At 40.8% G+C, this 52,493-nt stretch overlaps 2 protein-coding genes across 6 annotated transcripts; one reads left to right on the top strand and one right to left on the bottom strand.

Annotated features, from left to right (window-relative positions):
- The first annotated feature begins 3,194 nt into the window (after positions 1-3,194).
- On the top strand, positions 3,195-51,516 carry tmem117 (transmembrane protein 117). Of its 5 annotated transcripts, none has more exons than XM_026175370.1 (8): positions 3,195-3,907; positions 5,338-5,645; positions 23,437-23,569; positions 34,124-34,223; positions 39,470-39,567; positions 41,189-41,348; positions 46,369-46,498; positions 50,861-51,516. In XM_026175370.1, exons 2-8 carry the CDS (start codon positions 5,366-5,368, stop codon positions 51,046-51,048), a joined length of 1,089 nt encoding a protein of 362 aa, XP_026031155.1. In that variant the 5' UTR covers positions 3,195-3,907; positions 5,338-5,365; the 3' UTR covers positions 51,049-51,516. The 5 variants fall into 5 exon arrangements, with proteins under 5 accessions (XP_026031155.1, XP_026031153.1, XP_026031156.1 ...); XM_026175368.1 differs by lacking the exon at positions 50,861-51,516 and adding an exon at positions 47,536-50,316 and having other exon boundaries at positions 3,198-3,907; XM_026175371.1 differs by lacking the exon at positions 50,861-51,516 and adding an exon at positions 47,892-48,073 and having other exon boundaries at positions 3,198-3,907.
- Positions 15,790-19,640, bottom strand: LOC113026505 (P2Y purinoceptor 1-like). The gene is made up of 2 exons (XM_026175373.1): positions 19,175-19,640; positions 15,790-17,325 (listed from the first exon to the last, which is right to left on the bottom strand). Exons 1-2 carry the CDS (start codon positions 19,218-19,220, stop codon positions 16,337-16,339), a joined length of 1,035 nt encoding a protein of 344 aa, XP_026031158.1. The 5' UTR covers positions 19,221-19,640; the 3' UTR covers positions 15,790-16,336.
- Positions 51,517-52,493: the final 977 nt, after the last annotated feature.

The following is a 52,493-nucleotide window of genomic DNA, read 5'->3' as shown; positions in this document are numbered from 1 at the left end:
CAACCAGCTGGCTGGCACCCTTCTGTGTGGAAAATTCACGGTCTCCCTGTGCTGCTTGTGTTTTCTCGAGGTACTCCAGCTTTGTCTCTCATACAAAACACATTCATGTTCGGCTGACTGGCAATTCTAAATTGACTGTAGGTGTGAATATAAGTGTGAATGGTTGTCTGTGTAAATGTCGTAGCCCTGGTGACCTGACTAGAGGAAAACTCACCTCTCACTCTGACTCTACTGGTGGGTTTTCAGCCTATCCCCACCCCCACCCCTGTGGCTTTCTTCATTTCTTGTTTATATGTGTTCTTTGGTGATTACATATAAGTCTGTTTTTTCAGTGTTTGAAAACAGACAAAAACATTCTGTACAAGGTAATAGATCTTAAAAGAACCTCACATTGGGACTCTGGACAAGGAAAACTGAAAACACTGTGGGTTTATTCCCATGGCTTATGTGATGCTAAAAGTCTATCCAGTTTACCACTTTCTGCCCAGCAGCGTGATTAATGTGTGAGACCTGTCCCAACATTCACAACACAGAAGGCAATCATATCCACAGCTTACCATGCTATTTCTTTTACAGTTTAAGGGTTAGTACTTAAGTTTCTTATTGCTTGTGTTTCTTAAAGGTGATATTTGGCTATTGAAGAAGCAGGTGTGCTTTCAGTTTCAATTTCTAGAAGACTGCATGCGATTTGTATTTTCACCAACATGCTGTTTTCTGTGCTAAATATACCTTTGGCTGTAGTGGCAAAGGAGCTTAAATTCTACTGCATTGGAGTCCAAAATAACTTTGGCTTATCCAGATGTGGCTTTGCATACTATTTTTATTTTCATCAACACTGCACACTGGTAGAGTGCATCGCTAATCCTGCGTAACATTTGAAGATTTTCTGTTTCTTTTCACTTATTAAAAACAAAAGGATTCTGTAATACATAGAGTGCCTAAAGTTTTATATGTGAATTCATAGACTATACTATGCTGACAAGGGACACATTTCTACACAAGTTTATGTTAAATGAAAAAGCCAAGAAGAAAGGGTATAAGGATACTCTTTCGCATGTGTATTGGTCTTGGTATGTTGAGATGCCAGAAACCCACGAAGAAGAGCATCATATATATGCATATTCATGCTAACAGTTCTGGTTTATTTATGGGATATTTTAATGATATTCTATTATTGGGTATTTAAATTAAAGGGATAATAAAATAATAATGAATGCTTTACTCCACTATATGTGTATGGTATCTGCTTTTATAATGTAATAAGTTCCAAGAAATAAAGTCAACTTGTTTTCTGGTTTAAATTCAGCTATTTTCTTCAAGAAAAGAAAAAATAAAGCACTGATTGTATTTAATTATGGCTTAAGATGAATATTAATATAAAGATCAATATTCATTCATCTTTCATTTTTTTACATTTTATTCAGTTTTTCCACATCTCTGATCTGTCATACCAAGCCACGGGCTTCCTGCCTCTGGTCTCCTCTTTAAATAAATAAATGAGCCCCATGGCAGCAAATTCCCTTCTCAGCTTTGCGTCAAGTATGACACACAGTAGCACAGGAAGTGATTTGAACCCCCCCCCCCCCTTTTTTTTTTCTTTTTACAAAATAAACAGATTCTAGTGTGGCTGATGAAACCTGTGCTCTGTTACTAGTACATTTATGTGAAACAAAATAATTTACCAATGGTATTAAGCAAATTGTTTACTGAGCTCTGGTCCACTGATTGAGATGGGCTCATCTTCAACCATTCAAATCAAATCAAATCAAATCACTTTTATTGTCACATCACATGTGCAGGCACATTCTTCGATGTGATGTAGATTTCAGAACATATAAATGAGTGTAAGTGTCTGATTTGCCATTATTGTGACCAGAGATGGGCAGTAACGCATTACTGTAATCTGATTACTTTTTTCAAGTAACGAGTAAAGTAAGGGATTACTATTGCAAAAACGGTAATTAGATTACCGTTACTTTCCCGTAGGAACGCTGCGTTACTGCGTTACTAAAACCGTGATTTTTTGGAGAATGTCTCACCACAGTGACTAGACAGTGACGTAAGCGAGTGCGCCGTTAGTGACAACAGCTGTGTGCAGATCAACAATGGATCACATATCAATTGTGGGAGAGAGTATGAGCATGCAGCGTTTAAAGCGTGGAAGTACTGACCTTACTTTGAGTTTGATTCCATAAAAAGTGACAAAAACATTAGCGTCCACCGTGCGTGGGAAGAAAACTTCTTTTTACAGCGAAAAAACCCCTAAACTTCCAAGCAAGCACCAGTGTGCAACGACATAATGGGAAACTCACAGAGAAACTCGCGGATTCTTCAACTGACCGCGGCACACCTGCACCAGGGTAAACCTCCGCCTACCCTGCTCCTGCTTTACAGGTGAAAATAGAGCAACAGGACCGCTGAGTCTTTGACTTTATTTATTTTCTGCTGTGTTTTACTTGCATCTATTTGAAAGACTGAGTGTAAACACAAAAAATATGTTATTTTATGTGCTGGAATGTGCAGAAAATAGGTTTAAATGTTAAACTAATTTATTCAAGTCAGAGAATGTTGCATATAATTAAATGTTTTGCTTGATGCATAAAGTTAAAAGATTAAAACTGATAAAACAAGTTAAAAAAAATAGACTTTTCCATTTGATTACATTTTGTATGATGGATTATGCAGAAAAAGTAGAATTGGGCTGAAAGATCTATCGCTTTATCACCTCTTCAGGTTGTAAATCGTGTTTTTTAAAAGTAACTAAGTAATTAATTACTTTTGAAAATAAGTAATCAGTAAAGTAACGGGATTACTTTTTGAGGAAGTAATCAGTAATTAGTTACTGATTACTTTTTTCAAGTAACTTGACCAACACTGATTGTGACTAAACAAATGAATGATCACTGGCAAATTGCACCTCGTTCCAGTGTCCAGGTAGGATAGACTATTCCCCTGATATGATGAGTTTAGATAATGTGGATAATTTTATCGGATATTCTGGTTGAAGATGAAAGACTGTTGACACTCAACTCTTCAACATAAACCAGGACGATTACAGTCACTGTGGAAGTTTGTTTCTGGCACTGAAAAAAAAAGCTGGGATCTCAAAGTTTTGAATTAATAATTCAAAATTTAGAGGAAATAACTCCAAATTTCGAGTTAGGTATCCCAAAGTTTTGAGTTAATAAGTTAAAGATTTGCGTTATTATCGAGTTATGGGTGACAGTTTTTTTTCCAGAAGCGGAAAAAATCTTCCTCAGAAAAATCCTCATAGAAATCTGGTAGTTTCTAATGATGTTTAATGGGTTAAGTTCAAGTAACTTGAAAAATAAAGGAAAACAACATCTAATCCGTTAATATTAGAGGTTCGTCCTTGGCCTGTTGTGATACATATATTGGTATACTTATAGATTCCTCAAGTCTTACTTGTGTTATGGATGTCGCTATCATTTTATTTTGAAACACGTGAGCGGAAGTCGTGTATTTGTATTGGCTCTGACTTTGGCGCTAGTGAATCAACGTGTTGGCTACATTGCGTTGCACTGATGCTGCGCTTGCTGTGTGGATTCAGCCTCCTCCATCCTTGCTACAGCGGCGGTAGAAGCGTCCTACTTACTACCCAGAAACCGTACCTCACGGCGGGGACTCAGTGACGAAGCACCGCCCGCTTAATAGCCGCCCCGCCCGGCGTATGGACAGTCCGGCACAATGACAGAGGATTTGTGGGTGCCTCTGTCGTATACCAACAACAACAGGTCGCATGGATAATCCCACTTCAGCCCTGTCGTATCATCTCCTGTTTAGGATGATTAGAGCGCCGCTGCCGGCTTGATGTGGCCGGAGAGCAGAGCGGGAGCGGGGCTTCTCGTCCTGGACATCGACTGAGAGATAAAACGGCGTGGAGCAGGTGTGTAAAATCGTGTTGACTTTACCCACTGCACATGCACAAATGAGAAAAAGCGACGTGCATGCAGGTAACTTGCACGGATTTTGGCTGTCCCACATCTCACTCGGTGTACCCTACATTCAGATAAGAAGGAACCAAAATGGTCAAGCTTGTTGTGATATCTCATAATTATATAAGGTCAGTGATGTGACATTTGGCGTCGTTAGAAGGGAGATTGGTGCGATCACGCACTAATGCCCTGAACACGATAGTCCATTCAGAAATTGCCAGAAGTGCCTCAAATAGAGAGGCCATTTGGAGTATTTCCTGCAGCACTTAGACTGCTCTGCTCTGATCAGTGCAAATCTAATCTTTATGCTTTAGAGGGAGTTCAGGTCCCGAAACATCAGTTGAGCTCTTCATTACTCATCGTGGTTATCTAGGGTATAGCCCACCCACCCACCTTCAGATAAACTTATCCCGGCCCAGTTTGTTCTTTTTTGGGTGCTAAGTCCCACTTAACTCATGTTTTGGGACTCTCTGGTCACAAGTTGCTAGCCACAGAATGGGAGCAGGTCCCTGGTCACACTAAAAGTCTGCCTTCTCCTCCTGCTCGTCTTCCTCTAAATGCTTGCAGTTTGATAAAGAAAGCAAACTAAATCTGCATTTTACCTCATCACCCAAGGTGGCAGCATCATGACAAGACAAACATGATGCTGGTGAAATTTAATAGCCAGGTCTATTTTTGAAGCCATTACATAATTCCTTCTTCCCCCTCCATGCCCTGTTTTAGGGAAGGTATGAAAGCAGGCAGAAGTTCAGCCCAGCAAAGTCAGACGGTTCAAAGAGGTAGAGAGCGATGGAGTAAAGAAAGAGTGGAGTTCATGGGTGAATAATGATTAAAAATACAGGAGGGACGGGGTGTCTGCAGGTTACTCATGCACTGCTTGGCTGGTGTTGCCGGGGAAAGCCTCACTGTAATGCTGGAACAGTTTTTTTTAAGAAGAGCGCAGAGCAGACGGGCTGAAAGGAGACGAGCCAGCGATTTATAGCTAATAGATATATAGTACTTCAAGAGTCCACCACTTCCAGGTATGACACGTGATTCACCGGCACAAGAGGACACTTGAGTGGATTGATCGTCCACTTTATGTTATTTTTCTCTCCTTTAAATCGATTACAGGATATAGGCTGTTTGCTAATTTACAGCTGAGTGATAATCTTAGGACTGATTGGAAACTCTGGTTTTGTGTTAAGAAATCTGTGTGCGTTATTGGAGGTGCTGCTCTATCTGAGCCGGGTCTGAATTGAGCATGATCCTAATCCATTATCTTTAGTGATATTCCAACCACTAATCTGTGTCTGAGGGGTGCGTTTGCTCTAATCTGCCTGGCTGGTAATGTAATCTGACTAAAAGAAGCACTTTCTCTCTCTCTCTCTCTGACTCCCAGGTGTAGTGTGGCTGGAGGGCTTAGCAAGATGGAAATAGATGCCCTTTTTCGCTACTATTTCCAGCACCCGTGGTCCCGTCTCATTGTGGCGTACCTCGTCACCTTTTTTAACTTCCTAATTTTCGCCGAGGACCCCATCTCTCACAGTCAGACAGAGGCCCATATGATTGTGGTGGGGAACTGTTTCTCTTTCCTCTTCAACAAGTACCCAGGCCTCGGGTGGAACATCCTGAAAGTAATTGGCTGGATACTGGCCATTATCACTGGCCTGTTAGCCGGGAAGTTTATATTTCACCGCCAGCTCTTTGGTAAGTCATGCACACAATAATGCAGTGGAATGTGCAGAGTAATGGCTTTTCTGTCTGAGGGAACTCCCCCCACCACCCCCATTGATGTTCTTGTTGTTGCTATTCATCGGGGAGAAGCACGTTTATACTCCTGCTCTGCTTTTTTTTTTGTCAATGGGAACGTAATTAAAGAGATTGTTAATTATTTTCTTTGTTGAAATCGCTGCTGATTCATCTTTTCATTGCGGCAACTAGATGTACACTGAAATTCTATATGAGGACTTGCATTCCTTCAACAGATTTGTGACTAGAGGTGTTTAGAAATGTCTCAGTAGAAAAAGTGCAGATGGAAATAATATTAGAAGATTACCTCAGAGACTTAACGTTGGACTCACAAGCACACTCCTGTATTCATGGCAGACACCCAAGCAATAAACAAAATTTCCCTTATTTCTTCCTCTAATTATTCCAAAATATAAAATGAAGAGTGTCTGCTAAAGTTTGTGTATGCAGTGATCTTTTTGTATGTGTTTCTTTATACATTGCTCTGCAATAGTCCTGAGCTTTCTCTCGTTTTAATGTATTTTTGCTGTTGCGGAGCCAGATGTTCCTGTAATGTTTTTTTTAACCTGCTCTTGAGAAATATTTCTCCAGGCTTTCTGAAGGTCTGTGAAAGTTTTTCTTTGGACATTCGTTTGCTTTTTTATTTTAATTTTCAGTCCTCATAGCTGACCACTTTCAAATGCTTTTTGTTGTTGGTTTGTTAAGTGACTTAACAGGATGATTTATAGGTCAGTGTTATGTATTTACACATAACAGACAATTTAGCAACTTCTGCATTTTAAACTGTATTTATTATGTGTTTATACTTTTATATTTATTTATTTTAGCTTGATAGGCATACAATTTATGTACCAATAAGGTGATTCCCAAAGAGATACTAGTCGAAAATCTGGTGTTGCATAAGCAAGCATGTTGTGCAATGTGCCCTTAAACATCTACAGTAGATCAACAGTATCTGAAGGCATTGTCCTTAAGAAATATAATAAAGTACCAGCAAAGACTTGACACAGAACCTGAGTGAAGCATTTCGCTGTTCAGTTGATCCGTCTGCTGTTCACTGAAGCCTCGTCAGAAATGGTCTCAATGGTTGTGAAGACGTCTTTCTTAAGGAAGGGAAACGGGGAGAAAAAGGCTGAGGTGTGCCAGCTACACAAGAACTGAACTGTGAAAAAAGTGGCAATCGGTCTTAAAAAGTGATGAACTTAAAACTTTGAGATTTTAAAGCCTGAAGTATTTGGTTCAAATTGTCATCGATATGCATGGAAAAGATCAAGAGGGAGGTACAACAGTGAGTGTTCAAAGCCATCTGTAAAGCACGGTGGAGGCTCTGTCATGGTCTGGGACTGCATTTAAGCCAGTGGTGTTGGGGACATTGTGAATACAGAAGAGTATGATCTTTTTGGTTCATCTTGCTGATTCATCTGAAAAGCATCTGATTGGTATCAGTTTCGTGTTTCAGGACACCAATGATCTCAAACACACTACCAAAGCAGTAATGTCATACGTGGACAGAAAAAAAAAACACAGTGCGACACCATCAGTCATCGACTGGCTTTCCCACAGCCTGGGCCTCAGCATTATTGACGCAGTATAAGAACAGAACAGAAAGCAGCCAACACCCAAAGAACAGCTTTGACTGATCTTCAAAAATCCTGATGAACTATTCCTAAAGACTACTTAAAGAAATGTCAAGAAAACTTGCTTAAGAGAGCTTACACTGTGTTGAAGAATACAGGTGGTCATATAGTAAAGACTTTCAATCATTTTACAATTTTTCCTTTTCTATATCATAGTTGTATGTATGTTTATATGTTTCAATAAATCACTTCCTCTATTTATCACTTCTCTAGGATAATACTGTACAATGAATTGAGGGGTGGATAGAGACTTTTGCACAGTGCTTTAGCACTTCGCTTTTAACATTCTTGCTAACAAGAGATGGTTGTAGTGAAATAATATTAACTGCAGCATGTCGTATTAACAAAAGTGCAATGAAAGCTTCCCAAAAAATGTTACACCAAACAGAACAATGGTGAGAGTGCGAGAGACTGAAGAAAGAGTAAGAACCTGACAGGAAAGCATCATCATCAGAGCTTTTTAGCTAAGTTTACAGTCAACTAAAATTTATTGTAAACAACCAAAGAGAAGCTGTTGGAGTAATCAGTGTGAAATGCTTCCAAACTGCTGGCGTTCAGCTGTTAGCCTCCTCCATGCTGTATTAGCTTTACCAGTAGCAGCTGGTGCACTGCTGTGTGGTATAATAAACAGAGAGCAACATGGAAGTGAATTCAATAGATTAGCTTTATACATATCAGCAAATTGTCACAATATCCGATCCAGCCTTTTGAGTCAGGATAGGACTGATAACTGACCCAAATCAATTTTCTTTTCCCCCCCACAGATGCAGTAGTTGTTCTCAAAATCTGTATTCAGATTTTGATGTGTGATATCAGTAAAGTTCCCCGTTTAATAGAGCTGTTTTACTAGAACAGGGCTGTAGTTTTTCATGCCAGTCAAACTGTCTCAAGTGAAAGACTAAGGGTTTGTCACTGCAAGAAAGTTCAGGTGGTGTCGGCATACGAATGCATTAACACTAATGAAGGCTTTGTTCAAATATGATAGACTATAATAGCAGAACTCTTTATGTTGTTACTTCGAGCTGTGTTTTTCCTGCTGTGACAGGTTGAGAAGCTCTGCAGCGGAACATGTTAGTCAGCTCTCACACCTCTTTGATACATTTCCTCTTCTTTTTCACCAACCTGGCTTTTTTTTCATCTGTTCGTATGACACTTGTATCACTCTGTTGCTCGCTCGGCTTCCTCCTAGTCACTCTCCTTTATAACGGCTGTGACTCCATTGTCATCCTCCCTTCACTTTTATGAACTGCGCAGTGCTTCCAGTTGAACTCACAGGTTTCATTTCCTGCTCACTTCACAAGTCACTTAGTGCCGGATATTATTGGGCACGCTGGTTTATCTTCTTGGATGAACCGTTACCGACTATAATTAGATGGCACAGCGTGGTGGCGGGTGCTCGAAGTGATCATCTTCTCTGAACATAAATAGAAAACTGAGAGTCCATGATGACATGACAGTTTCAGCAAATGCAGAGTCCTTCCTATAAGACGGGAAGTGGAGCAAGTGGGGAGTTATTAGATCTAGTAATAGCAAAATTGTCTCTTCACTTGCAATCACTGAATAAATTGGAGGGTTTTTATACTTAGAGTCTAATGTTTTTTTTTTCTTTCTTTTGGGTCAGGACTCCATTACTAGACTGAGAAAATAAAAAGGTAATTTGATATGATTTAAATAAATGTTTGTCTGAAATAGAACATGTAATATTTATTCATTGCAAAATATAAAATATCATATATAGTATATAATACATATAATAATTGCATTTTTAAAGCCTTAACAAAAGGCCTTAACATGATGCGTAAATTTACATATTTTGGATTTTCTGGGCTCATCTATCATTGGTGGGTATAAATGCCCATATCTAAATAAATGCAAGTTTTGTTATAGGAAGTTGGGTTGCTGCAACTACTTCTTGATCAGCCACAGTGATGTGTTCACGGTGAAAAGATAAAAGAATGGATTTTCATTTGGTTTAAGATGATAAAACTAGCTAGCTTATTGCTCAGAGGTTCTAAATTATAGCTTAGTGTCACTGTGCGCTTGCGTGTATAGACCATCAACAATGTGGCAAATTAAACCCCTTTCAGACGTGTGTACTCACTAGGCTGTGAAATGAACACTGATCACTACAACCTCATACACACTTTCAGTACAACAAGTCTGAACTGCATGGAGTTGCATTAACGAATAGACACCCATCAAGAGTACTGACTAATTGACTCACATAGGCAATGCTTACATGTGTGAGACATGAGACTGTAGAGCACCTACCCAAGAAGTGGCACTTTAGTCCCTACTCTGATCATCACATTAGGGTTAAGATGAAATATTTCTTTCTTTGTTTTGTTTTTTTCACGGTTTCATTTTCATCTTCTGGGGTATTTCTTGTTGTCTATCTCTCTCTCTATCTATATATATATATCTATTGTACCAGTATCCAGTATCGGTTGACTTGAGGTGTTTTATGTTGTAAGGTAAAGACCCTGCATTATTACATATCACAAACCCTATGAGCAAGCACTTGGTGACAATGGGAAGGAAAAACTCCCTTTTAACAGGAAGAACACTCAGCCAGAACCAGGGGCTGCCATCTGCTGCGATCGGTGACAAAAGACATGCTGTGAGAGAGAGCCAGAGTTTAAAAGTAACTAATGATTAAATGCAACAAAAGGGTCCAGTGTCACCTGATGCAACCCTAACTATAAGCTTTATCAAAAAGGGAAAATTTAAGCCTAATCTTAAAAGTAGAGAGGGCATCTGTCTCTGGAATCCAAACTGGGAGCTGGTCCCACAGTAGAGAGGCCTGATAGCTGAAGAGTCTTCCAGCCATTCACTTCTGTATGCAAAATCTCATTGCTTTTTCTTTCTTGTTTAATTTTTATTAATCTAAATATCAGTACAACAATTTCAATTTCAAAACATTGTAAAAAGGAGGTTTTAAAATTAATTGTAAATGTGTTCTTTAGGTCCATCTGCAGTACTTATATTGTCCACCAGATTAATAAAGGAAAAAATTTAAAGGGTCTATTCATCCTTCTATCTAACCACATGACCAGTTTGGTCGGGATTAGGAATGGAGGATAAAGTAAATTGTCCTGATTTTTGTTCATCTGCTTGGCTGTATTAAGAAAATCCTTGTGAGTTAGGGAAATACCCACTGACTCTCATCACCAGAGAGTGCCTTCACTTTAACAGACTGGCAAAGCCAGCGTGTTACATTTACTGGATGTAACGGAGGTTAAGTGTCAGACTGCTCCCCAAAACAGCAGATTTTAAAATGCGCGCTGCCATTTCATTACAGTCGGGTTAATCAAATTTCATTCATTGTGCATTTGGCATTTCCAACGTTCATACAAGACTTCAGTCAGAAAATGTTTAGCAGTTCTAACTTCTTCATCGGAACGAAGTTGCTTTTTAAAAAGTAAGTTTTGTGATATTTTGTTCCCAAACTATTACATGTTTATGCTACAGTATTTTCTTGGTCTGTGATTTTAGTTTGTTATTGGACGATTGCTAAGCAGCATGATGGCGTCACAATATGTCCTGCACAATCAGGTGGCTACAGGCAGCATGATGATGGAAAAGAACCTACAGGGGACTCGGGTGTATCTGTTTGCATACAAATAAATCCACTATATAACTATTTTCATAATTCACATAGTGCTCAAACTGGGATTTGTACATCATTTTAAAATCACATTGACACAAAATATTTTTCCAGTTCTGGAGTGTTGTGGAAGCTCCAGACTCTTGGTGTGTTACACCACCAGCATTTTGTCAGTTGCATGATTCATAATGGTAATGTACAGTAGGTGTGCATGTAGTTCAGTCAGTTTTATGTCAGGTTTTACACTAGGGCCCGGTGGATCTGTATCGGGGTCAATGCAATTGCATTAGCTCTAAGGTATGTAGGAGAGGAGTGCAGCTCATTCATAGCCAGGTGCAACTAATGCACTTCAACAAGCTTCTGAACAGATGGTTTGGACTTCTGTGTGCGGGCGTGTGTGTCTGTAAGTGTGAGAGAGCGGCGATATTTTGCAAGCACATGCACGGATGTGTGTTTGTGCGTGTGTCTGAGTGAGGCTGAGAGTTGGAGAGGCGAGATATGCCATGCACAACATTTCAGTGGAGCGGTTATGCAATCACAAACACAGGTAGAGCATAAGAGAAGCACTACAGAAGCAGGCCCACAATAAAATCTATCATCCATTATAAGTCTGCCACACAGGCCCACATGGCCCACTTACTGCTCATCGTGATATCCCCCACTAACATTGTGCAGATATCAGTCTACTATCTCTTCTATCCTCTGATACGTAGGGAGCCAGTGGGAATGCTTCTGGGTAGGAACACAATCCATGCAAAGGTCTGAGCATCTTTAAAAAAAAAAGCACTTTGGAGTGGCAGACTGAAAGTTTTTTTTGTTTTTTCCTGTATCCACATTTAGAAGAGGGTGTCTTCTTGTTCCCTTGAACCAGAGCTAAAGTTCTGACACTGTTTGCAGTTTCATGCCTAACTTTATAGAAATGTGTCTCAGGCCTGGAAGCTGACATCGGTTTTGAAAGGTGACACATCCCCTGCATCATTTATAATTTATCATGGCCTAGAAAATGTTTTGCTGTGAATTGCACCCACAGCCTTCCTCTTTTTGTGCGGTATTTGTCACAATATATATATTATGTCCCCTCTCAGAAACTTACAGTTTTTAATCCAGTTGCTGCATAACACTTTATTTGAACTAGTTTTCATTCGTGTTGCTATACGGGTTAGGCATGGGTGCACTGCAGTGTTTCCACAGTGAATAAACGCTCTTTGATGAGTGACTTGTGTGATTTTTAAGTTGACATTTGAGGCTCAAGGAACAACCTATCCTGCTCCATTCAGCCTCTCAAGGCTATGTTTGCTCTCTAATCGAGTGGGTGCTAGCCAATGACTTCTGGTCATTCAAGGCAAGACTGGCTGTCATTACACATTTGTATGAAATCTTGGGTCATACTGGGTTCTCTGGGTTTCATGTCAATGAGTTCCTAATGAAATAATTGTTAGAGCCAGACTCAGTGTTCCAAGTCTCAGTCACGCAAAGCCACGTAACTATATGGGTATAGCTATTATAAATGCCGATACCGATATATGGCTAAATTGCTAATATTAGCCTGTCAGTCGGGCTCTAATAAGTGTGTTACAGGTGAAATAATGTGAAGAAGGAAGATTGTTTTTAAAAAGTACAGCTAAAATTTAACATTTAGTTTAGGTTAGTATAAATGCAGCCGTCTATTTTGTCAATTTTGACTTTGCAGAAAATGACACTGCCCATCTCTTTAATGCTGCCTCAGTGACCATATTAGCATAAAATATTCACCTATTTCTCTCTGAGGCTTTGTGAATTCCAAAAGGCAAAGTGAAGGGTAATGTTAATTCATGTGGAGCACTGTCCTAACTGGATTAGATCCTACTTTGCATGTTATTACAGACACTTACATTCAATCAAGCTATGACTTCTCTTATCCACCTGAATGAGCCATTTAAGGCTCCAGATATTGTGATTAGCTCTTAAAAAATAGTAAGTAATGTGAGAGTTGTCCTCCTATGGTCACAGACGTGTGTGTGTGTGTGTGTGTGTGTGTGTGTGTGTGTGTGTGTGTGTGTGTGTGTGTGTGTGTGTGTGTGTGGGAGAGAGAGAGAAACTGTGAGATGTGTTGTTGGCTGCTCTGTTGCTGGAGTGCCTCTCATCCCCTTTTCTCTAGTCTTGATGATTGTAGCCTGCAGGATGCCATCTGGGTTCTGTCATGAGTTATTACTGTGGCAAGCAAAGGCTGACATGGCTTATGTACAGCATTATGTGGCCGCAGGTCAAAGTGAACTGAGTCTGTGTAGGAGTCAATGTGTGGGTGGCAGGATAGGAGGCTCTGTGTGTTATATTTATATGTATGTAGCTATGCGATATTTTATTGCCCGTGCATTTGTCTCTTAGATGATGTGCTACAGTCGTGAGCAGGAAGTCTTTCCGAAATAATGAATTGTTGAAGTGAATTTTTGTTGCAGTCAGTTTCCCTGACTTCCCTGTCATTGTAAATTTAGGTGTGAACAAAAATAAATGTGCTACCTTAGGCTCCAGGAAAGGTTAAATGCACACAGGTTTTAAAGCTTGATCACCATCAGCACCTCTCTACGGAATGTTTTTTAGAATCATTGCTTTGGTTCAGTCTCACCATTTTCATGAGAAATTCAGTTAGTGTTTTCCTAGCTCTTGGACATAGCTAAGCGTGTGTCAGCTAAAAACGTAACACAAGTTATTTCCCCAGGATTCTGGCTCTTGCACCTCCTACTACATGACAAGCAGCAGGCGTAGTGGAGAAAAGGAAATCGTATTTGGAAGCGTACCTTTCCTTTATGAGATAATAACATAACCTTTTTGTTGGTTGTGAAGGGAAATTTGCCTTTTATCTTGTGTTGATATACAAACCTCAAAAATTATCTGGAATATCACATGAAACTACAGATCAAGAATTAAAAAATCAAAAACTGACAAGTAATTGAACAGCAGAGGGAGACAAAGACACAAAGAGCAAGCAAACAAAGGAAACCAGCCAAGAGGAAATTGCTTATTTACCTGAAATGTATGACTTCAGAGCCAAGCCATAAATAACAAAACTAGACTTCCACACTGCTTACTGGAACAGGTACAGTGGTACACTGGCCTAGTTGCCAGCTCTCTATGTCTCGGCTCTATTTTCTGCAGTCTCCCAGTGGAGGGAGTTCTTTTGTCACTTTCCCACCTCTGATTTATTATCCATATGCTTAGTTACAGAGGTGCTCAGCTCTGGGGACATTAGTAGCCGTAGCTGCTTCAACAAACACCCCCCCCCCCCCCACCCTGCCTCACAGTGTTGCCACAGCTTGGCAAATAAGCAATGTGATGAATGGGTTTGGTCCTGTTCACATGCTCAACTGCAGATAGAGAGGAAACTCAGGGTTTCTGTTCTGTTTTTTTGTTGTTGTTTTTTGTGTTCTGTTTTTTTACTCTTAGATCCCTAAGGGGGCAGGATTGTTCTGAGGTTTGGAATCAAAACAAGATGCAATAGTGCTGCATACTGAAACCTAAAATAGATGAAAGTGCATATGCATTATATGCAAACCCTCACAGTTTACAGTATAATGTGTATGAATAGATGACTTGAATACAGAGCAATGTTTGCAATACAAAGACTGTGCATTGTGTAGTTCAGGTATCAGTATGGATGGTACATTGTTGATGATGATCACATTTTCCATGGTAGCATCCACTTCTCTGCAATACAGTCAAAATATTTGAACAGGTACGGGCACCATAACTAACGAATAACAAGCGTCTAACAGGATTATATTTAATTTACCTGAGCCTTTCTGTTTTGATACAGGCTGAAGTCAGAACCTGAACGTCATATAGGGATTGTTAAAATCTTAAGGGTCGGGTGACATAGAGTGTGTTTGGCAACCACAAGCTGTCAGATCAGCTTTGATGCTCCTCTTTAATAGACTCTGATAGTCAGTGTGGGGTGAACATTTGATAAATAACACAATTCACGTGATTGTCATGCTATGAAAAGCATAGCAGGCTAAACATCCATTCAAAAATGAGTAAAGTTCTGATAAGCAGACATTTAAGGTCTTCGAACTTGACTGGTCTGATGTTTTAAATTAGTAGTGTACTATGCAGTGTGGACTCACAGACACTAATTTGTGCTTTGAGGTGTGAACGTACAGAAAAAAGATTAACGGAGACTGGATTTTTAAGATTGATACCAATATTTGGCCGATGTATATATAATTTTTCTTTTCACGAAACATAAACAGATTTCGGTATTTTTTGTTATGCGCAGTTACAGAGTTCTTACTATCATAATGTAATATGACAATGCAGTTTAAAAATAATCTTGTTTTATTGTCACAGCAAGTCGTGGATTACCTGTTTACACTCTGCCCACCTCTGCTCGGATCAGCTGGTTGTTGTGTTTGTGGCATTCCGTGTTGCCAACAGGGAAGTTGTGGCCAAATTCACCAATGTGGAAAACTTCCACATTGGTGAATTTGTTATGAGTAAAAGACTCACTGCCACCAAAACAAGGAAACTGAAATACTTTGATGTAAAGCAACAAATAAAATCTGCTTAAAGTAAAGGAAAATTGAAAGACTTGGTCGTGGTATAATATCCTTAAGCCAGTGATTTAGACTTGGCACACTAGTAATATTAAGAAATTCTGTGGACACAAAATAGATTGTGCTATTATTTGCCAACGGTCTTGGAGGATGAGGTACTTAAAGAACCTTTTATTCAGGTCTTTGGAAAATAATTTGTCACCTGTATGACTCTCATACATTATATAAGCAAAACTCAAGCTTGTGTTATCAGTGAGTGTGACGTTAGCTGTGCACAGATTTTAATAGGCACAGCTTCAATGCACAAACAAGGATAAGACCACAGAAGATTTATTGATTAATCTGATTTATTTTCATCTTAACCAAATGTTTATGTAATATAGAATAGACAATAATGCAATCTTGCTGTGTTGTTGCATTGATCCCAGATGGTCAGTCACAGCACTATACTTTTTCATTCCTCTTACACAGTAGATTCAGTAGCAGACAGGCCAGGATAATTATACTATTATATCATATCTGCCACTGGCACTGTAGCAACAGGGAAGCTGGATTCTTGCTCTAGCACTTTTGTCCATTTGTGGAGGCGCTTATGGTAAAGTGCTGATTGTTTGAACTGGAGATAGTGTGTTGACTATACATTGTTTTTAACACTTAGTGCTACTATACTACAGACCTGGTTGTTATGCTTTGTATCCTCTGGGGGCCATTAGGCCATAATTGCCACTAAGGTTGTTCTATATATTTTTGCCACTGGCTCTAAATGACTGGGTCTGCAAAGGAATGCATAGCGCCAACATTATCCTAGTACCATGCCAGGACCTTATTTGAACCAAGGCAAGTTAAGGTAACTAGCCATAAACTGTCTCCAGCAAATCACTCAATTACCCCAATCCTCCTGCTGGCTCTGCAGCAGAACCTCCTGTATTGGCCTCTTTTCCATGCCAGGAACTTCCTCTGGAATTGTTCACCTGCCAGAATATACAGCACTGGGTCCAGGCAGCTGCTTACACTGCACATGGCTTCAGAAAACTCATAGCAAGCATAGAGTACATTGGTGTTGGAGGGGGTCACCAGGTTAGAAATCCTCATGAATACCATGGTGGTGGCCATAGTGTGGTAGGGCAGAAAGGAGACCACAAAGACGAGTATGGCGGCAGTAAGGAGATGCAGGGGCTTTCCTCTCGCTCGGTTGCTTTGACCTCTTGGGAGACGCCTCAAAACTCGAACCGTCATGGTGTAAAAAGCAAGCATGACAGTGAACGGCAGCAGGAAGCCTATTGTTGTTCTGATAATGATGGCTGTTCTGACATAGTAAAAAGGATCCTGGATCTGGTCCACACACACAGTGACATTTTCTGTGGGCTGAATAGAAAAAGTTAGAAATAAGTCAGGAATGGAGCTAAGGACGACCAGCACCCACACGCAGAAGGAGCACAGTTTGGCTTTACCCGCATTCCACCAACGAAGAGAACTGATCGGGTGCACTGTGCCAACGAAGCGGTCGAAACTGATTAGAGTCAGGAAGAGGATGCTGCCATATATGTTGATGTTGAAGAAGGACTTCTTGAACTGACAGAAGATCTGTATGTTTGTGATGTGGGGCCTCCTCAAGGTAATGTAGAGGGAGAAGGGCAGTGTGAGGATCCACCCCGAGTCACACAGAGTCAGGTTAAGCAGGAAAATGTTGCTGGAGCTTGAGGTTTTCCTAAAGCAGGTGTGGTTGATGAGCACTACTAGGTTTCCCAGCAGTCCCACTGGAACAGTGAAAGCAAAGAGCACCAGCACGATGTAGCAATACCAATAGCTGTCCTCAAAATGGTTGCAGAATTCTGTTGACTGGTTCAGGAACACGAGAAGCTCGTCTGGGATTTAAGGACAGGAAGTTGTTAGTTTTTACTACAGTAGTTTTGAAAGGTTGGCTTAAACTAATGTGAGTGGTCAACATTACCATGAGGATAGTTGGATGTCTAATTTACCGAACGTAGCCTTAGAGCTGCTTTGTCTGTCATATGAATGTTTGGACATTTGAAGAGTAATTTGCTCTATTGCTGAGAAGTTGGTGACAAATTGGAGACAGCTCACACATCTGTTTGATGTGAAACTAGATCCAACCAAAGTCTGATAAGCCTGCATTTGTGTTATAGGAAAAAAGTTGATTAATTAACAAGATACCATATTTTAATTTTGCATTGCAATAGGCTGTTTGGGTCTTACCATGATGCACTCTTCTTTACTTCTTTTCACTCTCTATGTGTTTATAGACGGGGTGCAGATAAGTGGTCCGCAGGTGCGCATGCGGTGTCAAAATAAAAGACGCGCACCAGATAAGAAGTTGCAACGCGCGTTTGCGTACATATAAAAGGCACTGTTTTTGTCCGCTAGAGTGGGATTTTTACAGCATATTCTGCACCACATCTCTGTGCGTTCATCATTGGTTTGAAGCCAGCTCACCTCCTGCAACCACTTTTCCGAGAATACGCGCTTCTTTTGCGGTTCGGACTCCTTCTGACATCTCTTTGGAGGTGGAGGAACACCAAAGTAATTGCTTAAAGGAGCTTCTTCGACATCTTTAAGAGTTCTAAACAAATGTTTGTCCTCCTGCAGAAAATCTTATGTACGCAAACGCGCGTTGCAACTTCTTATCTGGTGCACGTCTTTTATCTTGACAGCGCAGGCGCGCATGCGGACCACTTATGTGCACCCCTGTTTATAGACCACTTTGCATTTAAAAATGAGTTATTATTAATATCCGTCTCTATTCTACAGTGTGTTTTTGCATCAAACTGAATCTCATCTCATGAAATCGCATTTTGTGTGTTCACAAATGTAAAATTGTGGTTTTCCAGGTACAGCAGTGGGGTTCTTGAAATCTTCTTGTAGCCTTTGAAATCGATGTTAATGGTCAAGAAATGGTGTTGCCCCTCTTGCCTCATTCTAGCACTATATTTACACGGACACACTTTAATGTTTTATGTCATTCTTATTCTGTATTTTAAGACTGCATTCAAAATACTGCATTTTTGTATTCAATAGTTTTTTTTTTCCCCCCAAGTCAGATGTTTTCATTTGTTTCACTGACTCTGCTGAGTACTTAAAGTAAGATGTTTCCCCACTCTCTCTCAGGGCTCTCTGTATTTACACTACTGTCTCTATAATCTCTGAGCATCACCAGTGTGTCCAGGAAGTGAGTGCTTGATTGTCTGCTGTGAGCAATGAAACCTGAGGGGACTGTTGATCTGTTCCCTCCACCATGTCGGCCGATGTTTGCACTTAATCAGAGATCAAACATTCATTTTGCTCAGGTGAGCAGACCTTTAATAATTCACATCTTAGCACCCTCTGAAAGGGAGAACAGAAAAATGTCTGCTTTGGTTATTTAAAATGCGTAAATGACAGTGAAACATTCGTCACACTGGTATACTGTACATGTAAGTAATAAATTGTTTCCACAGCAGGAAGCTTTGCATGTTTAATTTGAAAAACCAAAAAAAAAAAAGAATTTGTTTCTCCTTCCAGAATCAAACTGGGAATCTTCTTTTGCTCCTGAGTGCTTGGATTAAATTGCAGGGCACTATATAAGTACTGCTCCATTTACCATTTACTAATTATGTCAACAACTACTTTTCACTCAGAAGCTTAATGTTAAGTTTTATAGGTTCATTTACAATAAACTAACTAATGAAAGTATTTGAAGTTGAGATTTGATCTTACCTTCTTTACTTGGTGCTGTACTGTCCCTTTTTAAGAGCTGTGTCATGATGGAGGGATCACATCTCAAGCTGGCTTCAATGCTTCACCACCAATTGTTTGTTTCCCATGTGACTGGAGCTATCGGTGCGCTGCTGCTTTATCTGTGCTGTGTGTGTGTGTCTGTGTATCTGTACATCCGCACAACACAACAAAAAGAGGATTAAACAGAAGTACTGTTTAAATATCAGGCGTAATTGCTTGTCCACGTGTGCCAGTGGATGATTGATTGCTGACTTCTGTTAGTGTTTACTGTCTGTGTGACCTGTGAGTGGATTATGATTTTGTAACCCGAGCACTTCCCCGAAATATCAAATAGAGGTGGAGACTGGAGACCATAAAGACAGAGAGGACCCTGCAGACACAGATTTAGCATTTAATAGAAATGACTTAGGAAGGAAACTGTCAGATGATGGCTAATAGTAGATGATGCGCCTATTTGTAATGAAAAATAAAGCACAAAATACTGGTGTAATGTTTTATGTCCCAAAGATTCTGCCATATTTTACGCTTTATTAAATATACCTTGGTAAACGTGCAATGAAGACGGTTATGTGCAGTGTCAAATCGTCGCCAGTAGATGGAGACAGAGCTGCATCATTGATTTAGATAGAAACGACTTGAGGGAATTTGGGCACTTTAGTAACAGTTTCAGAAGAACGACACTATAAACGTAACGGGGATCAGAATGTAATGTCTGTGTGTTTGCACTGTGATTTACAGACATGCAAAGTGTCCCCGTTTCTCTCTGTCTATCTTTTTTTTCTTTAGTTAATCTTGTGTTTATGTGTGTGGCTTTCTTGTCAATGTGTGGTGTTGTTGTTGTTGTCCCCAGCCGGGCCGAGCCTTGCAGTAGACATTGCTCATGAATCACGCCTTATCGGGATCCTCCACGGTGGGGAGTTGCAGTGACTCAAAAGGCTTGGCTGAATAGCCTTGAATCACCCCCGAGTTCAATCCTGCCCATACAGGCAATGAGAGGACCCCGTGTTCGATGGCTCAGCGCGCTGCTTTAAAAGTCAGATGTGCCGATGCGCACTGTGCATCTACATCTAAGCGAGGACTCAGTGGCACCGGAGGCAATTAAGTTCACCCATGCAAGTCAATTCAATTATGCAACTGTGATGAGCCCTGAAATACCACAGACAAAAAGACGTATGGTGTGGCCTCACACCAGGCCACTTTGCTTTTGCTTCAACCGCTCCCTCACACCCCTCAAAAATTGAGGAGGAATAATGTTATCAGGAGAACTTTCAGCTTTCTATTCTCTGCAGTACTTGCAATCAATAATCAAAGCTTTCACTAATCCAGCAAGATAATTTTATTATATATATCTATATTTAAATATATATATCTATATTTAAATATATATATATATATATATATATATATATATATATATATATATATCTCAAATTCATTTTCTGCAGGATTTTCATTCATTATAACCTCACTTTTTTTCTTTCTCTCCTTATCTCAGCGCCCCTTCCACTCCTTTGGAATGTCAACCTCTTGGGGTTTTTTTTTATACGCACAGTAGAAAAAACTGACAGTGAGCAAGCAGAGATCGAACAGCATGTAAAACTATTCAAGAGTAAACCAGCCAGGCTGTAATGGGAAAATAAATGGAGCATTCTGCTTTGCTGTCTCTCTCTGGCTGTGTTTGTGTGTGCGCGCTTGTGAACACAAACACAATGAGCTCTTCGGGGAGCTGTAACTCAAAGGGACGCTGACTGAGCTCGAGGAGAGGAAAACAAAGAGTTGTTCCTGGGAAGATGGCCGCTTCTGGCACTGGATCACAGCTCACAGAGATGAAGCAGAGAGAGTGTGTGTGTGTGTGTGTGCACATACTGTTATAAACAGTGGAAATGGACTACTATAGCCAAGCTTACTCATCCAGGATTCCTTAATTAAGACTCAGCAGAGTTACCTTGAAGCAGCTGATGGTTGGGGACACTGACTGTCAGATGCTTTGAAGTTTTCTTGGAATTGCTGTTTAATTTAAAGGGGCACTTCACAATTTTTTTAAATATTTAATTCAGCTTCCTCGTGATGGCAGCTGCTACTTAGTTTGGTTGTATAAGAGCTCCTGCAACTTTGGGTGGAGCTCAGAAAGTTAATCAGATGACGGTCTAGTAATGTCATCGGTATGTCACAACTTGGCTCCCTGTAAAAGATGGACACAGCTGCTGTGACGCCACCCATTGGTTTCTGAAGTCCCATTTTTTTTAACCCAGGAAGCGTGTCCTATCGCCATCTAGGTTGCAAAAAAGATCTATGTGATGGGATGTGAGCAGGTCTGACATTGAAAACCTCAATCGTTGGTTTGTGGCTTGTGACTTGCTAATGACAATCACAAGTTGTTAGCTTTTAGAGGATGGTTTCACACCAGTGATAATCCTCCACTTTGAAACATAGCAGGGACAGATTTATAAAATAGACTTAATTTTTTATTCAGCGTAACCCAAAAACTAGTGACTGAGCACTGAACTCATTATAAAAGTGTTTACAGAGTTCAAGTCAGAAAGCTGTTTCCTCAGAGGCTTGTATAGGACTGCAAGTCTTTTTGCAACCACAGGTATCGCCATCTAATGGCCTGCAGATGAAGTGCAGATGTAAGGCACTTTTGCATTGACCTGAAAGCTGGATCCATGTTTTATATGCCTGTGGTCTAACTGTTTGTAACAGAAAATCAATGTTCAGTCAGTGTGCTAAACTGTGTTTTGTTTAGTTTTTTTTTTTTAATAAAGACATTCTTCACGGATCTCTCACATCACCTGCATCGTAATACAGTTATTTGTTAACTGGGTTTATTTTACTTGCATTGTAAGTGAAAGGGACAGAAGTAACAGGATATGTTTACTTTTCTGTCAAATAAGGCAACACACACTGATGTATTTGACTTTGTGGGGATTAATTGTGTTTTCGTGCTCAGTCACCGCCCCCCCCCCTCTCCAACCTGTCCATTCTGAGCCAGGAAAAAGCCCTTAATGAGCACATTTCAGTTGGAATTGATTATTGAAAATCAGATTTTCAATACTGCTAATTGCAATGGCATGGAGGTATGTCCTCTCTATTAGCTAATATTTATATGGATATTTCAAGCAGAGCTGCCAAAAACAAAATTGCTTGCATTTTCCTAGCACTTTTATCCAAAGTGCTTTGTAATTGGCCTCTCACTCATCTATTCCATTCTCACTCAGACGCTAAAGGCAGCAAGCCACCTTGTAAGGTGTCGTTCTCCAAGGACACTTCAAGCCATCAGCGCTGCGATTAGAAGATGACACGCTCTCCCGAGCTAGCCTGCTAATACCTTCGTTGAGATCGTCAAGAGTCAAACAAAATGATCCTTTTCATGAATTTCTTCTGTGATTATTTCGATTTTATAAATCTGCAATGTAAAATCTTTTGGGAATCTCCTAGTATATTTAAGTGTCATCTATTTAGTTAAAGAGTCAATTTGACCCAGGTGGTAGGAAGAAGCACACTAAATGTGCAAAACAGATTGCTTCTGTTGTGTGAGCACTTTTGGGTTGTAGTTCGAGGACTTTGACAGGTGTTGTGCAGTTAAGTTATGCGTGTCTTTGCTTCACAATTGCTATTTTCCCATCATCTTACTTACAAAATAAATGCCTTTTCATCCCACTCTAACCACCAAGTGTGACTTTAAGGTGTAAATATATTAAACAGGAGTCATATTACAAAAGCCAAAATAGCTGTAGTTTTACTAGTGTACAAAATAACCTTCAGAGTTGTGTTGAGTCCTGCCACCAGCTTTCTTTGATTATGTGTTCTGTGCAGAAGGCTGCGTATCTGAATCAATCTTATACTCTGCCAGAAAGGTATTTTACCATAATTTGATTCAAAGCCAGGACTGTATTTAAAACAAAACACCACGGGTCACAAATGTCTGAATAATTTCTCTAAACTGTAAGCGTCATGAAACACAAGCAGACATCCATCGCTGGCATCGTCAGCAGATATAACGACATCCTGAAACCGGGCAGGAAAAGGCCCTTACTTCAGGGCGCTAGAAGTGACGCCTCTAACTGGTCTTTAATCTTAATTTCACTGTGTAAAGGGCACGTGTCTGGCTGTGGAGGACATTATTGATCTCCGACTAATTAATTTACTTTTATCCCCATTTTCGCGGCCATACGTGTTAGCGGGTTGACATGCTGTTTGAAGCGCCACTGACGGCAGTGTCCTTGTCGTGCTCCCTTTAGGTCGATACCTGCGCCTGAAAATGTTCCGCGAGGATCATGGCTCCTGGATGACCATGTTCTTCAGCACCATCCTCTTCCTCTTCATCTTCTCACACATCTACAACCTTTTCCTGCTGATGGCTGGGAGCATGAAGTAAGACGTTCAATCTCTCTCTTTCTCTCTCTCTGCTCCTTCCTACCCCCACCCTCCTTACCTCCTCATTCTGTGCTTCCCATTTGTTAGGGCCATTGTATGCTCCCCTTTGGCTGCTGTGATTGATCTAAATGTCTTGCCTGAATAGAGACTCGATACCGGTCTGATTAATCAGCCCTGACTTTAAATCTCAGGTGAGGGCAGACAAAGTGGAGGGTGGTTAATCCTGAAAGATCACCTTTAGCACCTGCACTTATTCTCCCACGATCTTGACTTTTATTTATTTATTTTTTTAATGTGTTCTTGACATCTCTCTGGCTTAAAACCAAAATGTTGTTTGTTTGTTTTTGTTTTTTTTCCCCGTGTCACTCAGTCTGGGGTCTCGTGTTTTTAGCTACTGCTGCACCAGCTTTCCTGCTGAGAAACCATAGCAGAGCTCCCACACCCACACATCAAGCCCGTGACAGAAATCAGTTTATTGCATTTGCAATGTGGCCATCTAGATGAAGGAAAACACGCCCTTGAAGCGGGCCAGCCAGCCAGACACGAGGTCGCAGCAAGGTGATTTACCATTTTATCTGTTTGGCCTGTTAAAAGAAAGAAAGAAAGTGTGGCAGCTGTCTTTTCAGGTACAAGCTGTCACGAAGGGAAGGCCAAGGCTGTTGTGTGTCTATACAGCACTGCTTTTCCATATTAACAAGGAGCTTGAGCTATCCATGAGGTGCAGGCAGATGAAGGCTATTAGCTATAGGCAAGGTGTGGTGTTTTTCTATGGCCAGAGGGATGAGTTTGTATAATCGGCCCATCTGTCACGCCGGCCGGCACTGTGGCACCGGCATCCATCTTGTTCTGTGTCTCGCTGGCCGAGAGACGGGAAGTGGACGGCCTAGCAAAAGGGCCAGAGGAGGTCTGGGAAGGGGGGTCTGCTGAGATGTCGAATGCTGCTTGCTCAGGGAAAAGTTCCCCTCGCAGTTCTGCCGAGTCCATCTGTCACAGAGATGACCCTTATTTTAACATTTCAGTCTTGAATCATAGAGGAGGGGGGGGGGCTTTAGTTTTTTACTCTGTCACTGCATTTTAGAACAGTGTTAAAATGACATCTGGATAATAGTGATGGGGGAGAAATAATGACATGTTCAGACGCTTCCAGAGGCGTAACTTATCATTTACATTTAACATGTGCAAGTTACACAATCTGTTCATGCATCAAATTCATCAGTTGTCTACGTATGAAAAATAAATAGATAAGTAAAAATGGCAGCTGTAACGGCCAATTAAGCAATTACACTAAAACCCATCCCTGTTTGCTTTGGATGTGTGGAGAGTTACAGCAGTTAGTGGGGGGCTGTAAAGCTCTACTGGTGAAGACAGATGGTGCTGTTGTAAAGCGAGTTAGGCCGCCGCTGCCAAGACACCTGCTCAGTTTTTTTTTCTCCTTTCATTTTTTATTTATTAATTTATTTATTTTCTGCACTTGCTCCCACCCGCCCCCCTCCTGTCCCTCTATCCCTCGCTTGTTTTCTTTCGGCTCCAACAGTGTGTCCACCAAGGACCCGGGCCCTGCCAAAAACCATTAGTGTTCACATCTCTGTTCAAGACCGACATGTAAGAGCAATGTTCACACTCCGCCAGGACGCTCCCTCAGAAAACCGGGCTCTGGGCTGTAATAGCAATGTATGCAGCAACGTGAGCGAAAAAAAGGTGACGGAGGGAGGGAGGGAAGAAGCGTGGCGGGCAGTGGGAGAAGTGCTTCAGCCCTGATGATGCAGTGAAACTTAAGTCTTTTGATCTGTGTCCAAAACCCTATTTGCATCGCCTCCTTTCACTCCTCAAAGCGCTTCCCTCCTCCTGCAGCGAGACCGTTGGAGTTTTTTCTCTCTTGCCACAGCCCAGAGGAAAAGTACAATATCCCTTTGTGGCTGCAGCTGCCCCTCCTGTGAGGACGAACGCTGCTTTACCTTATTTATTTATACTGAAAGAAGCAGCTCCTGTGAGGGATCATTACCTCTATGAGCAGGCACGGGGTTTTCCAGCTTTGACATCTTGCCATGTTGCTGCACTGCAGGGGATGCTTTTCTGGTGGCCAGACAGGGGTTTGGCCCGCACTCACACACGCACACACACCCCATATTGTTCACGTCTTGCACCTCCCTCAAGTTAGTAGGGGTGTGTGTGTGCGTTGAATTGGGTGTCTGAGTATGTGCGTGTATGTGTGGAGGGGTGTTGGCTCGCTGACCTGATGCTGTATGCTGGCCATGCCCTGCGCTCATTAATATGCTTTAATTTTCTTTGACCTTTCAGTTGGTCTTGAGCTTGATTTAATTAAATCCAGTTACAAATCTGCAAGGAAAAAATAAATAAATAAAAAGATAAACTGTGCCATCAGGATGCCAAACCTTCGCTGATAAGAGATGGCATATCATATTTTCTTTTTCTTTTTTTTTTTTGGATGACAAGTATTTAGCCATGATTAGTCATGTACAATGGATTCATCAGTGCTGTTATCACTCAGCTGAAAGAGGTTTCCAGACTGTGTAATCTTGCACGTCCAACTGCATGTTAGCCAATATTTAAACAGCCACTTGTAGGTCAACAGCGATCAACCTGTTACCTGGCTTATGTCACATCAGGAAAAGGCTTCATCCACCGTGGCTCCCTGGGAGCTGTAATCTACACTTGTTACCGAACCCCTCACATCTGGGCTATTTGCATTTTAATGTAACTGTCAGATTAGGGGAGGGTGGAGGCGGGGGGGCTGTTTGTGCGAAACCAGGGGAGTGTGACCACCCAGGGAGTTTGACGGGCTTCATGAATGTTCTGTCACGCCGCGCAATCCCATTCGCCATCTTACGGCACCATTACCAGCCGAAATCAGTCCCTAATTAGATGGTGTTATTTAATTAAGACGGCCCAATGCGTGGCGCACACATTAATCATGACTAATTTAGAGGAAGGGGGAAGGTAAAGTATCCAGAGGTGGAAGAAAAGCGGGGAAGCCTGGAAGTTAGATCTGAAACCGAGTTAGAGTGGGATGGGCGGTGGGGGAGGCTAAAGCTGAAAAATGACATCTATATTTCTTTTCTTCCTTATCCAACACAGAGGTAGATGGATGAATGCCGGGCTGTCGGGGCAGGAGGGGGTGTAAGCTAAGCAATTGAATTGTGGAGCAATGGATAGGGGGAGGTTTGCAGTGGACGGATATCTTCAGCGAGGAGCGGAGAGGGTTGGATGTGACATTTGACTACTGTGAGATAAGACGCCACTATAAGTTTATTTGTTTGGTTTACCATGATCCTTTGTGTCGCATGCATGCAAGTCCCCCTCGACCGTCTGTTTGCTTGTCTGGCACTAAGCTGGGGTAATACCACAGACAAAAGGCTAAATAAACAGTTCTGGTACGCGGATACCTCCTGTTGCTTGCAGTGTGAGACTTTGTGTTGCCTATGATACAGCGGGTTCAATGAACTGCCCTATACTTAATGATGCGCTAGAAAGAGGTTTATATTTTCTCACTTTGTAGTATTTTTTTTTTTTTAAATAATTCCTGAACTCGTGTTATGAAAAGGGTTAAGATGCTTCATTTCTTTCTCCTTTCTGAATTTATTTCCCTGCAAATATTAACACTATATTGTTACTTCATGCTGTTGTTATAGAGCTGATTGATTTGGAACCATTGATTTGAATTGTTTCCTTGTGATTTGGGGATTTATGGCATATATGGAGCATAAAATCAAAGCAGAAAGACGTTACAAAGGCACAAAAACATTGAAAATGTGATCATCACTTTTTTTGGTGCCTTTTAGAGATCCTTTCGTTCAGTGGGAAAATAATTGGCAGATTAAAGTGTGATGAAAATAACAATTTGTTAGTCTTAGATCGGCATGCTGATTAATATTCGATATGGCTCAGTGTTTTAGAGGTTGTCCAAAATACTTTACTCTTACGTCTTAATATTGAAACTCATTTACAGTTTGCAAATCACAGTGAATATCTTTGGATTGATTGCCTTTACCTACACCTACATGTACATTCTAAGAGCTCCTCCTGTTTTGTTTCACACTCCTACACACGCGTTTCACGTTGCTATCTGAGTCATTACTGTGTATTTATGAAGTGTTTAGTTATTGTAAAGCGTTTCCCTTCAGAGTTGTTTTATCTTTGCTCAGAATATCTCTAAACACAGTCTGGGTGCTATATCAAACTGTCGTTTTCTCTCTGACTACATTAACGTGCGGTTTCCCTGGAGCGTCAGCGGTGGCTGAGGTTGTCGTCATACTTCGTCATAAAGACAGTTCTAAAGAGGTGCGTGCCAGCTGGGCACTATAGTTGTATTATTTATATTATAGTACAGACAGACATGTACTGTAATATGTAGATGATTTAGATATGTAGATATCTAGAAATGTAATATGTAGATATACGTAAATGAAAGGTGGGTAAGGAAATTGTACTAAGACATGAGGTCCACTGATTATGAATGAAACAGCCACTCCACACCTCAACGGTACAAGACTCAGCTGCACCCTTGCATTTCAAGGAGAAAGGACTCTTTTTAGAGGATGCCAATGTTCTCATTTTGGACCTAGAAGACAGATCAAGACTTAGAGGTCATCTGCATCCACTGCGAACGAGCATTGTTGAACAGAGGTGGTGCTTTACAACATCAGCTGTCAGCCACCTACAATGCAGTCCTGAGATCCCTTCCCAGGTATCTTAACTCCCCACTCTCACCTTGCCTCAGGCGATCTCAATAGCTCACGTGATGGGGGGTCAGGGGGGATGTCTTGCAGATGTTCCACACCTTGGGCCTGGTGACAGTAATGATCACGACTTTATTCGTACCTTGGGTCATATAGCGATTCACACGATCAATAGTGGGTTGACAACCGTCAGGACCATCACCACCAAGGGGGCAGTCCTCACTAGGGCTCAAATATCTGAGGCTCTGTCAGTTGTTTTAGAATTGAAAACATCTTTACTAACGTAAAGAAGTCCTTTCTTTTATGTACTCAAGACTAATATGGATGTGGTCATTTAAAAATCTGACATTGGCTGATATGTTTTTTTTTCTTCGAGACCCACAAAACAGGGTGACACTGAATAGATTTCCCTAACATTTGTTATGTTTAGGTATTTATGAGTCCTTACTGACATAATATAACAACGCTGCTTAAAAATAATCTTGTTTTATTGTCACAAAAACAATACGCTCTGGCAGACTCTGTCATGATCAGATGGTTGCTTTGTTTGTGGTGATCCAAACACGTGTCGCTTTCTGGTAAACAAACTATGCCACATCATTACTCATAACGCAATAAAAGGGTGTTTCTCTTGTCTGCTCTTTACTTTTTAAATGTTAATTTATTTATTTCAGTACCAATATATTGGTAAATAGCTAAAACAAGCCATTGTATCACTGAATTATCAGGCTCTGTTGTGCATTCATGAAATGAACTGGGGCATAATCGGACATATGTGAGAGTGACTGGCCAGTCACCATTATGGGCTGGGAATACTGGAAATCGGCAGATTCTTTTGCCTGGCCGGTCGATTGGTGCAAAAAAACAACAACAACAACAACAACAAAACAACAACATAAAACTTTACGTGCTGTGTTGCTATTACATTTTTGGTCAATTTTTCAATAAAAGCAATTCATAAAACATTCCCTGGCATTTCCAAATGCCACACATAGCACAGAATAAAACAATACTAAGCAAAATCTTTAGGTTTACATCTATACAGGGTTTTCTGAATGTTTTTCACTACCTTTGTTGATTTCAGATGTGCCCTTAAGTTGAACTAAGATGGATCTACTTTTGATTTATGAACCTTTATGAACTTAAAAATCTAAATATTGTCACTGATGAAGAACAAAAAAAAAGGTTGTCCAAACACAGAATATCAACTTTATGACTGCACAGTGCAATCAGCCTGAAAATCTTAAGTTTAAAAATAAACTGGGATTCCTGCTCTTGTATTTGTTATGGTACTGTGAATAAGGCCACTTTGTTTGTGTCGACGTTAGTGGCAAAGGCTTGGGATTAGTGACAAATCCACAAAGAGCTGTCGATGTCACCGGGAAATCATCACATGAGAAATAAAGAAGTTAAAGAAAGAACCCTGCGTAAAGTCTGTAGCACCTTTTGTCATTTGCTTTTAACCAAATGTCCCTCATGTACATTAAATGTTTAAATGTGTTGTTTAAAAATTTTATGTTTTATTGTTAAGACTTTGAAGTGCCTGTAAATGCATTTGGTGGTAAAATACACATGCACCTAGTTGTGGACTCTTCTGTCCTAATAGAAAACTGATGAGTAGAAGAGCCAGATACTGTCTATGATATTGCTCACTGATATTTACTCCCAATCTTGAGCCAAGGGAATGGCAAAGACTATAGGACTCAATCTTCAGCCAGTTTAATACAATGGGTGAGTGACAAATTGAGATTGAGATTTTAAGTTGCCTTGGGAGACGGTGTAGTGATAGTGAAGAGAGTCAATATTGACAGCTTTATGCTTCCTGGTAACCACTGCTGCTCACCGTTGTATACTGTAAATACAGCCTTGTGTACTGTAGTGCAGAAGGAGGAGACGGGCAATGCATTTTAATGTGGAGCCAGCCAAGGTCGCAATTTAATGTTCTGAGGGAGTCCAGTCTTTACGGGGCAGAAGAGGTCACTCGGTTGTTACAGTCACTAAATCACTGCCTGTCCAAAAGAGAAAACAAGTTTATAAAAGCCAGTGTGAGGGCTTATGTATACGTCCAAGCGGACATTGAAAAAATTAATAGAAATTGAGGGCATGTGATGACTCAGAGTAGTGAAAGCTCTCTCAGCATGCTGTTTTATACCCTTAACCATCATAGCTGCTCTCACTTGGCATATTTGATTAAAATAAAATAAAATCATAAACCTTTTTTTTATTTTTTTTTTTATTAAATATATCAAGGAAGACGGTGCGCAGTGTGAGGGTTGGGCACAATGCTGCATTGCAGATTGCTGATGAAATGGAAAAGCCATAACAGTAGAGGAAAGACTTTTATTGGTATACATATTTAAAGCCCCTGCACAGAGCCACACTATTCCTGAGAGTCTCGTTACGTGGCACATTCGTGTGGTTTTATGTGGCCACAGTTCTAAAAGGAGGTTCCGATGCATTATCTTGGGAAAACACGTACCTCTGGCTTGGGCGATACATAATGATTTTAATAATGTTCGTGTGCTAATATAATGAAATGGCAAATAACCGAAGGCCCTGGGAAATTCTAACTGGACATTATAATTCAAAAAACTGCACTATGACTTGCTATAGATGTTATCACTCCCTAGATGAGGCCACAGCATCTGAACTGAAAGTAAAAAATATTTAAATACTTGCTTAGCAGTATTTAATTGAAATGCAAATAAACAAATTAACACAGGCTAATGGCAAAGAAAAATCTGGCTGCCAGCATTACTTTGACAAAAGTCAATATTATTTAACCCAAAAGATGATAAATTGATGCTCTTACCCCGAACCCATAAAGCCTTGATCTCCTGGAGCAGCAGTCCCCAACCCCAATATTTTCACAGACCAGCCGGATAAATACAACAAAATAAAACCAGAACCGGTACCAAAGAAAAGAAGATTTATTCATCACAAACGGGAAAAGACCCAGGGAAACCAAGTTAACGATAAAAACGATTTAAAAAAAAATAAAGCTGAAAACCATGAATTTCACACCCGAGCCTCAGCTCTCGCAGCCCGGTACCATGACAACAACCGGTCCGGGGGTTGGGGACCGCTGTCCTGGAGGATTCTTCCTGTTAAAAGGTAGTTTTTCCTTCCCACAGTTGCCAAGTCTTTGATCATAGGGGGTCATGTGATTGTTGTGGTTTATAATTTGCTTATCTACTATTGTGGGGTCTTTAACTTACAACAGAAAGCACTTTGATGTGTTTGTTGATACGAAATGGTGCTATATAAATCAAATTGATTTGAATTAGACGTGGGGCAGGGATAGCTCAGTAGGTAAAGTGGTCGCCCCATGATCGGAAGGTCGGCGGTTCGAATCCACTTAACGGCTACCCTGAGGTACCCCTGAGCAAGGTACCGTCCCTACACACTGCTCCCCGGGCGCCTGCTTAGTGGGCTGCCCACTGCTTCACTGAGTGAATGGGTCAAATGCAGAGAAAAACAAGTAATTTCCCCATGGGGATCAATAAAGTATCCATTATTATTATTATTATTATTATTAAAAAAAACATTTTAAAGGAAAGTAAGTAAAAATCTAAGCACGTAATAGAACATAAATAATGTGATGTGAACTTGAGTGACAGTGACAGCTAAACCCAGAAACGTATCTCTAGAGACTTTAAGAAGTAAAAAAAGTGAGATTTCTTGGCACCAAAGGGGGGGAACGAAATATTTTGCAGATGGCAGCACTAGTGCAACAGTTGAAATGGTCTGGTTAATGTCAAACAGGGGTAACACCCAAACTCCTCAAACTTTGTAAGTCTTTAACCTCTGTAGCACAAAATTGTAATTTCTTGCATGCGATGGGACAAGACTGATAGAAAGGCATTGAAATGTCCTTGAATATTATGTCTGAACAAGTGTGGGAAACCTGATAACATTCCTCAGAGGGTCAAAACTGGCTGAGCCGGCCGTGCTGGCACTGACATTGCAACTGGCTCTGCGATTAAGCCACGGGAGCCATTTTAGGGCTGATTATTCATGGTGCTACTGTACTGATGTTCCACTACACTGAATTCTCTCATTAGGTCATCCGGCTCTAAAGGCCATTAAATTTTCAGTCAGCATGAATAAGTCAGAGAGTTCTGCCTCTGATCATGCAGTGCGAAGAGTCCCCAAACTCATCATAGGTGCTCTGCAAGAAAAGGGAAAAAAAAAAACCTACTTCAGTGCAGGGGTAACATTTGCTCAATTAAATATGTGAGAAGGGCAGGGGTTGGCAGCAGGGTAGTTTTTTAGATTTAAAACCTACCATGTGGTGCCAGACAGCATTTCCAGAAGTATCGATTAGAATTTCGCTGCGGGTAAATGACTCCCAATGGGATCTCCTTGGCAACTGGAGCCGTGCCAAGCCACTGAATGTCTAACCGACTTAATGCAGATATAAATCGCCATTCCAATCAAGGCCGTTTTATTTGCGGCCTTAAGTGAAGCAATACGTCACCTGCAATGCTGCACATTTTCGTCAATAAAATCCTGTCAAATCCGTTAAATGCATGCTGCATTGATGACATATGATTTATGCTGCTTCGTTCCAGGGAAGGATATGTCATGCATAGTTGGAGTAAGCAGGTAGTTAAGAACGGTTGGCATTTGGGTCCCTAGTGCACTACAATTAATCATAATTGCTTTGTATTGCCTATGAACCTTTATTGTGCTTTAGATCTGCACTCCCATAGCATGAAAAGCATGAGCAATTAGCTTTAATTAAAACTAATTCCTACCCGTAATATCTTGAATGGCTTGCCTTCTGCGGCTTTTTGTCCGATTGATTCGACTTGTGTGACAACAGCTCATTTACAAAGTGAACATGAAAATGAAGCATTATGGCGAAACATGCACTGAAATAAACTACTAGATTTTCTTTTTCTTTTTCCGAAGCTTCAGCGCTATAGAAAATATTTTCATTGGTGTTTTAATGTGGCCAGAAAATAACTGGAGAAAACAAAGAGAAATTGAACCATTGACTTCAAATACGACCCCTTGAAAGCACAGCCAGAGCCCTATCCACTGCCATCTATTATATTCATGAGTGTGACCTGTCGGGGGTGAGAGGAGGCTGCAGGGGGAGGTGATGGGCGCCCACCTGCTCAGTTTCTAAGACAACTGCCTGCCAGGAGATCAAACAGGCCTCCTCGCTCCCCTCTGTTCTCCTCCTCCTCTCCCTTGCAAGTCCCATATACGAGGCGACTGACCCACTTTTCCTGCCTCCCTGAGCCATTACCTGGAGAAAATGTAGTGATGTGGTGTGCGAGCATGTTGGGTTGGTGGGTGGGTTTGCAGCACTGAACAAAAGCTTCTCATCTTCTCCTACTGTACAGAAATGAAGGTGTAACAAGGACTCCAAAGAAAGCATGTCATTTCTTATCAGATGCTATTGCATGTGAGATTGCTTCTCTAATGGCGTGTCTTGGCCTAGTATGTGTTTTGCTTCTGTGCTGCCACACATGTTAACTGAGCTCACTCAGCTAGGCAAATTTGCCAGACAAATGGATAATTTGCCAAACACTGCGGGACCAAATGAAAGTAGTGATACTGCATAAATTCCATTGCGCTGGTGTAAATTGTTTACAATCCTATGGGCTTTATGGAAGGTAGAGCCATCACTCATTGTTTTCACGGCATTAGATTGATATTGATTGACTCTGACAGCTAGCATCATGATACTTAGGCCCAGTGACCATTTTATCTCTTTCCCCCTCTTGGCTCATTTTTGTCAGTCCTCTTGCCACCTTCCTTTGTGCTTGCCTTTATTACCCTTATGCTACTTTTTTTTTTTTAAATGTTCTTTTCACTCTGGTGCTCTCTTTCCTTACAGGCCTCACATGGTGACAGAATACATGGGCATCAGGAATGAGAGTTTTATGAAGATTGCTGCTGTGGGGACATGGATGGGAGATTTTGTCACTGCCTGGATGGTGAGATTTGAACTCATCCGTGTCCACATTAAATAAGTCAGCTTTTATGAAAAGAAAGACAGACCTTCAAATTTTAACCCTGCATTATGAAAAGCACAATGACTGAAATGATTGAAAATAAACCTCTTATTCATGCTAACACCATGATTTGTTAAATGAAATTGTGTTAAGCTTTATTTTTTTCAACGCATAGTAGATCACAGTTTAATAAAGAATAGCAGCTTTATTTAAGAAAATGTTTAAATATAATTGGAAATGCTGAATAACTAAAATACTAATACTTTTTGATAATTTTATGACTCTTTTTTTCATACCTGATACAAAAAAAATCTAATCAAGAGAAAACCATTTAGTTCAGCCTGCTTCATTAAAGTGCAATATACAGTTAGCAAAATAATAGTAAAAATCTAATAGACAAATGCATAAGCAAGTCAGTATTAAAAAAAGTGAAATAAAAACTCAGTCTTGCTAAACTTGGGATTCTTGTGAAAACATCTGCATTATATTGTGAAATGTTTTCCTGGTAACATTTTAGAACTTTTTCATTAGAGTAGCTGCTCTTTATAGCTAGCTTGCTAACTAGCTTGCATTTAATTTCACATTAGCATGTACTTAAGCTAATGACCTTTAGCCTGTATCGTGGGCGTCATAAACTGCAGAAATAATAATTGTTTGGGTTTTGTTTCGTTTTTTTATTTGTTTTTTTTTATTTTATCCACTCCACACAGTGTATCTGAGACAACTGCCTGATGGTACAGAGCTAAGAATAAAAAGAGCCCTAACTTCATAAATTAGCTGAGCAGCAACAATGAGCATCAAGTATTTAATATAATATAGACTATCATGCACTGCTCAAATACACTATGCTGAATTACTAACCCACTCAGTATGTTTATAGGTTTTGATAATTTTATAAAAGTGAAATGTTTTTCTCTCATATCTGATATGAAACATTTAATCATTTTCATATCATAGAAGAAGGCAAACAAAATTCTGGTAACATATATCTGATAGACCTTCCCAGACTATAAGTTTGGTCAATATAACAAAAAAATTGTGAGCCTAAATACTCAGCCTTCCTAAAACTTTGTACAAATCTGTGACAAATGACGGACGGTGCAGAGCTAAGAATAAAAGGTTAACAGCAGCAACCTCTAAGCAGCAATGATGACCAAGTATTTGACCCAATGAGTGTTTAAAAAAAAAAAAAAATTTTAATCTGATAAGCCTTGCATGGCTGCAAGCATGGTTACTTTTAGCTGTGTTCATATCATAATAATTTAATAAATCATGTTTACAACCAGGTCAAGATACAAATGAAGCCATTCTTCACGTACCAAAATCTAATTTCTAGGTCAGGTGTATCCTCTCAGCCATATCAAGGCACACACTTACAATGCAGCTTTCCACACTAATCTAGTTCAGTCTGCTATCAAACCCTCAGAGGAACATGCGACTGATGTAAGGAGGGTCAGAGGAAACAATAGGTGCACAGGGAGGGACAGAGTGTGTTGTAGAAGAAACCTACCTCTGTTCATTTATCAAAATAAAAAGAGGAGGAGAGCTCCAGCGGGACAGGACTACCTGTGGTGGGAGGAGTGCGGGCTTTGACACCAGCATCCACACAGCTGAGACAACTTGACAAGCTCTCTCACCGGTCACATTAGTATTCTACAGTACATACTGCAGAGAAAGAGAGCGGGTGGAAGGAGAGACAGAAAAGGAGGCAGAGGAGGAGGGAGGTAGTCGGTAAGAAACAGAGGTGAAGGGGAAAGGGAAATGTAAAAGTGTGGTCAGAAGGGAGCCAGGGGAGGAAGCGAGTGAGAAGGTGAATCAGGGAGGCACAGGTAGGCCAAGACGAAGTGCTGATTCCAAAATCCCTCCAAGTTTTTTTTTGTTTTTTTTTACATTTGATTAATTCAATGAGGCACTTTGAAGATGACCTCTGTGTCTCCTCTGCATAGCAGATTTACAGTATAGCTTTACTGGTTGAGTGAACAGGAAGTGTCTGTTTTTGAAATGGTGCAAAGCCAGAAACATCTCATCGATTCCCTGATTCACATTCTTTCTCCAACACACTATCTGCAGTGAGGTGCTTTATTGACGAATTGACCTTGCCTCTGCAGCAGCTCCACATAAAGAATTTCTTTAGACGCTATGCTTTCTGACACAACTCTGCAGCCGTGCAAAGAAGATCTCCCGTAATTGACTTTTAATGACATTAAGGATGACAGCGTAAAAACAATTTCCCTAGCTGTTGGAAGCACAACATTAATACTGAAAGAAGCGAGTATGTTTCAAGGTAATCACATAGTCATTAGTGGTAAATCAACAATGGAATGCTATTCAGTATGAATCATTCAGTATTCACAACTTTATATCTGTTCAGTATTCAAAACTGTATACCTGTAGAGTAACATGTCATACAGTTTAGGGAAATAAGCATTTAATCAGCTGCCAAATTTGTAAGTTTGCACAGTTAGAGACTTATTATTTTTTTAATTTTTATGGTGCTTTCATTTTAATTAAGAGAGAATATTAAACAAAAATCCAGGAAAAAAATCCATTACAGAAAAGTTACACACTGATTTGCTCGTCACTGAGTGAAATAAGTGTTTGATTCCTTCCATGACTTAGTACTTAGTTGAGAAACCCTTTTTGGCAGCAGAGGAGTAAGATACTTTCTGTAGTTGGTCACAAGGTTGACTCTCGTCTTAGGAGGAATTTAGACTCACTCCTCTTTGCAGAAACTCTCTAAATCCTTCCGGTTTCTTGGCTGCTGCTTGGCAACTCAAATCTCCCTCCATAGATTTTCTATTGAGGAGTGGAGAATGGTTAGGCCACTCAGTGACTTTAATGTGGTTCTTCTTTAGTCTCATTTGTTGCCCGGGTGGTATGTTTTAGGTCATTGTCATGCTGGAAGACACATTGACATCCTCAGTGTTCTGGCTGAGGGAAGGAGGTTCTTGTCCAAGTTTTTATGGTACATGACATGAAGTCAGCCCAAAGCATAGTGGTCCTCCCCTGTGTTTGATGGTGGGGATGGTAATCTTTGGGTCATACTTGGCATTTCTCTTTCTCCAAATACAGCAGGTCAAGTTGATAGAGCAAATTAGGTTTCATCTGACCATAGGACTTTCTCCCAAACCTTCTCTGCATTGTTTGAATGTTCTGCAAACTTAAGACAGGCCTGCACATGTGCCTTCTTGAACAGGGGGACCTTTCAGGCACTGCAAGATGTCAATCCATCACAGTGTTGTGTTAGCAACAGTCTTCTTGGTGACTGTGTAACCGCTAACTGCCTTCAGATTATTAACAAGCTCCTCCTGTGTGGTTTTGAGATGATCCACCACCTTTTTAAGGATCATTCTCACCCCATGATGCAAGATCTTGCATGGAACTCCAGACTGAGGGCGATTGATGGTGTTCCATCAATCACTATCTTTCATTTCTAAATAATCAAACCAACCGTTGTCACCTTCTCACAAAACCTCTTGCCGATGGTCTTGTAGCTCATTCCAGCCTCGTGCAGGTCTACAGTCTTGTCCCTGATGTCCTTCGACAGCTCTTTGCTCTTGCCCATGGTGGTGGAAAGGTTGGAAAGGAACAAATTGATCCTTTATACACATGACGAGTTGAGTTAAGGAGTGTCTGCAAATAACATAGATTTATGGGCACAGAGTCATGTACACGCATACATGTATATTTAGGAGGCAGAATTATGTCCTTCACTGTAAGTTTGTAACTCTGGAGCAGCATGCAGCATTGTTATTTGTTTAGCATATACAGTAGTTAGCATATGTATAATTGAAATGTCCTGATAAACCAGATGGTTTGATTATGATTTCCACTAGATGGAAACTTTTAAGTAAGAAATGCTAATACTTTGTTTCTTATTGTTTGTTGAGAATGTTTGCACACGTAATATGGCAACACTTGAACATTATCTAAATGGACTGGCATTTATATAGCACACTTTTTGAGTCATATTGACGTGTACACATCTATGATTGCTAAAGAAATATGTTTCAAAAACACTAATAAGATATAAGAGATTTATGCACCACCCAAAAATTTAGACGACATAGTCAAAGTTTCCCTTTGACTTTGAAATGATTCATATTACTTTTATGGCTTTCTAGTACATTACATATGTAGCTACATCTAGAAGGTGGTTAGCCCAAATCATTAGGGAAACAGGTAGCCTGCCTTCATCAACAAAAAAATATAAAAATCTTTACGATCCTCCTCTGAAATTTTCAATTAACACTTGGGTTTCATTTGCTGTATCTATCCATGCTCCTCTGAAGAGAACCTATGGGAAATGACTACCCTGCCTGGGGCAGGGTTACCAGGGCCCAACCACGGAGCCAGCCTTAGGGAGGGGCACAGTTAGAGCACCTGGTGGTTCGGTCTTAGTCGACAGGGCTCAGCCAGATGTAGTCTGAAGAAGCAACATGGGCCTGCCCTCTGGTAGACCTGGCTTTGGGAAGGCCCCAGTGTCCTTCTGGATGAGCTGGAATAGGTGGCTGTGGAGAGGGAGGTGTGGGCTTCTTTGCTTAGACGGAGGCCCCCATGATGCAGACCCAGATAAGCGGAAGAAGATGGATGGATGCAGTAACTTTTTTGACAGTTTGCTCACTAACTCCATTCAGACAGTTTCTTCTGCTTATCAGAAGTTGGGTTGCAGTGGCAGAAGCCTAAGTATTTTAATCCTGACATCATTGTGTTTGCCATTTTAATCCTAGAGGACCCAGAGGCACTCAAAGGCTAGATGAGACACACAGTTCTGTCCCGGCATCTCCTCCAAAGGGAGGCATTCATGAATGATCCTGATGAGATGCCCACACCACTTCAGCTGCTTCCTTTTGATGCAAAGGAGCAGTGATTCTGCTCTGATATTCTCACTGTAAACCTGAGCTGAGCCATTTTACAGAGGAAATTTATGTCACTTTTATCCGTGACCTTGTTCCTCCGGTCACCATCCAGAGTTGGTGTGAGGGTAGGAATGTAGATGGACTGGTGAATCAAAAGCTTCTGGCTCAGCCCTGTTTTCACCGCTGCGGTGAAAACAGGGCCGAGTGCCTGCATTACTGCGGGCAGTGGGCCAATCTACAGGTCAATCTCATGCATCGCCTGCCCGTAACTTGTGAACTAGATTTCAAGACACTTGAACTTCCTCAGTTAGGGTAACAACTCTCCCCCAACCCACACAGAGAACTATTACATTATTTTACTTTCTACAGGTGACAGACATGATGCTCCAGGATCAGCACTACCCAGACTGGGGCAAAGCTGCCAGAAGGTTCTGGAAACAAGGCAACAACAGGATCGTCCTCTTCTGGTATGTCATTTTCTTACACTGAAATAGAATGTCTGTTAGACTGTGCTTTTCTTTACCTGCATGCACATAAGATATCAATATTTCCTCAAGCTTTGAATTATACTACGTCTTCCTGTAATGCTCTATAGGAGTGTGTACATGCATGTGTGCGTGTTATGTGATCTGTTCAGCGCGTTGCAGGGTTACACACAGTCAATAGCCATGTTAATCATCCCTCACTCAGTGTCAGCACCTTTAATTAGAAGAACAGGCTGAAAATCAATGGACACAGCGAGGTCTCCAGGCAAACCATAGCCCCGGCTTTTACTTACTCATACCACAAGCTGTGACCCTGAAATAAGTGCTAAACAAATGCTGCAAACCATGTCTGATGCGCACTTTACTCAGCAGACCAGTAGAACCACTCCCTGTTTAGATGCACTACACCACCGCTGCACGGTCCCAGCGGCATTCATTCACAAAAGTCCTTTGGTGCTGTCAGATAGTTTGACATAGCGTGTCATTCAGATATTTCACGTAAAAGCTTCTGCAGCGGTTCATCTCGGGGTCATTGTAAAAAAGTGAAAAAAACTGAAACATGTCTGACATCTAGTTAATAGGAACACAGAGAGCTCGAGACATCTTAAACTTCAAAGCGAATTTGGCCGCAGCGTTTTAACATTTCCTTTTCGCCGAATTGATTCACCTGCAATTAGAATGCAGGCGGACGAACTGTTCGGCGACTTTTCTGCAGCCCTTCATTATATTGATGGATGCCTCAGCTATCCGTGTCACAATCAATGCCAGATTTGATGGGCTATCGTTTGAAATTCAGCGCTTGAAATGTGATTGATAAATGCGTCGCTGGATATGTCTTGTCAATATGTGCTGAAGGGCCGTTGCAAATTGTAAAGGACAGCGCCAAAAGTCGTCTGTGCTGAGGGAAGGGAATGCCGCTTGTGGAATAATAAAACCCCTCAAAATTTATCTCTCAAACAGCTGAAATGGGATATGAGCTGGCAGTCACTATCTGCAATGCAGCCAACCGATGTGTGGTGTGAGAATGCACACAACTGCACAATAATCGCTGGGTGACATTGAGACAAAATACACAGTGGAGAATAATACTAAGTCACATTGCCTCTCTTCACATGGCTGAGAAATTTTTCAGTGAACACTGAATGCAGAGTAATCCCAGTGTGACATGAACGAAATGCGGGAAGTGTTAAAGAATGCAAAAAAACCCCAAAAAGCCCTCTCTAGGTAAGTGATATTTTGGCTCATGTTAAATATGTAAATGCATGGAAATATGTATGCAGTAGAGTTTTGAATTACATTGTCTCTGCATCCACAAACAGACACAGTTATTGTCTATGCACATTCATCTTCCTGGAAACTCACGCTATTTGTCAAATCTTGGTAAAAGAGTGTGGTTCAATGCATTATTGAGTCCATGAAGAGAGACCGAACAGTGCAAGATTGATCTTCTCTTGTAGCTGTCGTACCTGTTGTTTGTGTTCTGAGATATGTGATGCTAACTGTGCACCTATCTAGGCTGAAATTTAGAAAAAATATTTAGATGTTCTTTTTTTTCTCAAGTTTAATGCTTGTTATCATGCTCCTCTTCTCTCCTGTGCTGCAGGACAGTACTCATCTCTCTGACATCAGTAGTGGTTCTGGTCATCAGTACCGACTGGATCAGCTGGGACAACCTGAACCGAGGCTTCCTGCCCAGTGATGAGGTCTCCAGAGCCTTCCTAGCTTCCTTCATCTTGGTCTTTGACCTTCTCATTGTTATGCAGGTAGATCAGCCCCATGGGGCCAATTTAAGGGGGGGGAGAAAGAAAGAAAGAAAGAAAGAAAGAAAGAAAGAAAGAAAGAAAGAAAGAAAGAAAGAAAGAAGCAAGCTGGGATGTCTCTTGGCTTACTCTATTACCTACCTTGCCAGGTCCTCTGCCTCCCCCTTTTTCCTTCCTATTCATCAATGGGGCACTGCGGCACAAAGCAGTGCGAGGGCGGTTGATCCCTCTCAGCTGGCACGGACACAAACTTACACACACACACAAACACACGTATATCTGTTTATATACGAAGATACAAACAGAGAGGTGTGGTGTGGTGTTAAATATAAATTATTGACTTTTTAAAAAAATCTCTTTTACCGTCTTCATCATGTTTCCCAGACCTCCCTATGAGCCTAGAGACGAGTTTATTTTGTTTAATGATGACTCACAAGATTGGAGTCCCCACTTCCCCCACCGCCCCCAACCCAATGTCTTCTCTCTCTCACAGGAGAGTGAACATCAATAAAGCCTGTGTCAGTCACTCATGAATATGCAAATGTGCTTGTCTGGGGGGAAAAAAACCCCAAAAACACATACTGTGTGCTTAGGAGAAAGATTGTGAGATTTTTGTTTTCCCCCACACTGCTAACCATGCGCCTGAACCACAGGCCAATCATCTATTTGCTCAGAGCTTCTTGAGCCTAATTCAGCAAAGCGCCTCCCAATGTTTAATGAACATATTTCACTGGAGCTCGTTAGCAGGTATTAGAGGACGTCCTACAATACCAATATCTCGTATCCCCTAAACATATATTTCCACTCTGTTTATTATGGTAATTATAAGGAGCCAGCAAATGTATGGGAGGACATTTTTCAGTGTTATAAATACCTCACTCCACAGAATCCTGGCACCGACGCCATTATTATTCCCTTGGTATTGTGTATTAGAACAACTGTAACACTAAAAGTGATTTCTAGACTTATTTATTGAAACGGTTCATTATTTTAAGAAGGGCTTTTTGCTGCTCAAGCCAGTAATTACTTCACGCTGTGGTCTTTTCCTCACAATTATTGTGATTATGCAGATTTAAAGCAGTAGCTGATCTTACACTGTGCAAGCGTTTCCTCCCAAACATCCTCGCGTCTCGCTGAGGCCAGCTTTTTCGCCTTCCTTGACCGACTCCCGGACGATGTGTTTGACATCTCCGTTTCTGGACCCTCGACTCTCTCGCTCACGCTCACTCACTGTAACTTGGCTGTTTATCATTCCCGGCTCGCAGTGATTTGTTTACGACAGGCCTCCGCTCATTTTCTGCGCGGTGTACAGCAAGCACATTTACTGCAATTATTTATGGGTCAAGTTAGCTTGTGCCGTTACAGGGCTCTCGCACCGGCGGCCGTCACTACATTCCTTCGGTCAATAAAAATTCATCCGCCGCAGCCCTCCCAACAGCTTCATTCGCCTCTATCCTGGATCTGTGCCATAGTTAATCTCACGCCTCCATGAGAAAAGATGGGTGATTTTGTTCTCATGCTAATTAATGCTCCAATTAATGACCTGTCTGGATTTGCCTCTGAGCAGGGTTTTATCTTCTTTTTTTATTATTATTATTTTTTATATAATTGTGGCTTTTTGCTGTTTTGGGTTTTCTTTGGCAACCAAATGTCAGATTTCTGTATATACATATTTACATATGTGAAAGATGTTGATACACCCTGCCAGTTTACTCTACCTGTATTTGTTGTAGAGACTCATTATTTTGTGGTAGGAATGTTTAAATGCCATGCCTGCAAGTGCTACGGCAACCGATACAGCAGCTACGGAAGCAAAGTGGAGGACTTAATTAATATCCAAGGGGCTCTCGTCAAATTGTTTTGCTGTTCTGTTCATAGATATTGGCACAGGAGACCTTGGATCACATGAGGACGTAGTGAATTCAGATGTGTTAATTTCGTGCAGAGCAAGAAGCTCTGTGCAAATAACAGAATCAAATGGAAATGGAGCTAATCTGAAATTATGTGTGCCTTGTTTTTTTCCCCTCTAATAGTGATGACAAAAGCTAATTTGCAAAATGATTAAGTCAGCTCAGCAGAAAGAAACTGTTTCATAACATTTTCCTCTCTCTGTCTCTCTGTGTGACTTTCATTAGTTTCATCTGTGTTTATAATCATTTTAATGCCATGCTTTTCATAATCTTAAGTAACTCATTACAGAAATATTTAAATACATTTTAAAATGGTGTCGTAACACGGACATACAGTAGGAATCGTCTCCAGCAGCAGAACAGCAGACAGTAACAATTTAAGGCTCTGTATTCACTGTTAGGTTAGATTTTACTTTTAAAAAATTACTTGATCTTTAATTTTTTGATAACAAAAGCAAATTTTTGCTCACTGCCCACTTCATTAGGGACACTTGTTCAATGGTTGGCAGAAGCCTACTGCGTTCAGGTATTTAGACATGGTCAAGATGAAGTTTAAAGCGAGAATCAAAATGGGGAAGAAAGGGGATTTTAAAAGACTTTGAATGTTGTGTGGCTGTTTGTTCCAGATGGTGGTGGCCTGCAAATTGGTGATCTACTGGGATTTTCCCACAATCATCTCTAGGGTTTACATGGAATGTAATGCTCTGAACTGTCAGGAAGGCAACAGTAATTCAAATAACCACTAGTTATGACCAAGATGAGCAGAAGAGCCTCTTTGAATGCACAATATGCTCTTCAAGCAGACGGTCTCTAGCAGCAGAAAACCGGATCAGGAGCCAATCCCGTCAGCTAAGAACAGGAAACTGAGGCTGCAGTTCATACAGGCTCACTAAAATTGGAAAAATATTGCCTGGTCCTGATTCTTCAGCATTAGGATAGAGGCGATCCTAAATGTCTTCTTGCCTTGTATCTAGGAGACCTTAGCAGGGAAAAATTTCCTCTGACATAAAAGCTCCTGGGATCACTGAAACATACAAACCACCTCCTTGAATTATCAGGGAGTCCTAAAACTCCTTGATAATTCAAGGAGGGAAAGGAGCCAGCTGAGGGGGTTTGGGCATCTGATGCCTCCTGGACACCTCAAAGGCAAGGTGTTTCAGGCTCCAACTGGGAGGAGGTCTCTGAATTTGCTGGAGAGATTATGTCTTGGCTGGCTTGGGAACAACCTGGTGTCCACCCAGGTGAGCTGGAAGAGGTAGGAAGTCTGGGCTTGCCCCCTTGACCTTAACCTAGATAAGTGGTAGAAGATGGATGGATGGATGGACTGAGCCCCTTAGTTCCAGTTGAGCATCATTTATATGCCAAAGCCTAGCTGTATTGTTGCTGACCATATCCACCCCTTCATGATCACAGTGTACCCATCTGATGGCTGCCTCCACCAGGGTAACACATGAATCATTTCAAACTGGTTTCTTGGGCTACGTTCACACTGCAGGCGAAAGCGCATCAAATCCGACTTTTTTGATCCTATGCGACCCATATCCGATCATGTGAACAGCACAAATCTGATATTTTCAAATCCGATGATTTGATGTTTTAAAGCGACTGCTGTTTGAATGGTCATGTCGCATTAAATCTGTTTTTTACGTCACTGACACAAGACAGACGCCAATAATCAGCGCCGGAGAAGACATCGCGGACGCTTCCTGGCCATCCCGTGTAGATGTTAGTGAAACTGAAGCTCATACGGAAAAAAGGGAAAAAATCAGCATAAAAATCAATAAAAGAAGCAAAGCGTTTAAAGAGCAAAGAGATGAAGCGTCCACACTCACTAGGGAGATGGAAAAATGAAGCACCACTCCTCTCTAAAACAGCAATAAGAATGATTATTAGGCCATATGTAAATAACAAAACAACTTTACAACTTAAAGCAAAATTGGGAAACGTAAAGTCCAAAAAGTGTCTTTATATTAAGGGCCATCAGTCAAACAATAGTGTTTGCTCTGGGTCTAAACAGAGCACGTTGTGTGTGATTTCTCCTTTTGCTCATGCGGGCCACTTTGAGGGTTCACACTGGAGCGTGTTTGCTGACACATTTTATCTGTAGTGTGAACAACTAGACAAAAAAATCGGATTTGATCCAAAAATCGGAATTGAGCATTAAGATCTGCAGTGTGAACATAGCCTTAAACATGATGGTGAGTTCAGTGCACTTAAATGGCCTCCACAATCGCCGTATCTCAATCCAACTGAATACCTTTGGGATAGGAACGGGAGATTTGCATCACCAATGTGCGCTTGTCAAATCCGCAGGTGTAACAGATTTGACAGCTGCTCAAGTTGTCATGTTAATACGGACCAAAATCTCAGAGGAGTCTTTCCAGCACCTTGTTAAATCTATGCCATGAAGAACTAATGAAGTTCTAAAGGCAAAAGAGGTCTAACCCAGCTCTAGCAGTGTGCACCTAATAAAGTGGCTGATGAGTGTATATTGTTTATTAATTAGAATTCAGTTAAATTTTGATTAAAAAAAATAAAATCTAATCTAAAAAAGTTCTTCAGTACTTCACTGGTTTAAAAATGCAAAGCTGTAGGACTCTGTAGAACTGACAGTTTTCCATTTTCAAAAAAAATAAGAAATAATACTTTTTTCACCTAATAAATGAATCATGTTTTGTGTATGAATAGTGAATAGTTTCACTAAAAACCTACTAGCCACCCAATAAAACTACATATTTGCAAAAAAGAAAAGTGACACCACGGGGGCAGAGGAAGATGCTGATGTTGAGCTGCCTGCTGATATATATATATTTTTTTTTAATCTGGTGAAATCCCATGTGCACAGGCACATGAGTACACACCACATGCGTGTAAACACACAGATTCGTCTGCCGTCTCCAGTAGCTGGCACCACGTTTAACCTCCAGTCAGTTTATGAAGAGACTCCACTGAGTCTTAATATTAGCTAATATTGAAGCCTTCTGTGAAGTGTTCAGCATCCAATAAACTATGATGCAGAGCTGACATTGGTCACTTCAGTGTATTCAGATGGGTGGCAGCATCACAATTGCGAGCTAAATTTTCAAAACCTGTTGTATTTGTGCGTGTTTTAGGACTGGGAGTTCCCTCACTTCATGGGTGACCTGGATATGAATCTGCCAGGAATGTCTACAACACATGTGAAGGTTAAGCTTCCTGTCTGCAAGCGCATCTTTAAAGAGGAGTACCACATTCATATCACAGGTACACTCAGATACAGGTCCTCCGGACAAAGAACGGGGTTATTTCATTGTTTTTTTTTAATGAGAACCTCTGTTTGTTTGTTTTTGTTTTTTTTTTTCTATTTTTTTTTTTTTAATTTTTTTACAGCTGTTGGAAATGGATTAGGCAGCAGAAAGAAATGAAAATGTCCATGAGGGAGACATAAATTTGCCCTATTTTTGAATTGTGAATACTTAAAATAAAAAAGTGCTGTGGCTGCTCTACTTTTCCACTCCTTTCTTTCTTTGGGGAAGTGTTTGTTGGTTAAACCACAAGCAACCATTTATAATACATGTGTAGTTTCTGTGGAAAGCAGGTGCCAACGCCGCTTCGATTGTGTTTCCTGTTCCTCGCGTTCCTCCCTGATGTGCGAGATGCTTCCCTCATCATCTCTCGCATCTCGGCCTCTTTAATGTTCTCTGCAAATGAGTGTATTTCCCATTTAAAACCGTCCTACTGGTTTCTCTATTTGGTTCTGCCACATGAACACGGCCTGTCATGACTATCAAGGGGAGGCGAACCAGTGTTCCTGAGCTAAATGTTAAACTGTTCAAAGGCTCAGTGGTTCGCAGAAGGTTGTTAACCTTAATGCATTGCATATCCATTAAGCATTATGGAAATGGCTCCGGTGCGGCGTGATTGGTTTAACTGAAAGCTTATTAGCATCATATCTCGGGGAAAGGTAGGGAGTAGTGTCACATATACCAGGGGCGACATCTGCCTGCTATCAGACAACCTGGGCAGTGGTGGTGTGGGCTGTCTCATGGTAATATAGTGATCTTGTTAGGAGATACCGTGGAGGAGCTACCACCTCTATCTGCATGCAAAATGAGAGGAATTTCTGATTAATGAATGTGACAGCATATCCATCTATGGACTCTGCCCGCTTAGCCATGTTTAGTGGAGGCTTGTGTGGTACATCGTTGAGGATATGCTTTAAATCATCTTTACAGTGCGTGCATGCTACTTAGCTTTCAAATATAAGCCTGGTCTAATCCAAGTTGAAATTCTCATTGCAGGTAAGTGGTTCAACTATGGTATCATCTTCCTCGTGCTGATTTTGGACCTTAACATGTGGAAGAACCAGATCTTCTATAAGCCCTATGAATATGGGCAGTATGTTGGGCCTGGTGAGAAGATCTTCACAGTGGAGGAGCCAGAAACCCTCAAGGACTTCAATCACAGCACACTCACCTACGAGTGGCGCTCCACCAACGTTGACCCTAGGACCAACTTAACCTACGTGGAGCGGGACATGTTCCTCCACAGCCGCTACATTGGAGCCAGCTTGGATGTGAAATGCCTGGCCTTTATTCCGAGCCTAGTGGCGTTCGTACTCTTTGGGTTTTTCATCTGGCTGTTTGGTCGATTTCAGGACAGCGAGACCTTCACAGAAAATCCAGACAAGAGTTACGAGAGGATAAAGAGGAAGTCGCCATCCGAGTACAGCAAGGAGATGGGCGCGACGCCAGAGGAGACACATGTCACTATGACCGATAGCCTCAAACGATCGGGAACGCCGATGCTTCTGTCGGTGGATGGGCCGCACTTTGGAGCGACACCCTCTACGAACTCTACGATTTCCATGGAAACCCAAGAGACACATCCGAGCATTGTGATCGACAGCACGGAGCAGGATGAACCGGCAGTCTCTTTCGATGTTCACAAATTCTCCCCGTGACTTGACGAACCTCTGAAACTTTGCACCTGCAGACAGGTTGGAACCAACATGATCAATGGTAAACAACTCGAGCATGTTTATTCAGGACAGCACGAGATGTCAGAGGAGGATCTTTAACACAGTTCTTCAAGTGAAGGACAGAGTGTTATTTACCTAGCCTAACCTTGATGGCTGTTCCAGTCATATTAATATATTTTTGTACCAAAAGCATTTTAAAAGTCTTTAAATGGCACCAATTCTGATACATAGCAGATCCATTGCAAAACCTCAACTGACCAGGTGCTACCTTGGATTTTACATTTTCCTAATTCAATTTTGTCAAGGTACACTAACGGGTGCCTGTAACAGAGAACTATTTCTACAGATGTGACCTTTGGTTAGTGGAGTTTTATTGTTTCAAAACAGTGTTATAACTACAGCAGTGCCTTGATATTTCACATATTCAGATACGCAAAGCATATTCTAAACAGCCTGTGTGACCATCCGGATCTGCTTTACTAATGTCTGACATACTGTATGCTCTTATCATATCGACATCATGTTACCTCATTTGATCCTGAAACGTTATCATTTTAATTTATTCTCATGCGATGTCACTCTTACTACGTTTTAATTGTGTTTATGACCATCGGTGTACGGTGACGACCTCCTCATTTACCCTCACTTGATTTTAGTTGCAAAGATAATAAATGCAATCAGCAGAGATCAAATAGCTAAGCAGCAAGCCACCTCATGATTGCTTATGCGGCTGCTGCACCTTTACTGAATACCAACAGAGGGAGAAAAGGTGGTTTTTGCCCTTGGCATAAACATAAATGTAAACCATTGAAGTGCAGCGGTGACTTCTCCAAAGCTCAGGGCTTCTTTATGTAAAGCTAATGGTTGTAAAAGCAGATTTTCTTTCCTGTTTTATTGCATGAAAGAAAAGGTGCATTATCCTACTGTAAAAGAAACCCTCATTTCAAACATAACTAAAAGCTGCAGCATTTTAGCTTAAACTGGCTTTAATGTGTAAAAGTGTTTGTACACCTAAGTTTGGGGGGTGTTTGGTCCAAAAACATGTTCTTTTTTGTTTTTTTATACAATAAAATAACCATCTAAATTAAGTTTGTTGTTAATTATATAATGAACTTGCTCATGCTTTTGACCAAAGATGCTCAATCATGCAGTATTTTGAACATATTTGCAAGAAAATGTGATGATTTGAGACAAAGACATGTACGCACCGAGACAACGCAAGATAGCATGTGCTCTTGTTGTACTCTGCATTGATATATAATGCACAATATTACACTGTGGCTGCAGAAATAAGAAACTATGACATATATCTATATGATATTTCTCAAATAGTCTGCTTTGTTTGCCAATGAAAGGCACAGCAGTCATCATGTAACAGAATATGACCAGATTTCTTACATTTTGTAAACTTATCTGCAGTACAAATTAATATAATTACATTCACATTAATGGATTATCGTTAAATTTTTTTTATCTTTAATTTTTGAAATGACAAAAACAATTAAAATGTCTTTTATTTAAGGTTGAGGTCCTGTTCTGGTAGAACATTACACAGTGGAGTTTTCTGCATTTGTCTTTTTGTGTGTGTGAACTGGAAGCAGAGCGAGAGAGAGAGATGTCCACTTGTGTCTGTACATGATGTTTTATACTTAACAGTCCGTGTGTGTGTGTGTGTGTGTGTGTGCAGACACATGTGAAGTGTGTAGGTGTTTGCTGCTACACTTCTTTTCAACAAAGGCCATTCTGTGAAGAGGTCAATTTATTCAGCATAATTGGTTTGCAGCTTTTGGTTTAGTAATTATCCTTTTATACATTAAAGCTCTGTGAAGACATTAGATATTAGTGTTTTACCAAAGGGCAGAACCTCTTTGGACATGAAGGGGCTCTAATATGTTTGGAATGCAGCTGTAATTGTTTGGGTTAAAAGTGAGGCCTTTGTCTTGTTCGGACTGTTTTCATTGTGTTGTGCTGCATAACTGACAATTCCTACAAGTTCCTCTCTGTTTTTTGAAGCAAAGGGGATTGTTTTGTGTTTCCACAGTGTACTGTACTACTGTTGAACCTTGTGCTACCAATAAATTAATACATTTTTTACATTCTGTATCGCTTGACCACTTTCCTTAATTCTTTTTGAACAAGGTTGCTGATCTCGATAAGTAACTCGCAAGTTAAGTTCTGCTTTTCAGTTTTTCTATATGCTTGGGAAGTATAGTTGCCAAGCAACAGTGCAGGTCAAGCTTCTTGCATCTGCTGACCCAATTAATGTGGGCAACAGGAGAAATAATGATACTATCTCTTCACAAGGACACTCGAATACGTAGCCTGCATACACATAGCACCCAGCTCAGATTAGCATGAGTTCTCCTCTGAGCCTGTCCGTTGTTTGATTTATGCCAGTGGGAAACAATTTGAATTTGTTACTTGTTTTGTTCCCCGGCGGGATTTGTTTATAGAACATGTCTACGTGTAAATGAGTTATAGATTGGATCGAAAATGTCTGAGGGATGAAAACTGAACTCACTGCCGACAGAATTGGTTCCCAGTGTGGTGTTGGGACTCCTCCATTGAGGTTGAGAGAAAAATCTGAAGGGCCTTGAGATGATTGATAATATATTAAAGAAGAAAAAAAATGTGCTTTGTTACAGAGAATTATGGCACAGTACGGCTTTTCATCTTTGCTGTTTTGCCATGCACGCCGCTTGGCTCTGGATGGCAGTGCCGGATGATCAGAGCCACGCTGGATTCAAGAGGAAATTTTGAAAGGAATGTTGCGAAATTTTTTAAAGGCACTGAAAGAGTCCTACAAATGTTAGGGATCACATTTATAGAGTGAACGAGAGCCAGTCGCCCACTGTGCATTTAGTGTTAATCGGCGAATGTTACTGTGCGAATTTGCTAAATTTATATGACACGGATGGTAGACATAAACACCAGGATATAGTTATTGTGAGCTCTTCAACTTTTACCCTTTATCTCAAAGTGCAGCTGTGTCTAAATAAGAGATGCCGATTATGAGAAAGGGCTGAAATCCAACCAGTGGTTAATGAGAAAATACCACACAGAGGAGTGCGTTATGACAGATCTGTGATGTAACAGTTATTCACTTTCACTAGGAAATATTCAACAATTCTTCTAAGACTCTTGGATGTGCTGATCGCAAATTTAACTATAAAACAATCTAATTTAAATTGTTTGTTCTATTAAAAATGCTCCAACACCACAAACACGGTCATGTGGTCCAGTTTGGCGACTCAAATGAGCTGGGAGCTATTCTGTGTCGACATCCATGTATTATATGTACATATTCATGCTTATAATATAGGATTTCACTCTCTTTTTGGGACTACCAGATGTTACCCTTCAGATCAAGTCCCATACACGCATCTTGGCCTTGCAGGGTTTTTTTTCTTGTAAGCTCTTCTGTTTTGACATATATGCAAAGATTCTATTAAAAAGGGTTGCATGTAAGCCTAAATCTAACCCATTCTTAAAGCATGTGGTTGTTAATAGATAAAAGGGACTGCAGGGGTTGCTGCTGATAAAAAGTGGTTGATCGTTTTAGGTTAAATCATGTTAAACAGTGACTGTTTCATCCATCAGCTGTAGAAAGCTGCTTCACGGGCCTGGAATCCAACCACCGGTTTAACACAACAGAGGAGTGAGTTATGAAAAATCTGTAATGTGACAGAAGCAGTTAAACAAACTGATGTGAGACTATGCTATCGCAGGTGTCATCCAATCCAGCACTCCATTGTCAGTAACCGTGTATCCCGGGATGTGTAATTGCACCCACAACACTTGAATCCTGCTGTGCCATTCACTGCAAAATTAGCTTTAATAAGAGCCTCAGCTAGATTGCTTCAGTAGTAAATATTAAAACACCTGCGGTGTGAAAACCAAGCAGATTTGTGAATACCTGAGGTCTCACGGATGCTTGTTGTTTGTCTGTGAAATAAATCCCATTGCCAGAGTGTATTAGCTGTTTTTACTGAGGCCTCTTCCAAGTCTGCCATTGGGCTGAGAAATTAGATATTGATTTTTTTTTTTTTTTTTTTTGAGGACCATGCAGAAAGTGAGAGAGCACATCAAAACAGGCATTTCAAAAAAAATGTTTATGGGGTGTTGGAGCCTGATACCCACGTTGTCTTAAAAGTGTATCGACTTCTCCCTCATTGCCGTGGATGCATTCGTGTTGGAAACGTTCATGATCAATTCCTTTCTGTCTGGTAATCAAATTTTTAGCTTGCTTCTTTTTTTCATGACAGAGAAGCTTTCTTT

Source organism: Astatotilapia calliptera, chromosome 7, assembly GCF_900246225.1.
Source record: "Astatotilapia calliptera chromosome 7, fAstCal1.2, whole genome shotgun sequence".
Lineage (NCBI taxonomy): Eukaryota > Metazoa > Chordata > Actinopteri > Cichliformes > Cichlidae > Astatotilapia > Astatotilapia calliptera.
Note: the sequence above shows the minus strand (reverse complement) of the source record. Positions and strands in the feature narration are given on the sequence as shown.

What these genes read in the sequence shown, in the direction of transcription:
- tmem117 (XM_026175368.1), top strand. Translation starts at nt 5,366, where the DNA reads ATGGAAATAGATGCCCTTTTTCGCTACTATTTCCAGCACCCGTGGTCC. An exon ending in ATTTCACCGCCAGCTCTTTG is followed by an intron (nt 5,646 to 23,436) that starts GTAAGTCATGCA and finishes TGCTCCCTTTAG; the next exon opens with GTCGATACCTGCGCCTGAAA. An exon ending in ATTTTGTCACTGCCTGGATG is followed by an intron (nt 34,224 to 39,469) that starts GTGAGATTTGAA and finishes TACTTTCTACAG; the next exon opens with GTGACAGACATGATGCTCCA.
- LOC113026505 (XM_026175373.1), bottom strand. Translation starts at nt 19,220, where the DNA reads ATGACACAGCTCTTAAAAAGGGACAGTACAGCACCAAGTAAAGAAG. An exon ending in TACAGCACCAAGTAAAGAAG is followed by an intron (nt 17,326 to 19,174) that starts GTAAGATCAAAT and finishes CTTAAATCCCAG; the next exon opens with ACGAGCTTCTCGTGTTCCTG.